General features: G+C 26.9%; 6 protein-coding genes across 6 annotated transcripts in view; 1 reads left to right on the top strand and 5 right to left on the bottom strand.

The window, feature by feature from the left end:
• The window catches only part of LOC149058537 (E3 SUMO-protein ligase KIAA1586-like), an 867-nt gene extending 25 nt beyond the window's left edge, over window positions 1–842 (bottom strand). The window contains exon 1 of the mRNA XM_089218394.1: window positions 1–842. This exon is cut by the window's left edge and continues 25 nt beyond it. Coding sequence (XP_089074520.1) covers window positions 1–842 — 842 coding nt within the window.
• Window positions 843–16,736: 15,894 nt separating this feature from the next.
• LOC107169565 (protein ROP-like) lies at window positions 16,737–23,084 on the bottom strand. Its single transcript, XM_015519336.2, has 10 exons — window positions 22,838–23,084; window positions 22,565–22,723; window positions 22,323–22,478; window positions 21,159–21,262; window positions 20,658–21,022; window positions 20,499–20,603; window positions 18,748–19,210; window positions 18,498–18,685; window positions 17,113–17,273; window positions 16,737–17,032 (listed from the first exon to the last, which is right to left on the bottom strand). The coding sequence occupies exons 1-10, from the start codon at window positions 22,863–22,865 to the stop codon at window positions 16,971–16,973; spliced, it is 1,791 nt and encodes a 596-aa protein (XP_015374822.1). The 5' UTR covers window positions 22,866–23,084; the 3' UTR covers window positions 16,737–16,970.
• Window positions 23,085–23,319: 235 nt separating this feature from the next.
• On the bottom strand, window positions 23,320–30,013 carry LOC149058536 (uncharacterized). Its single transcript, XM_089218393.1, has 5 exons — window positions 29,900–30,013; window positions 28,192–28,311; window positions 27,227–27,353; window positions 24,302–24,404; window positions 23,320–23,326 (listed from the first exon to the last, which is right to left on the bottom strand). The coding sequence occupies exons 1-5, from the start codon at window positions 29,918–29,920 to the stop codon at window positions 23,320–23,322; spliced, it is 378 nt and encodes a 125-aa protein (XP_089074519.1). The 5' UTR covers window positions 29,921–30,013.
• A 1,383-nt stretch (window positions 30,014–31,396) lies between these two features.
• LOC149058535 (uncharacterized) lies at window positions 31,397–34,145 on the bottom strand. Its single transcript, XM_089221092.1, has 3 exons — window positions 32,692–34,145; window positions 32,373–32,626; window positions 31,397–32,298 (listed from the first exon to the last, which is right to left on the bottom strand). The coding sequence occupies exons 1-3, from the start codon at window positions 33,574–33,576 to the stop codon at window positions 32,010–32,012; spliced, it is 1,428 nt and encodes a 475-aa protein (XP_089077218.1). The 5' UTR covers window positions 33,577–34,145; the 3' UTR covers window positions 31,397–32,009.
• Window positions 34,146–34,231: 86 nt separating this feature from the next.
• Window positions 34,232–36,568, top strand: LOC149058534 (uncharacterized). Its single transcript, XM_089220656.1, has 6 exons — window positions 34,232–34,348; window positions 34,510–34,743; window positions 35,596–35,816; window positions 35,886–36,026; window positions 36,089–36,200; window positions 36,267–36,568. The coding sequence occupies exons 2-6, from the start codon at window positions 34,682–34,684 to the stop codon at window positions 36,343–36,345; spliced, it is 615 nt and encodes a 204-aa protein (XP_089076782.1). The 5' UTR covers window positions 34,232–34,348; window positions 34,510–34,681; the 3' UTR covers window positions 36,346–36,568.
• A 7,016-nt stretch (window positions 36,569–43,584) lies between these two features.
• Window positions 43,585–46,863, bottom strand: LOC149058533 (uncharacterized). Its single transcript, XM_089218390.1, has 4 exons — window positions 46,766–46,863; window positions 43,817–44,087; window positions 43,725–43,763; window positions 43,585–43,646 (listed from the first exon to the last, which is right to left on the bottom strand). Exons 2-4 carry the CDS (start codon window positions 44,064–44,066, stop codon window positions 43,585–43,587), a joined length of 351 nt encoding a protein of 116 aa, XP_089074516.1. The 5' UTR covers window positions 44,067–44,087; window positions 46,766–46,863.
• Window positions 46,864–72,089: the final 25,226 nt, after the last annotated feature.

Genomic DNA, 72,089 nt, shown 5'->3' with positions numbered 1-72,089 from the left:
TATTTGTCGTCAATTTTTTTGTCACGTTTGCGACTTGCATTGTCATCAGCAGCATGTCCACCTTTGGCTAACCATGACCGTACATATTTTTCAGGACGAAATTCAGTGAGTGGAGGGCCAACACAATTAATAAATAAAAGTGCAGAGACTGTACTAATACTTAATGAAGATCTGAGAGGTGTTATAATTTCATTCATTGAGCTAAAATTTCGCTCGCACTCACTTGTAGATATCGGAATAGTCGCTACGGTTTTAAAAAGTATTTGTAAGTCGTCTGGAACACCTTCTTTTCCTCCTTCCAATTTGAATATTTGAAAACCCCGAACAATATCATTTTCTTTATTTAATTGAAAGTGGCGACATAAGTGACGTATTTTATCATCTCCAAATGTAATATTTTCGATTTCATCATTATCGGAAGTAGGCCATTTTTTTGGATCTAGTACGCTAAGACTATCGATTAAATTTGTATAATTATATATGTTATCCTGTTGATCTTTTTCATGTTGACTTACATGTGATGAATTAGTTGTTATCATCCGATTTCTTAAATTATTTGCTAAACCTCTGTATAGTTGACTCGTATTAATTTGTTTTACCTTTCCATTATGAATAGGAACATTTTTATAAATATTTAATTCAATCGCTTTTAAAGCGCCGGCTAATTTATGTCCGGGCTCACTTACCATCGAATCAAATACTCTAATTGTTGTTCTAATAGATTTATCGGCATCTACAAGAGTGATATTACGCCTTTGCAAATACTCCGATAAGTCTCCTAGTTCATCTAAAGCGTCTGCCATTGCATTAAGATTACTAACAAATTCGACGCTGGAGATCATTAATTATAACCCGTTATACTTGCTTCTTTCTTTCGAATCTCTTGTTACATCTGTTGAAGCAGATTTAAAATGTTCATAAAGAGCCGAATAATTATTTAAGACAGCATTTATAGTTCGTTTACTAGACGCAACCCAGCGAACAGACAAAATTCTTCCTATTTGTAAAATTTGTTTTTCTAAAGAACTTGCTACTAGTCTTAACTCATTTTGATTTTTTGGCGATTGATGATATAAAGAATACAATTTGTCCATAAATATTTTAAAATGATTTATTCCATCAACTTCATTTACAACATCATTAACGGCAAGCTCTAAACGGTGGTTCGAGCAATGCCAAATAATTAAATTTGGAAACATTTTTTTAAGTCGAGTTGCTACTCCCGAATTTTTCCCAATCATTACGGAAGCTCCATCGCACGCAAAACAAACAAGACATTCTTTTAAAAATTGTTGATCAAATCCATATGTATTCAAACATTCAAGTAACGCAATAGTAATTTGTTCGGCAGAAGTGCTACATAGTTCAATTAAATCGAGATTAAATGTATATGGTTCACCGGGAAATGTTTCAAAAAATGTTCGCAAAACGACCACTAATGTAGTTTTTCTACTAAGAGTCGTTGACTCGTCTACCAAAATTGATATTTTTTTTTTGTCTAAAATTATATCTTTACAAATAATCGTTTTCATTTCAGTAGCCAGATGGATCGCAATTTTCGCACAGGTCTTATCTGAGTGTAATATGTTCCCCATACTAATCCCGTTTAATACTTGTAAATCAACAAATGGTCTTTGACTTTTAATTATTTTGTAAACCGTTCTAAAGATTTTTTCAGTCGTTAAATATTTTGCCCGTTGTAACTCACTAATACCTTTTTCTATCTGTTTTTTTCAGATTGCTGTAAAATGTTTGTTACTTTAATATGGGCCTCCGAATTTTTATGTTCATGTATTTTCTTTCGTAAACTAGACATTTGGGAATCTTTTGTTTGTCCATTCGATTCTATTGAACACTCTTGCCAAGGTTTTGAAATACGTAAATTTTTTTCACCAAATAATCCTAATTGAGTTATTTTTTTGCACACACTACAACCTAACTTTTTATTTTGTACAATTAACCAATTATATGATAATTTAAACCCGTCGTACTGACTTTTATTCCAGCAAGTTGGGATATGTACATCACAGTCGGAACTTTCAACATTTTCGACGACCGTTTCAGGATGTTCTAATGCTACTTTTTTATTTGGATTTTCTGTTTCCAATGAATCGTTCGGACGTTTGTTGACCCAATTTAATAAAAACGAACTCATAATTTATAATAATTATAATACTTAAAAGTAAAATGCACCTCACACATATACTGATGCAGTAACTGACCGCACTCGAAGCAAAACACCGACTAAATATATTGTGACATTGTCACTTGTCAAGTATTATCAAACTACAATCAAAATATAATTAGGTAGCTATACACAATGTACATATGTATAACGATTACAGATAGTCGGTAGATAGAGTTTGTTACAATTTGTGACAGAATACGTTATCGATAGTAAATTGGGTATTTTTACGTTTTATTGCCTTTTATTGCGATCTCGACTTTAATTGTATAGCGTAGCCTGTGGGAACTTTTCGGTCATTAAATCGTTTACGTTTTTATTTCGAATAATTGCGATAATACGATAAAACGATTATACACGCGTGATGTCAGGTGAAGCCTCATGGAGTTACAAATTAAATTTCTCTCTATATTAATTATTAAGTATATTACCTATATTAATTTTATATTTTGTCGAAAGGAAATTTTATAATTTTAATCCTCGAAATTGTGATACTGTGAATTATTACGAAACGGAACTCTTAAATTTTAATTTTAACCAACGGGAACGGACGCAAAGTTCATTTTACGAACCGGAACGCCGTTCCGGTGCGTTCCGGTCCATTTCGAGCACTGCCCGGGTGATGTAGATGGGTATATTATTACTGAGCGCGCAACGCATAAAATACGTATATGCACAAACGACGACGACACATCCAGATCGTAGAATAATAATATATTTTAACAATTAAAGAGGTACCTATAAATAGTGTCGTACACAGTGGCGTAGCCAGAAATCTCTCAAGGGAGGAGCCCACCAGATATAACACCAAAATCATACGTTTTAGTATATTATAGGTATTTTATATTTAATTAAGATTAAGACAATTAAAGTACTTATATTAAAGCATGTACAATTTAAGTAATGTCTATTATTTTGACCAGTCTTGAAGTTGCATTCTCCTGGCGGAGATTTTTATGAAATCTTGTGCTATTTCCTCCACAGTTACATTTTCTTCCTTATTAATGTTTTCATATCAAATCATTATTTAATCATACATTATAAAGTATTAAAGTATAATACAAGTGCCGATTACTGAGTAGTATTGTGTTATACTATTATAATATGTACTACACGGGCCAAGGGGGGGGCCTGGGCCCCTATGGGCCCCTCCCTAAATACGCCACTGGTAGTACATCTAGGCATACTACAGTATTAGTAGTATTACAATTTACAACCCGACGTTTTATGTTTTGCAAGATTAAAAATTGTTTTCAATGTTACTTGATAAACGTTTAGTTACATCATAACATTTAAACTCTACCCATCCACGGTGAAAAGCTGAAAGTCCGTCGTTAAGTTCTGGGGTTTGGATTGACTTGGACGAATTGAATAACGAGTAAATTATAAAATAAATTAATATTACGATGACGTCTGCTGTGAACCAACCACGATTAAAGCAATGCCATAATTTATCTAACATTAAATAGTTTTATAAAGCAGGGAAAACCGAGAAGGAAGCCAAGTTTTTTAATGTATCTTGCCAACGAATAGAATGTATTGGATAACCTGAATTCAATAATTTATTATTTTATCTCTACCTAAAACGATTTTTAAAGAAGATAGTGTCAACCTTTATTTCTAAGTATGTGTAGTTATCCCAAGCGCGGATTCAGGGGGGGCTATGAGTGCTCGGGCACCCCCTGTCATCTAGCCACCAACAAAATAAATTTATATTATAAATTATATAATTTGTTATTTTTCAAAATAAAAATAATAATAATAATAATATCAGTGCTTTCGTTATCGCAGTCACATACGACAATAATAACTATTGTTAATTGTTTTCGAAGTATACTCGCATGACGGCGGAAAGCACCGATAACAATTATTATGAAAAAAAAGTTAGCACTAATAAATCAAATAGAAAATGGTAATATTTAAATAAATAATAAGGTGTAACAATTTTTTTTTTTTTTTTTGAGCACCCCCTGTTAAATTTTTCTGGATTCGCGCCTGAGTTTCCAATAGTTGATAGGTAATACATTAATAAGCATTAAGTCAATTAATTTTCAACCAATATATAGGTATAATAGGTACCTAATATAGTAGCTATGGTATAAAGACTATAAAGTATACTGAGTTTACTTCTACCAAAAAAATGGTATCTAAATATTATACTATATTATAATTTATTTTTATCATAAAATATTATTGTAATTCACTTATACCTAACTCAGTAGTGACGAGTAACCAGGGCCGGATTAAGCCATCCGTAGGCCCTAGGCACTGAAAAAATTGAATTCTATAATATAGGCACTTTTGAATACTATTTTTTCTCTTGTAAACAATTTGATTATACCTACATTAAGATATCTAATGTTTGGGAGAGGTAGTGTTGAATCTCAGTATTTTAAGCCTTTAAAAAAAAAAATTATTTACAACATGACAATCAAATATTAACTTTTATAATTTTATTATAAAATAATAATAAAAAAAAATATTGCAGAAAAATAGTAGTCACTCATTTCATTTTCGTAGGCCCCTAAAATGTTCGTAGGCCCTAGGCACAGTGCCTATAGTGCCTATGCCCTAATACGGCCCTACGAGTAACGTACCTATTGTATAATATATTTAACGCCTTTCAATGAAATAGTGAAGGTACCTACATGTTTGTTAAGTGCATTTTACAATAGTGACTTTTCGCAATGAATAAATAATTTTATAATTTTTCATTCTATCATACTACACATTCATATTTTAATTTAACCTTTTTAAAACTATTCATTTTATAATATAACCCTTTTTAAAAAATATCCAAAATAAATTGTAAACTGGAACGAAAACACAATTGAATAAAAACTATAATTAAGTTTAAATATGTATATATTTTGAAAATTGCTTTAGTGTACTCTTAAACGTCTTAAACTATCAATAAACAAATATATTACGAGGAAGCTTGTATTACATTTAAAATATTTTTTTTACATGCAGAACACATATTTTTACTTATCGGAATTAAAGATGAGAAATTTTAAATATTATTAAATAGTTTAAAATCAAAAATATAAAACATACTTAGGTACACTATACAATTAAAAACCAAAAATTAGGTATTATCCAATTATATTTTAAAATTCGTAAAAAAAGTCTTATGGAAATATTTATGTGTTTCTAATATTTCAATACAATTTTAGTCAATAATCAAATAAAAAATAATTAAAACACTACTATACCTAGGTATATTGCTGTGTTTTAAATTGAAAGTAATAAATTATTTTGGTGATTGATATAATATCAAAAACCATTATTTCATAGAGCAAATCGTAAACATTGATCTCCTTGATATAAAAATTGAATTCTGATATAATATAACTTTGGATTTATCTGATTGATATAATATAATACATGGCAATTGTCAATAGAAGATGCAGTCAATTAAAGATTCTAAAATTTCAATAGCAAAGCAGATATGAACTAAAAATATACTGCATTCTGTATGATTTTATTTTCACAAATCATAATATTTCTTGACTTCAAGTCAGTATTTATGCGTTCTCACTTCAACGTCGGATTTCACAGACGTCGGGGATTCAATCAAAAGCTCGAAAGAGTCGATGTTTGAGGTAAATTTGTTTTCATGTTCTTTTGGGGCTTAAATTTATTTTTTACAATTTACATAATTATATTTAATGTCACAAAAAAAAAAAAAAAATGCTATCCATGTATCGTTGACGCATATTATTTTATTTCTGAGCTCGAAATAAATAAAATACGAGAGATCGAATAATTTAAAATATGTGGTAGTCGTTTAGAAGAATTATAATTTATTAATTATAACCTAGGTATATGTGTTGAAATAAACATTTTAGTTTAATTAATAGGACTACTAGTAAGGTATAACTGATAACCCATAATTTATAACTGGATTGTTCAAATCCAACGTTATAACTTATAAGTAAGTACCTATATTAAGATATATTTATTTATTCGCAAACAAACAATTTTAATAGGTTATTGAATACAAATAGATGACCGTCTAATCACCTTCTATAACTTAAGCTTGTACCTATTGAAGGTGATGTGTTCCTTGTTCCTTGAGTAGTATAATATCTTTAGTTACAATAAACATTAAATAAAATATACTTAGGTGCTATAAATAGTCTAAAATCAAACAGAACAGAACAGATAAAAGAAAATTTTAATTACAATATATTAAATGAGGGAAATATATATATACATAAATAAGATTATATTAGTATTCATAATAAAATAAATATAACAGCTTTTGATAAGTTTATAAGATATGATATAATTATATAATTTGGATATTTGAAATTAGAATAGTTTAGATATGGTATACTTAAAATTATAATAATATATTTCTAGCTATCTAATAGAGTCTATTAAATAGACTACTATAACGTTTATTAAAACTATAACTAACTATCTATAACTTAAATTAATAACTATCTTTTAAACTTTAGTAAAGAATGATAATTTTTTTTGATTTAATTTATAATTATATTTTTATTTATGGAATTAGATACCTTCAAACTCATTAGTTAGTTGCTATATTTTTGGGGGGTTATATTTATAATTTTTTAAATGGTTTTAGTACCTATGTATGTTTTTTATTGCTTTATTTATTAAAATAGTAAGTACATTTTTATATTTTCTGCATTTATTTTTAAATTAATATTGAATCGATTTAATAATAATTTTTTGGATATTTTATGTTTATTGTTAATTGATATCACTAATCCTTTGGTTATCCAAGTTATTATTTGAAGAATTTTGTATTATTTCATCTATTTTGTACAGGAAGCAATTCACACTATCATCACAGTACCTACTTTATATTTATATTTTATATAATTTAGAATATTCAGATTATTTATATATTTTATAATACATTTATCTAATATCATGATTTAAGAATATATGTTATTGCAATACTACGATACTTACTTATCCTGTTATAACTTGGTAATTATTTAGATATAGGTAATATAATTTTCGCTACCCCTGATCCATTTATTATTAATATCTAAATTAAAGATAGGCATCATCCACTGATTTAAGTTTCAGTAATTCAGTATAGTTGTTAACCTTCTGTTTTCCTAATAAATACGCCATCTGAATTTTCCCAGACATATTTTCAATTATATGCCTTGTTAAACTGTTTAGCTAGCCAAAATAAATTTCTTTAGGTACCTATATGTCTTATTATGATTTATGCTATGAAGACAGTTTTTTTCCGAGAAAGATGAAGTGTATATGATTAGATTTCAATGGTTTTTTGTTTTTAAAATGTGTTTATATTTCTGATATAAATGCTTCTTCGCTTGAATTACACTATTGAAAATAACAATGATTTTAGACTCAAAATTACTTTTGGATTTTAAACGAGAGGCAGATATGATATCGGATTTTCGATTTCAGAATGTCTGAAGTAAATTTGATTATCTCAATTATATATTCGTTTTTAGTAATGGGGATACCAGTTATTGAAATATCGTTCATTAGTTGTTGCTGCTCAGAAACATGTTGTTCACCTAATACCATAAGGACCTATACCTTGAACACCTAAAAAAATGTATTATTTATTTTCTAAAATACGATATTACAAAAATTAACATACAATTAATTGGTATAAAATTTAGATATTATTGAAATAAAATAAATACAACAACTAATAAGCAAAAGTAATTAATACTCATATCATAACCTATTATTAAAATAAAAATGAGCACCCGAGCTCTGGTATGTAATAACACTAATAACTGACTCTTCATGACCAGTAAACAAATTTTATATTCGTATATCTAAAAAAACTAATAGATTCTTGAATAAAATGTTCAAAACACAAATTAACACATAATAATAATTAGGTAGGTAGGGTCAAAATTAAATATTAAATGGTTATTTTAGATATTTATTATCTGTAATGACTAAAAACTCATAGGTCATAAAATATTGTTGAACTTTACTGAGTGCGTATAATTTCAGAAATGGTATTCGCCAGTGAAAATTTGTCAATTAAGAATAAAATATCATATTCAGCAGTGTGAAATGTGTGTGTCATCAATACAGTATTTTGAAGATTATGATTCGGACATGGGGTAAGTAGATATTTTTCTATTTTTTAGTAGGTAACCTTTTATATTGTTAATTGATCTGAGGATACATATTTTAAAATTAATCGTATTGAAACCACTGGTATAACACTATTCCAAAAATAAATAAAGTCATGATAAAAATTAGAAAATTGGTGAGGTATAATATATTTTTAAGTTTTTTTTTTAAAATTATTTCTTCAATGATATTTAAATATTTTCTCCGATTATCAGGTACGATGACTTGTAGGTACTTTAGTGACTGGGAGTGTGAGATTGAGAGAGTTGTGAGAGTGGGAGGATAGAAATGAATAAGGATGGAGGGGGTATGGAAGATAGAAATGGATAGGGATGGAGAGGGATAGGGAGAATGAGTGATAGAGAAGGAGTGGGATAGTGGGAATGAGTGATAGGAAGATAAAGGATTAGGGAGATAGATAGATAGTTAGAGTAAGGATGATGGAGAGGCTGGAGAGATAAATGGGGTAAAGAGTTGTAGTGTGTGAGAGAGGAGATTAGAGAGGATTTGGGAGACTGAAAGGGGGTGAGAGATAGTTAGGGTGTAAGAATGAAGGTAGAGATAGTTTGTGAGTGAAGGGCGTAGAGGGATGAGGAGCGAGATAGATGGATAGGTGTTGGGTGGCGGAGACGTTTAGGTTTGGTTAGGTGGGTGAAGGGGGAATAGTCAGGTAAGTTAGTTATGTCAACAATGCCGAATACGTAGGAAAGGATCTTTAATTGCAAAGGTAACAGACTCTTTGGCAGAAACCACCAAGTCAATAGGTTTACAACTTTCGACTTATTGGATAGAATAAAAAGAGAAGGTTGGTTAGGCCGATTAAGAGGATGTCGGTGTATCTTTTCTTTCTCTAACCCACATATATTATACCAAAATTTTCGTTTACAATAATGATAAACGTAAAATTTAGTATATTGTGCGTCGGTCAGAGGGAGAAAAGAGAAATGCACTGACATCTTCTTAAGTGTTATCAAGTTGAATTGGCTATTGATTGTTTACTGTTTGTATTATAAGAGTTTGTAGGAATGCACTGTTACAACACAAAATGTAGCCAATGCGAGCGCTATCTCCACACTCTATATAATAATGTCGCCAGTATGCCCAAAATTACAAATCGTATTTTATTAGTTTTGGTAGAAGCTATTTTATGTTTAAAAATGACTTATAAGACGTCTAGAACATAACGAATATTACAAACCTGATATCAAAAAAACTACAAAAATAATATATACAATATACTCAACATTATTGTACAAAAGTATATCTTCATAATAAAATTTTTTAAATTATGAATCTAAATTTACCATTTTTCATTAATAAAAAAGTTGACAGGGTAAAAATGCTTACTTTAACTCTAGTAAAAGACCAACTAAAAAGTATTATTGGTAATTACTCATTATATATTTTGTTAACATATTCGATTAATCAAATTAATATTTTATTCAAATCTTTAAAATAACATAAATTTTATTTATATTTACAATGTTATCAAATATATTACAGCTTTTTATATTAAAAAAAAAAAGAAAACTAAATTATTATACTTTTATATTTCGAAAAAAAAAATTCAAATCCTTTAAATAATTTAAAATAAATACATTTTTTTAAAAAAAATATTAAAAATAAACTACTTATTTTGATTAATACAAAATGTATTCTTTTATGAAATATATAAATTTGGTAAAAGCTTTATTACAACTTTATTATACTTAACACTATTGGAAAATTAGGTAATTATATTAGGGAATGATGGCGAATTATATTCACTAAACATAAAATAATTTATCACTTAAATAGTATTTGTATACTTTTATTAAAGTACTTTACAAGACTGGACAAAAATTATAATTAAAATAATAAACTTGAATATGTATGTATGAATATACAAGGGTAATTTTTTTGCAATAAACTCATGTATAAATTGTTTATGGAATGTGCAATATTAATAATTACTTAAAAATTAATAATAATTTTGGGTACTAACGTTAAGTCCCGCCCTCCACGCCACACCAGATTACGCCTATGTAGGTGTTAAGAAATTAGAAGAAATTTAAAAGACCAATTATATTACACTTATTCAAATTTATAATAATGGAAAGAAATGAGATCTAGTCATAGGTAATTATTTTTTCATATAATATATAGAGTCTAAATTTCAGAAATTTAGCTTTTTGACAATTATTGGCAATTATAATACGCTTCTAGTAGGATTGGGAAGGAGTATTATACTAAGCAAATTAACTTGCTAAAATATATGAAATACAAAAATTGGTTTTAAAGATAAATGGTTTTAGACATTTTTTAAAAAAATTATATGAAGTTGTCGCGTAATTTTATTTGTTATTTAATATTTTAAGTGACAGGCATGTTGTAATTATTATCTATTTATCTTATATCATAAACTATATTACGTTTTCTATATGAATTAAAATGTATTTTGAGGACTTATGGGGGACCGAAATCACATGTTCGAGATTATGCATGGACCGGAGTCGCTAGCTCCCGGATGGGTGACCACCTGGGTTCTTAGTGATGATTCCTCGTCCTATTTACATGCGTTTCAAGCAGTGAACCCAGGCTAATAACCATGCAGTTAACCGCCTTGAGAAAAATGTATATTCCTTTGGCCTGGTATATAGACACTGCAATAGTGGATATTCTTGTACCAATATACCTAGAATAAAATAAATGGGTACACAAATTGTGCATTTTGCGGCGCGGTGTGATGGTGCCGTGTTGGCTGTTATCTTTAAACTGAGTCAAGCATCGTCCGGCGTCGCTAGCTCCCGGATGGGTGACCACCTGGGTTTTTAGTGACAAATCCTTGACAAATATGCTGAAGTGTTTCTAAACCAACCTGTAACCTACAAAATGATTAGTGATTGTACACTATTCTATACATGACAAATTGTACATTTCTTAAATCTATAAGATACTATAGTTAATAATTCACAAAACGTAAGTCATTTGAGATATAATTTTCTTAAGGACACTTTATCATTATTGTATAATACTTCAATATCACATAAAAGAATAGAGGGACTGTGATGTAAAGACTAATAATTATCACATGAAACATTTAATTGAAAAAAAAATGTTAAGATTATTTACCTTAAATATCCAAAATTTTAATATTTAATTATTTCTGGTGTGGAGTGTCGTTTTACTATAGATACCACAAAAACAAAATAAAAAGACTAATCTTCTTAGTAATTTTATGAAATATTACGTAATGCTAAAAGATAAAATATTTATAAACCACATAAAAATTTATATTTGAAAGTTGTTTTGCATAATAGAGAACATTTTACACATTTCCAAGTATTCATTTTTATATAGCGATAGGGTTCGGAGCCATTTATGTATGGTCTAAGTTGTAAGAGGTGAACAATCAATACATCAACTTGATAAGCAAACACTTATGTCGGAAACCAACTAAGGATTTTTTTATTCAAAGTGTCCTAGGGTAACTTCTGTTAGTCACGCGATAACCGAATACTATTTATTGTTCAAATTGATTCATATTAGACTCAGTGACGTAGTATAATTCTGGCTACGGCACTGCCTTACCCGCATGACTAGCAGATGGTTACGTAAGTCATGAGAAGGTTGATAAACCTATAGTGACTACGGTGAGTCGAAGCTATGGTGATGATAGATGACTATCATCACTTGTCGTTCCCTTAGCAATGATCTTTTCCTACTAACTATCAAGGTATTCGACATTGTGAACATAACGATGAGAGAAAATATATAAATATAACTGAGGAAATATAGCATGTTTTAAATTCATTATAGTGTTATACCAGTATTTCATAAAAACTAAATAAAATATATAACAATGAATCCTCTGATCATATTTAATATTTTTTCAATGAAATGAAAATAAAAATATTTAGTATATAATAATTCAAAATTGTTATTAAATTATTCACCCGTGGGGTCCCATGCTTACCTTCTCATATTTTTTCTATTCAGTTAATCATACTTAAATTTATTAATTTTATATTTCAACATTAGTAACCTGGAGTGCTCAGAATAATCATTTTTCAATAATCTAATTTTTATGAATAATTTTTCGGATTAATAATTTGAAGATTACAGACAGCAGTGTGTATAGTGTTTATTCCTAATCAATTTTGTTCAAATTTTTTTTTTGCTTCTTGAAAAACGTTGACTACGGTCTCCAGGTCCCCCCCTTCTCATTTTTTTTCATTAATTTAAGTATGTTAACTTTTGGAGTAGGTTCGAATTTTTTTTTTTGGTTCTTAAAAAACATTTGCCTGCGGGCTCCAGGTACCCCTTCTCAATTTTTTTCATAATTTTAAGTATGTTAACTTTTGGAGTAGGTTCAAAATTTGTTTTTGCTTTTTAAAAAAACATTTGCCTGCGGGCTCCAGGTACCCATTTCTCATTTTTTTTCATTAATTTAAGTATGTTAACTTTTGGAGTAGGTTCGAATTTTTTTTTGCTTTTTAAAAAAACATTTGCCTGCGGGCTTCAGGTCCTCCCTTCTCAATTTTTTTTATTAATTTATGTATTTTAACTTATGGTGTAGGTTCAATGTTTTTTTTTGGTTCTTGAAAAACATCAGCCTACGGCTCGAGGCTCCCCTTCTCATTTTTTTTTCATGATTTTAAGTATGTTTACTTTTGGAGTAGGTTCAAAATTTGTTTTAGCTTTTTAAAAAAACATTTGCCTGCGGGCTTCAGGTCCCCCTTCTCAATTTTTTTCATTAAGTATGTTATCTTTTGGAGCAGGTTCAACATTTTTTTTGGTTCTTAAAAAACATTTGCCTGTCACCTATTTAAGTATGTTAAGTTTTGGAGTAGGTTCAAAATTTTTTTTGCTTCTTGAAAAACATTTTCCAACGGGCTCCAGGTACCCCTTTCTCATTTTTTTTCATTAATTTAAGTATATTAACTTTTGGAGTAGGTTCAAAATTGTTTTTGGTTCTTGAAAAACATTAGCATACGGGCTCCAATTACCCATTTCTCATTTTTTCATTAATTTAAGTATTTTAACTTTTGGAGCAGGTTCAAAATTTTTTTTTGCTCCTTGAAAAACATTTGCCTGCGGGCTTCAGGTCCCCCTTCTCAATTTTTTTCATTGATTTAACTATGTTAACTTTTGGAGTTGGTTCAAAACTACTAGCAAATATAGTATATTCTGTTTTCAAATTATAGGCTAAGTTCTAGCCTCTAGATTTCTGGTTGTAGCAGTAATAACAATAATATAATAACTGAGCGGGCTGCCAGCACAAGTCGTTCTGGGAAATGAGAATGTGTGTTTGATAACGATTTGTTATATTAATAAACTATGTTTATGTTTTTATTACGCTATAGTAATAATTAATATTCCAATTGTATCCATATTGTTATAAATATACTTGGTGATACCTCAACTCGTGTGTAGCGTGTTCATAAATTATAAGCAATACATTTTACAAATCTGCCTCCACCAACCCCATCACCACAATTGATAAACAACAATATTCTAGAGTCCACATTGAACTCAGATTTCTTATTTGATTTTAAATCATGGTATAAAATATATTGCCAAAAAGCTAGAATTTTTTCTCTTTTTACAGACATTATTAAGTTTGAGATAAAAATATTGAAAAATAAACTTCGATGTGGGCTGTAGAGTACTTATCTCAATCAATTATAAAAAAATGAAATACAGTTTTAAACGTTTTAACAAAAAGGAATTCAAAATATGAATTGTATATATAAAATTGTTGACTAATGATAATACATGTGCACTACACCCGCTTTGGAGTAGGCACAAGCGCATGTTAACTACTGAGGAGTAAAAGATCTGTTCAAAATTTTAAACACTCCACTGACTGCATTTCAATTCAACTAGGTCTATTACATATGCGGGGCTTTAATCCATAATATTAATTTCAATCAATTTTGAAACACTTCATGAGCTACATTTATAGCAATTATATGTTGTTACATTTATTCAATACCTAATGTAAATTATTTGTATCCAGCTTATCTGCATTATGGCTATGACTATACCATATTTCTTCCCAAACAAACTGTAAAATGTTAATTCATATATGCTTTAATACAATTGATTACGTTGAATTTTTTAAAAACCATTTGAAAAAAAAAGTTAAAATCCTGACTTTACCATAGTATTATTTCACAAGTATCAGACTTAATAAACTCATGAAGCACTTTTATATTTTTTAGTTCATTAAAGTAAAATCTACAAGCATAAAACTTCTCAGTGAATAGTAATAGCATTAATTCATAATAGTTATTACTAATAATTAGATAGATAGATATAGATAATAATTATTAAAAATCTATATTTTATAAATTAAAATGTTTTGATGACTAAAGAACTGATCTTATAAATAAAAACAAATTGGTCCTTCCTGTAAAAATACAAATATTAAGTGTAAACATTAGGTATTACAGTAATAGATGTTATAATTTAAGAAACAGTACCTTTTAGATGTGCTAAATTCAAAGAATTAAGGACAGAGTCAATTAATAATTGAAGAAAATTAATTTATAATTTAAAATATTTTCTTCTCCAGCCAGAAAAATGTAAATTTAATATTGAAGCTACATTTTACATAAATTGAATCAAAAGTTTTAGTAAGAAAGTTATTTCCTTGAGTACCTATCAATGGTATTGGTACTCTCTAATAAAATATATTTTGCTATAAAGTCCGTGTCTGTGTTGAAAAAAGTTTTATAGATTAATTATGATCCGAGACTACAAATAAATACTATTAAAACTACTAAAACTAATGTATACACTAAATTAATTGTAAAAAACTACTGTTAATAATACATATGTGTTAAGTAAATTACAATATTTATCTATTATTCTATTAAAACTAGGTGCTGGTTTTTTTTTAATTTTCATTACTTTATAAACCTAATACATTTTACTACATTTTTAAAAACAAATTAATAAGTAATAATTACAGCTGCTAAATGTCTTCACAATAACATAATAAATTATCTTAGATAGTTAAAAATATTGACATCAATTAAATAACTGTCAGCAAAAGAGTAATATAAATGTACTTTGATATGTCTGTGAGTATAATATTATCCAAGTGAAATATATATTTAAATAGAGTTGTATAAAAAAATTATTAAATTAATGGTCCACTAAAATTTCTAAAATTTTCTAAATGTTCAGTGTTTTTTCATGCAACCTACATGAATAGTAGAACAAAATAATATGACTATTGATGAATATTATTACTCCTTTACAAATAGCTATAGTGTATTATACAGACATTAATTATTACCAAGTGTAGATGTCAATACTTTATCAGATATCTGATTACTTATATTTTAAGTTTTTAAATTAGATTATTTAAACTTATATAATTCATAGTGCTTAAGGATGCATTTAATAATTATTGAAAAACTAATTCTACAACAATATAACTTTCAACAAACGATTGAAGTGTATTATATAATGATAAATATGGATAATTATGTTTTTATAACTTAATATTTTAATTTTAATTTCTTAGTATTAAACCTTAAAATGTATGTACTAATTAAATACAAATACACATACACACATATACACTCAAAAAAGAACTTTAATATACATTATACATATTATATTCTGTAATTAATTTTAACTCTTTATAACAGCCAGTGGCGTGACGAAGGACTATATTTGAGGCACGTGCCTCAGTTTGAGGGGTGGTGGGTGTCCTCAAAGATAATCTGATGTGTTAAAAAAGCATTATTATTTAAATGAATATTTTATCTTAAAATAATTTTTTAATATTTTTTGTGATAGGTTGAGTGGGTGGTTGGTCTGACAATATAACTGTGCCTCATAACTTAATGAAGTTCGCCACACCATTGATAACAGCTATATATTTTTAAGATTGGAAGAATATTTTTATGTTTTTATATTTATATTTAACTTATTTCAATTAGGTTTAGAGAAAATTAAAGATCTAATTAATATATAATTATACAATGCACTTAAAATATATAAAATACATATGATCTTGTATTTGGTTTGGTATACAAATTAAAATTTAATTCTTATACTTAGATGTTATGTTTGGATGAATTATTAAAATAAATAATTTTTTTCAAATTACTCTCAACATCAGATGCACTGTTTTGAATAGTTTAAGTAAAATAAAATTAATAATTATTAAGTTACATATATTCATAATACTTATATATTCACTTAATATTATTTTTAGTAATTATAGTCAATATTAGTATTGTGTTAATTTAATTTCATAAAAAAATTTAAATAATAAAACCTAACATAACATTTCTATTACAGATAAATTATATTTTTAATTTTGATCTAATATTAGTAAAAACTAACAATATTTTAGTGAATACCATTCGTTAAATACATGCTTACAAAATACAAATTGTCAAATTTCTTTCAACCATTTTTAAATGTATGTTGCAGAGAATATTTAGGAAAAATAGTTTCCTTTTAATTATTACAATAAATTAGGGTAAGATTCGTTCATTATCAAAAAATCACTTTATTTATTGTAATAAAATTTTTTTTAAATGCCAACGATCAATGAATAATTAGTTGAATCAATCCTATTATACTGAGTATTGCACTGTATAGGATTTAAGTTAAACTATGAAATCATGAAATCATAATATTAAATTATTTAAGTGTGAATTTACTGACTTAAAACTGATAAATTGTGGATGAAGTCTTCTGGTGTAAGTATGTGAGATGAACCTGTGCAAAACACATAAATATAATTAATAAGTATTAAAATAAAAAGCAAAATAATTAGTAAAAATCTATTACTTTATTACCTATAATTACTTCCCAGTTTTTGAAATTACTAGTTACTTCATACGCACATCTTATCTCTGAAAAACTGATTCCTCCAATCACGAAAATTATTACTCTTGGGACATTTTTTATAAGCTGTTGTCCTTTGCCTTTATCCTTATGCCAGTGTCCATACCGTGCACTAGAAATGAAATGGAATTCATAGCAATATAGTCAGAACAAAATATAAAATTTTTTATAGTATGCTATAATAATTATATAGTAAATTATTGTGAGATTTATTACGACCTAGGATGTAGGGGACTCATGACAAAATTAATCAGTGGGGCAAAGCTAATATCTGAGATTACGCGCGATCTAATGATGATTTAAGCCCATGTATTTAATCAGTCACAGTTCTGCCTTTGAAAAAACATCACCTGCGTCAAAAAGTTTTGTTTATTACAAGAATTACCACAGAAAGTTAATTTTTCAGATAAATATAAAAATATTTTATGTTTCAGCTTTTTTTTTTCATTAAGTTTTGAATTTATGCAAATTATCGCAATATTGATAATTTACAGAGGCAATAATAATTATCTAGAGCAGTGGTTCTCAAGCTTTTTTGGTTCACGGCACACTATTGTACATCACAAGTTTTTGCGGCACACTCAATACAAATGTATTGGAATAAAGTATTGTTTTCAATATTTTTTACCAGCATAATAATTACAAATATCAAAATATTACACATTTATCACAGCACACTGGTCAAGAACCACTGATCTAGAGTCAAACGAAAGTTGGATCTGCTGTAAAAAATGTACTTAGAGGGTACTGTCTTGCTCTAGAAAATAAAATAAATAATAATACTGAAAATCGTTATTTAATTTAAACTAAAATTACTAAAAGACTAACAAAAGGTATTGTTTACTTTTAAAGTTTAATTTTTAAGAGTGTTTTAATCTACATTATTATAAATCAATAATTTAGGTGCATCTATTTGTGAAAAAGCAAAATGATTAGTACTAAATTGAACAAAGTAATTATTTAAGTGCAAATTGTTTTGTTTTTAATAATTTATAATAATTAAAACTTGTTTGAGATATGCAATTTTTTGTAAATAATTTATTTTTGTGCCGACCTAATATAATATTTAATTGTTTGTGCCCCAGACTGATTACGGTTTCATCCCACTTATGGGACAAAATAAATCATTTTAAATGTCAATAAAAAAATGTTACTATGGAATATTATAGCTAGATACACCTATTAAGTAAAATAAAGTATTAGTTTAATATAAAGATAGGTCTTACACCTTGTTTCCCTAATTGCTTTCACAATTATTTAGGTTGTATACAGTATAGATTGCAAAAATAAATTTAAAATAAAGAAAATAATAATAATAATAGTATTAATTATACACCTTGATGGTGCATGGTATCCAGATGAAGCAGCTCTGCCAGCGAGAAAAGGAAAATGTTTAGCATCTAATTTGTCTTCAATACAGTCTTCCATTAAATCTTTGATCACTGGTGTCCATCGAGACATCTGATATGTTTGTTCAGAGGTGCGCTCTTTACGTGGAATTTGATACTGTTTTTTTTTACTACCCTGAGGATATATAAAATATGTTTATTAAATAAATAATATTTATTAATTTTTTTAATACTTACGTCTACAATTGAATTGATACCGAGCAAATTCAAATTAACAATTGTTTGTTTATCAATTGGTGACAGTTGGGCATTTTGTATTAATTTATTAAGATTATCTTCTGATATTCCGTTCTTTGATAAAATATACAATATGATTATCCTTATTTTATCGTTGCTAGATACATTTTGGTCCAACAGTATAGGAACGATGCACCTCATATGATCTTTGATTTTCTCACCTTCTGTGTCTGTACCCGTAGCAAGATCTTGCTCTACTTTACAAAGTCTGTTCACACTACCTTGATAATGTTTCATGCAATCTTCAGCCAAATGCAAATGAGTTGAATATTTACTTAATTCTTTTTGATATTGAGGCATTTTTTTGATCATTGTAGATAAATTACTCATAGATGATTTACCTTCATCAACAGCAGACATGCGTTTAGAATCTGAGAATTTCTTTAACTTCTGTGTCACATTCCTGAAAAGAATAACAGAACACGATAGTATAGAAAATATACTGGCGTATAACTATAAATTATCGGCACCTGAGCAAATTTAACTTAAGATCTCAATGTATAACTATCTATTTTGTGCAAATAAAATTAACCAATTTTAAACAATTGATATATATTATAATACAATGCACTTTTTTCAACTGTACAAACAAGCCACTAGAACAATGGACCAGACACCATATATAAATAAGCCTGGATTACAACATAACCAGATGTACCACAGCCATTAAGACTTGAGCACCTTCACACCACCCAGCCTCATAAACACTTACAATATTGAACATCATTATAATTTTTGCTAAATTAAAATAAACCACCGTTTGTTCATACTTTGGAAATATTCTTCAAACTATCATTAAAAGTCATTGTCATCTTGAATGCTGAAAGGCTGCATGCAACAATAAATAGTTTTTTTTTTATTACTTAAGAAATTAATTTTTCTTTTAAACTTCAAATAAAATGAATATTACTATAAATTATTCAATAGTGGAATTAATTTATATTGTTTGATGCACTCGGTATATTTAGCAAATTTTAATATTCCAACCAGAGTTCACAATAGTCTAATTATATACAAATATTTCTACCTATAAAATATATTAAGACGATTAGATTTTTAGCCATGCAAAAAAAGTTGTTTTTATTAAATTTGAAACAATAAGATTAAGTTATTTAATTTTAATAAGATTACTATTACTTATGTGTAGGACCATGGAATTTCTTTAAACTTAAATTTTTTTTATACGAAATTACATGCTATATTTGATGAATTTTATATAATGAAAAACTAATTTACAAACATTTATTTCTGATTGATTTAAAAAAAAACCTAATTTAAAAATAATATGTTTTTTTTGGTATACAATTATTTTAACCCTAATAAAATTATGTTCCACAGTCCACACAATACCTTATGTGCTGCAGAGAGGTCATGCTTGCCCACTTTTTGTTATAATACATTTGTACTGTGCTCAATATTATCAGTGTAAGTAATTTACATTCTATTCACCTCAAATTAATTTTATAAGCATATTTTGTAAACAGTGTATATAGTTTAAAGGAATTTATCATTTTCTTAAAAGAAATGTCAATCATTTTAAAATTTTAATTTTATATATTATGTAAATGAAATAAATTCTAAACATTTAAGGACTTTTTAAAACCCTTTGCAGTACACACTAATACCATTCTATAGCCATGTCACTGAGAAAAGTTATAAACAAAGTAACCTAGTTAATTTATAAAACTTACTTAGATACCACGGCAATATGCTGATGTCTAAGCTCCATCCAGAGTTCGTCATTCTCATCCAATAACACTTCTTTAATGAGAGAAGACCCTGCATTGGCTTCATACCTTTTGAAAAAATATTAATTAAAATTAGAATGAAATGTTATAATTATAACTCACTTATAAACGTCATTTTCTATTGGCAAAAGGTCATAAGCCATAGCTTGAAATGTAAGTTCATGCAAGACCGGAGATGCACAATCGAATCCTCTGTCTAGTATAATTAACTGTGAACGCACTTTTTCTGGACCTTCGCCCATTGTTGGCTCATCAGCTTTATAAGCATCTAACTTTTGTTGTACAATTTGAGCCAATTCAGCATTACGTTCAAAATCGCTTCTATATCGTACTGATGGATATTCTCCTAATGTAGCACAAACTGTAGCAATCTGTTCTGCAATACGTTCCATGTTTGGGATGCGACTGCTAACTAGTAGTGGATTATAGTAACATTGAAATGTTTCAAGAGAGTCCAAAGAAAATACCTAAAAACATAAATTGATGAAAAACAATACTGACAAGTAGCTGTTTAATATAAAATATTGAAAAATCTAAGTATTAAAACAAGCATATTATATATATATGTTCTTTATTTAATTTATTTATGTTAAATAAACACACCTGACTTTCATATGGTAGAAAAGCGATGTTTATCTCTTTGAGAGTTTTAATTTTTTTGGCAGCAATCGAATTGCACAGTTCATTGAAGAGTTCTTCTTGACACACTTTTGTTAGCAATTATAATCAATTAAATGAATATAAAGCATGAGTTGCATATTATTGGCATACAAATATTATATTATTGGCATACAACTATTATATTATTGTGTTACTGGTGTTGGTGTGCTAAATTAATAGGATCTGTTGTAGTTTGATGCATAATAGCATGTAAAATTTATTTTAATATCTATTTTTAATTAAAAAATGTCAAAAATAACCAAATTTATTAACTTAAAATTTAACATATATAAGGGTCATCATATGATGAAGAAATTGAGAGACAAATTCAATTCACCAAATAATCCAACCTTAACTAAGTCAAATCTAATTATAGAACAAAGATAATCTATATATATGTATATATCTAAATATAATTTATTGTAAACCAACAAACATAAACCTAATGTATGAGATAGATAAAATTATATAAGTACCTTATATAAAGCATATAAATACAAATTATATATGCAGTATTATATATTATTATTAATAATAATAAAAGAAGTAATTTAAGAGAATATCAGCGCACTATTTGATTCTCTTCTCTGACTCATGAGCAACAAAATAAATTAACATTTAACAGAACCAAATATGTGTCGTTAGTTTTTATATTATAATGAATTCACTCATTATCAAACTTTAAGTTAAGATTGCCTATGTCTCATGCTTGCTATTTTATAATATGTTGATTTTTATGTAAGTTATGAGCATATAAATTATTACAATTTAAAAAAAGCTTATAAATTATACAAAAATTAAAATATTGTAATAAAGCCAATGTACCTTGGTAGGTATGTATAGTATTTACAAAACTAAAGAGTGGAACAAATAAAGAGAACACTTTAAGAATAATTAATGGTAACAACTATCAAACCTATGAAAATAATAGAAAATTTAATTAATAAAGGAAGATACCAAGCATATATTAGTTATACTACAATATTTAAAATGATTGCCAAAAATGTAACTATTTAATTTGAAGACAGTTTGTAATAGCTATAATTTTAAGTAGGTATTGGAAGAATTGTACACCAACATAAATGGAGATAAAAAAAAATATTTTACCTTCTGTGAAGAATACATGAGCATTTTTGTACATGAATTTCCCCGGAATGGAAAAGTCTCTGATAAGTGTAGAGATAGATTTTTCACAGGGAGTGATCAAATAAACGGCGTCCATTGTAGGCAACGGCTCACGGTTCAAGTGCAGGTCTTCCACAACTAAAACATACAAGAAAAATTAACATCAACACTTACACCTCTTGTCTTGAAAGTATAGTCATATCGATATTGAGAATGATGCTCACGGGTGATCCGCTCATCCGATAAGTCATGCATCTTGCAACATGAAGATATCATTCTCATCGCCAACTGATCGACTACTAACACCCGCCATTCGATTGGTTTTTCAACAGTACCAGTACCCTTTTTAAATTCTTTCCGTTTGATCACTTCGTCCATAATCTCTGTAAAACGACGACGGTTAATGTAGGTATGGGTTGTATACTACACAATTATATACGACGGTCGATAATGAGTGGCTGCCTATGGGACACACAGACCGAATCGCAACAACTTACTTTGTCCAACGATCGCTTTTAGTGCCATTTTTTCCAACGAATTTGATTGAATATTTGAAGACTGCAATGGCAGTAGAGAACTAGAGACAAACACTGAACAGAAAACAAGCTCGGGGGGTCGCTTTGTAAACAATAGGCACTCACTCAACTACTCAGTACTCACACCTTAACGCCTGGCACAGTGACGCAATGACGTAGTGGGTAGTCTACACTCTACAGTCACCACTCAGTCCACTCGACGACTCGACCAGTCAATAGTTACGATTTATATATTATCATTGTCCCGATCAGGGTATCCGGAGATAAGACCAAGCAACAAACAGCGAATATTATTGATTGTACGTTTTTGGAATCTCGGTGGAACCGTCAACGCTGCAGTGTGACCAATGAAGACGGAGTGAAAGTTACATCATCTCATCTTAATTGAATTTAATAATAATAAATAATCTATTTACTGCCTAGATTCTACATTTTACCACAGATTATAATCTGTGAGTTTATAATAATTCATAATAATCTGTTATAAATAATTAATATTTTGTTATTATAATTAATAATAATTTATTATAATCTGTGATTTTACATTCTAAACTCTAGAATGTCTAGATACTTATACTCTTGTAGTCTCGTCCACGATTTAAGAATTGAATAAATAATTATAACAATATATATTTATTATATGACGCTGATATATCGTACACGGTTAAAGATATACTGAAAGGTGGAAGTATAATAATAATAATATGTATAATGTATAGGTATCTTTAATTGCAATTCGTGGCTAATACCGTCTCTCACAACAATCATTTTATATTATAATACATACATGTATAAATGTGTTACAATATAACAGTCAACTAATAACAATTTAAAACTTTTAACTATTGATCTTAATCAGTGTCGGCCAAGACTTTGAGCTTTTCTTTAATTTTGTTAGTTTGTAAGGAGAGCATCCACGAAGCATGTGATCAAAGAAAGCGTCGCATACACGATCACAAGATTTTTATTCTTATTGTCTTTTAATTAATTTTCATTTACAATAAACGCATTTATAATTACTTTAACATAAAAGTACCATTAGTTGGCTTACAAAATATAACTCTTTAACTTTTCAACTGTTGGTGGGTGGGAGGTGTAGGAGGATACATTATACACTTACTATCCTAGGCAATAGGCATAGTACCTACCTATATATGAAAAAAATAATAGAGGTCTCGAAGGAAAATTGTGTTCGGCGTATTTTAAATGCAAGTCCAATATTAATATTAACCATAGGTAGCAATTAAACAGTTAAGTACCTAAAACTGACCACTATGTTGATCCTTAGTGGGAAAGATGGTTCTATCACCACGCAAATAGTACCAATATGTGTCATTGATTAAATATGTACCTACTTAAGTTTAGGTATACTTGATAAATGGCAGTACACTCAAGTACGTGTACGAGTACCTATGTACTACTAACTTTATCGTTGGCTGCCCAAAATTGGCGTTATATGACAACGCTGATTTCGCTGTTTTTTTTTTCAATGTTAAAATTATTGTTCCAGTAGGTTTGTTCCATTTACCTTTATTTAATCACATACATACATATAATACAAAATAATAAATTTGTAATACCATTTTGTATTTGCAATTATTATTTATATTAGAGTTCAAAATGTTCATTGCAAATATAGGTATCCAATATTAACTTCAGTAGGTAGGTACTAAGTGTTGCAAATTTGAATAATGTGTAATAAATTGTACATTATAAACGCCGTGTAGAATTTTTACCTTTAATACGATTCCTTAGCCTATGGTGTAGTATGACCTATACTTTCTTGATAAACAATTAATATTTGAGTTTTTTCAAAAAAAGTCAATTAATATAATAAAAAAGATAATATTTAAAAATTTTGTCTTCACCTACTATTCCGTTATGATAGGTATTAGTATTATTCCATTTAAAACATTTATACTAATATTTATAAAAATGTATAAATATCGAAAAAAAAAATTAAAAATAATTTTTCCATACTTATTTCATTATTTTATATTAGCAACTCCAAACTTGAGCAGTATAAATTGCTCCCTATCCCCCTGTGGACTTTTTAATTCAGAGGGGTGCGTTTTACTTTTGTGGATGCTAAAGGGGGTGATTCTACTGTGACTTAGATTAGACTAGGTTAGATCTGGATTTACCGCAGCACAACAATTTCTGACATAATCGGTTGACTTGTCTGAAAAAGAAGATTTAAGACTGATGATGACATCCATTGAGCTATATATAATTATTTTAGCAGGAAATCATCAATCTCAAGGTAATCTCTGGCTAAAAGTAATTTTCCTGTTATTGTTTAATAGTCAATGTTATATTATATTTATATAAAATTAATATTTTTAGTAAATTTAAGAATTTAGTATATAAAAATATATATAAAAATAAAAACTGTTTTTAGGGTTTTGTCAATTAGTTTAAGTATATGGTTGATTTAAAAATAAACTGTGTAATTGGTGTAACTCTAAAAATATGACCAAAGATACTTAAATGTTCACTGAACGAATATTTATATTATCTAGCATTTTCTATGCAGTATAACAGTGGTGACCAACTAGCGACTCTGGTCATAGTCGTATGCGGATTGCGTCTTATTAAAAAAAAAAACAATATTTACTTTTAACGATAAATACGATAAAATTATAAAATATATTTATAAACATTTTAGCTCTTAATATCATTGCATTTCTCCATGTGGCTCGTGGACGTATTCATGTTGGCCACCCCTGCAGTATAAAAATGTCAAGAATATTTTTATTTAAGTTGAGCTGTTTAAAGCAGTGGCGTACTTAGAGGGTTGCAGAAGGTGCATTGCACCAGGGTCCTTTAGCTGTATAATATATAATTTTAAATGGGGCCCATGAGCCCCTAATCGGCGTAATCAACAAGTAGCAACTTAAACTTTATAAGGGGCTCGAAAAATTAAGTTCACCCCTGTGCTTAAATACATAGATACGCCACTGGTTTAAAGGCATATGTAATTTTAGATTTTTATTAGTTTTTTAAAATTAACCCTTTGTCAATAAAAAATCTTTTCTCCGTCAATAAAACAAAATTTTAATATTAGGTTCATCATAATTTGTTTTTACCTAGGTGGAAATCAAAAAATAATTTAGCGTAAATTCACAATATTTTTTATAAGTGTCTAAAGTTAGAAGTTTGATAAATTTCGTTGAAATCTATGAAAAATTGTAGATTATTTTAGTTAGAAATTCATTAAAATGTGTTTATTTATATCAACAATTTGAAAATTCAATAAACGGCTCCTCACACTACATTGTTTCATTAGCAGTTTAGCATGATTCAAATAACTTTAACTTAAAGGTTTTAATTTATTAAATATTCTAGTTTTTCTTAATAGCAATTTTTTTATATTTCTTTTAGTATAAATATTTAGACGACTTGCAGCTAGTAGGTACCTATTTTTTTATTAATATCTCGTGAATTCTAATCGCATCTCATTATTGTGACAAAGAATTTTAATTTTAAACCTGCCAATAGAAATAGTTCAACACTAATTGTATTTAAATTACCTACACATTTACCACATTAATCAGTAATCCATTTGAAATATGGCTATTGTGCACTTTTATAGACACGTGTATAGATATAAAATATTGAAAGGATAATTCGATTTAGATTAAGTATTTCATTGTTTAAATTTCAAAGAATTCGAAGAAGAATCCGAAGAATTTGGTAAAGAATGAAGATATAATTATAAAAGCTATTATAATAATTTATATTAGTTTTCATACTACTTACATATTTAGTTATCTTGGTAACAAATTGTTAAATATTTAAAAAAAAAATTATTCAAAACTCAAATTCTGTGGTATAACTTCATCATAGTGCATTTAACAATAGGTTACATTTTATAAAATACAAATATCGATTTTAATTATTTTTATGTAGGTACTGTAAAATTTATATATATATGTCACTATTGGTTAACATAAATTATAATTTTGTATACCTACATGATACAATGTTTATAAATATTTGGACAAATTTTAAGATAATTATATAATTTTGAATTTATGTAAATATTGTAAATTTATGTATTAGAATACAATACAATACAGGGTATGCATTAGATTTTTCAACAATTGTATCCTGTATATCAAATAGTACATTGTATATGTTCAGTACATTGCATATATTTTTATGTAATTAATTTATATAAGTACAAACTTTATAATATTTTAACTTTCTAAATGGTGTTTTAACACGTTTTGTGGGCAGAAGCTACAAAACAAATTAAAAAGAATCCATTTTAATAATAAAAATATTTTTTTATTTTTTGAAAAAAGTCAAATTTTATAACTTGTTATCAGTGATTTGTACAAATACCAATATTTACCAGCCACAAAGCATAAAGGTTTGCGCAACATGTTACGTTGAGAAAGTCACTTGTAAAATTACCAAGTACTTGATGATCATTCATGTAGAAAACTAAATGTGCTCCAGGGATTGAACACTAAAAAGAAAAAAATGATTTTATTAAAAAAAATACCTGATAACTTAGAAAACTAAAACTATTTACATTTAGTATATACTATAGTTAAATTATAACAAAATAATATTAATTAAATATGACTCAGAAGTCGATCACCTAAAAAATATTAAATAATTCCTAAAAATGTAAAATAATGCTTATACATTTTTTCTCTAATAAATTTAATACCTAGCCATAAATATTAAAATATAACATGAATAATGTTTAATCTAATTTATTTTAATAACTTATAAATCAAATGCTTAATTTATATAACAATAAATTAAAACAGTTTATAGTATGTTAAAATGTAGTTAATAATATTGTTTAGAAATGTTTGAAAAATTTAATTACTTAATTAATTGTATAGTTTTTAAATGTAATTAAAGTTACTTTGTATCAAAATTATTTTTATTCATAGCTACCGCCTGTGCACACATTACTTGGTTGACTTGGTTAACCATGGTAGACATGGGGCTTGAACATATTTTTTCAATTAATCATAAGAGCGTAGACGATAATCATCTCATCAACCTGGCCAGACAGCCGCATGAATTTAGGTACCAATATCAATATATTTATTATTTATAATTAATTAATTATTTTTTTATTTATTTATGTACAAGGAAATAATTTAAAATATTTATATTCAAGAGTAAAATGGAAATGTAGGTACTCATAATATTAAATATTATGGTAAAGTTTCCAAACATTTTTTGAAAAATTACTTTTAAAAGAACTTATAAATTGTAGTTCATAAGTATCTATTAATATATTTTTATAAGTATCTATTGATATACTTTTTATACAATTTACTTACGCAATACAACTCTGCGTAGACCATCATCAAATGCATTAAAGGCATATGTCTGTGCACGTAAAAGGTTTGAACTGTATGATTGAAACCATGGATATATATTATAACCATATCGTTCATAATCTATGAAATGCAAAAAATTAAATTAAAATATAAAATGTACCTATTTCAAACATAAAATAAAATTTTTGCATTTGGGTATCGCTATGCTGTATGCACATTGTGTATTGTGTGGATTATTGTTTTTTTATAATTTTTTTTTATATATATATATATATGTTTAATTAATTGAATTCAATGGTGTAAAATAACTAGATACCTATTATACACCTACATTACTATATATATGTATATCATATTATTACTATTAAAATAATTTAGGTAGGTACCTACAATTTAGTAAATTTACTATTGGATATTAATACATTAATAATACAATATCTATAATTAAGTTTAGCTAAAAATTTGAAAATGTTATTATATGTTTAAAAAATAATAATAAGCTTTAAAAGTTTTGAGTACTTATAAAAATTATATTTTTAAATTACAACAAAATAACTTCAATATTGTCATTCATTATTAAAATATTTATCTAATTTTATCCAAAATTTAACTTGAAATATGCATGAAGAAACTTTTGTTATAAATTTTTATAATTTTTGGTTATGGCATGAGCTACTATAAGAAAAATTGTTTTAAATTGCTATTCCTTAGCCTTAATTGAATATTAAATAACATATTATTAAACTTTAAAATAATTGTCAAATTTTTGATTTTTTTTTTTTAAATTTGAACTTTAAATGCTTATAAAATTAATTTTTTAACTGCTGTTATAACAACTTATGAGGTGCAAGGTTATACATTTTTAAGCTTTTCAAATAAACAAAAAATTATATTAACATTTATAAAAAAAAATTTAAAATTAAAAACATTTTTTGGTGGTAGAAACACTAGTGACAAATCTTTTATTATACTTTTTAGTTTTTGAAAAACGAAAAATGTTTTAATCAACAATAAAAAAAAAAAAAAACAACTAATAAAAACCGAAAATTCGGTAACATTTGGTAAAAAAAATAAATGTATCTAGGATCTGTGGTTGTGAAAATAGTACCTATTATTAATATTCGATAACGGTTCGTATTTTTATTATTTATTAATTACTAGTTTTTAACAAAAACAAACCAATTTTGTTAAAAACTGGTTTTTGTCAAAATTTTCATTTTTTACTTATTTTTTTGTTGTTTTTTACGACGCATTTGAAAACTTTTGTGTTTATTTAATTTTTTATCGCTTAGCGTGCCTTAAATAGCAACTATATTCACTTTTCTACCCAAAAAATAATATGCTGAAGTGCTATACAAATATGCTCACATCATTTTTACTGATCTAAAAGTTAGGACACTTACAAAAATAAATAATTTAAAAACAAAATCATATTGATCATCGTTCCGTTCAAAATTTTAAATGTATCAGGTTGTTTACAGGTTTAATATAAAACAATTCAATAATTTTAAATTCAATTCATTTATTAACCATTTAGTATTTAACATGTGGAATATTTATTTAGATGTATACCTAATTGGCCATAAAAGTTAGATTTTTAAAATTAATTTAAGAATTTGAACCAGAAAAAATATTCAGGAATTCTTTGAACTAGATACTATATATATATATATCAATATATTATTTAAGTTTCAAATAGGTTACTCACGTTCAATAACAGATGATCCATTTTGTTCAAAATTAATAGACACTTTACAGCTAAACAAAATTATGACTGATGGAGGAAACAACACGTTTATTCGATGTGTATTAAATAAATGACGATAATTATGACTATAAGGTAATTATACGACAGTTGACATTCGAGCCTCGACTCATTAGTCATCAATACAAAAATGGTGTACTAGTAGCGCTTCAAGTAGCATGGAAGAAAAGTAATACTTAAGGCGAATGATAATTAAGAGGACGTCACACTCGCATTTGTTGTCTAAGTCTTACAAACGCGTAACATAGAAAATGTACGCTCAGAAGTTCACGTTTAATTCCGTTGGGTTAAAAATTAGAGTGATTAGACTTACTATGAAGCTTGGTGAACATTATCTGTGTTTTGTTTTTTTTTAATGATATTTCAGTTTTTAAATGAGTTATGTGCATTTTTATTTTACAATTTAGTATTTACTCGTGCATAACTCTCTCCAAAACTGAATAAAATTATCGTAAAAAAATTTACAACAAAACACAGATAATGTTCTTACCATAAAGTTTAATGATAGGTCTGTTCACTATAATTTTTAAGTTAACGGAAAAAAACGTGAACTGCTGAGCGTAAATTCGCTATGTTACGCGTTTGTAAGACTGAGATAAAAAATGTAGGTGTGGGTGTGGCGTCCTCTTAAAAAATAATAATTTTTCTTATTCGAGATTATCTTATTTGTAATTATGTAGGTATTATACATTGGTCATTGAACTGAATATAAGTAATAAAATTAAAATTATTAATCCAATATTTGGAAAAATGTATGATGAAAAATTAATAAAAACGAACAAAATCAAAGAATCAATTGGCTTGGTGCATTTGGAAACATTAGAAATTACTATTATGAAGAAATCCCAAATCTCGATCAAACACGAAATACGAGATTCTGGGATTATAAGTCTACTGTTGACATTTATAACATATTATGCAACAATAATGTAAACGTTTTCGTTGTCATGATTGATTATTAACAAAAACATATTTTTGATTCATAGATATTCCTTGTAGATGAAAAATATTGAGTAGCTTTGTTTTTTATATACCTAAGTCATAGGTACTGCAATAACGATTAAATAATATGAATAATTATCTAAAGTCTTTATTTAATTGATATTATATGCAGAACAATATGAATAACAATCAACTTTTTATATTATGTTTAAAATAAAATAAATATACAGTATAGGTACACATCGCAGTAGTACCTACATTAGGAATACTTGGGACTTGGGTGGCAATTCATGCTGCAACATATTGACAGCATCGAAGATAAATAATTCACAGGCCACAGACGCGCGTAGACAATGGCCGCCATACCTTAAGCATTATATGATTTTCATTATTAGCATATTATCAGGTCTTTAAACTGGACTGAGTGGACTGGCCCACCCTCGATAATATTATTGTCATTATTGAGGCATATCTTTTTCCGCTGAGCCGAGGGCTGGAACCCGATTGAGCACAGTTTACCTTTTTCATTACCCTATTGAGCATAGATACAATTAAACAATAGAAATCCAAAATATAACACGATTGAGCATAGAAATACGTACAACGTTGCCATTTCACACAGAAAAATAAAAATTTAAAAAAAAAATTGAAATTTTTACAGGAATTATTTTATAATAATGATCAAGCTATTAATTAGTGTATAAAAATATAAAATTAAATTATTTTACAAATATATACAATATACATAATTTATGTCCAATACAGATTAGTCTTAAAGTTAATAATAAAATAATAATTACATAATATAATAAACAATAGTTCATTTTTTTATAAATATATATAATATAATTCAAGTCCTATACGGATTAGTCTAAAAGTTAATTTACCTATTGATGTAATAAATTGAGTATAATTTTTTTTTAAATAAAAGTGTGTGTAAAAAAACGTTAATAATAAAATAATAAATAAAAGTTCATTTGTTCTATAAATATATATATATAATTCATCTCCTATACAAAAAAAAGTTAAAGTTAAAAGTCTTAAAGTTAATTTATATATTTAATTTGAATATTTTTATTATGCTATACAATATGTATTATGTGTCAACGTTTTAAAGTGGTATCCCTAAATACTTATTTCCCACTTTTAATAAATATTTTAGTAAATCTTTAGAACATTTATTTCTTAAATATTCATCGTAAGCCATTATAGTTGCATTAATTTTTTGCATTTCAATAAAACTCATACTTTTATAACTGTCGGTTTCAATTGACCGAATTTTTGTCATCGTTTCAGCTTGCGTTTCTTGTAAAACTATAATTACCAAGTGTATGTGTGGGTGAGACTTATAAAATTGTGAATTGTAAGTTCTATGAAAACTTTCAACAGCGTTTGTTGTTCTAAAAAAAAACATTTCATAGAAATTAAATTGACATTTTTTTTATATTTAATAATTAGACTTTGGATGATCTACCTTGGATCAAACATAGGTTCTTTAGCCCATATATTTGGGGGAAATGAAGATTCATCATCTATATAATTATTGAAAACATAATCGCTAAATTCTGAGCAGACTTCATCATTTGGGCAGACACTCATGAGTTCGACGAATGCATCGGCTACTTCATGACTAGGAAGAAAAGCTAATCCAAAAAAACTCTTAAGCCAATTTCCTAGTTCGTCGTTTTCTTTTTTATAGGCTATTCTGAGAATAGAATCGCTGTTTATCTATAATGATAATTAAGAATACAATTAATATATAATTTTTTGATTTGAAATTATTTTGTTCTTACTTTTCGCCACCATGATTGTCCTAAATGAAACCGACAAGCTATTAATTGTACATTTTCAAAAACTTCATACGCGGCTTGGTGGGCTGCCTTTTCAAAGTCAACGTGTAATTTTTTTAATATGAACTGACTTCCTGTATATTCTACACATACGTTTTGTAGGAATATCCACATTTTTTTATATGTATCTTTTGATTTTTTAAATAAAAAAAAATAAACCAATGGCAAATAATAGCCATTTTTATATCCATGAATAGAATATAGTTGTTCAAAATATTTGGGTGCATTATTAAATGTACCATCGGCGAAAAAATCAATACAATCATGCTTAATCATAAATTTTAGGTTGAAATCACAAGTAATACATACAAAACTATTGTCTTCGGGAATATGTATGAATGGTTGTCCACGAAACTTAAAATCATCTTGAGTTTTCATTAAATTCAACTGTAAAAAAACGTCTTCCGGTGACTTAGGCAATTTGGAAAGTACTTTTATTCGTCTATCGTACATAGCTTTACGAACCGTTTTTAAATCTTTATGAACAATTGAAGATTGTTCTAAATTATTTAAAAGTTCACTTCTGATCAACTTTAAAGGTTGAGTTGATAGTGACTCTTCAGCACGTCTTTTACAATTTTCACGTAATACTTGCCTTTCTAATTTATTAGGTGAATTTCCTACATGATTATGTTGTCCACTTGATTTAATAACGATATTTTTATCTGGCCCAGAATAAATCATAGCTGTACAATTATTTTTTGTGCACCGCCATTTTAATAACTCGCCTTTTTTAATTAATCCAATAAATCTGTACTTAAAAGCACCAACATTGGCTAATTCTTTTCCTCTCTCGGATAAAATAACTTTTATTTCACTAATGTCCATCGCGTTCTATGTATATAAAAAAAGTTATCTAAAACAAAACGGTGTAACGTACTAACGCGTAACGACGAACGACACTAACCACTAACGCCTGATAATATTGAGTCTAAGTTACTTATATTTTGCCATTTTGGCAATACAAAAGCCCACTTCTATATGACTATATTATATTATGTAGATAACAAATAATATCCAATCTTACAGTCGTACAGATAATCTTAATTGGCGTAATCGACAATGCATGAGTGTACCTATTTTGATTTTACGATTACGTCGATCCTAATTTCCTACACGACTCGTATATTATTTATCGATTAAACTCGTGCCGCTTTTCAAAATATGGGAAACCACGATTGAAAATAATCACCACGACTAGTAAAGCACACAGATTGACAAATATTTCCATTTCATAGTACTAGTATTTCAAAATACGCGTGTAGTCTAGCTGGTTGTAGTCGGACAAAAAAATTGGCAACGTTGCATTTATTTGACTGTGCTCAATCGGGTTGTTAAAAAATATGGACCGTGCTCAATCGGGTTTTTTCAAAATAGGGACTGTGCTCAATCGTGTTTCACCGGAGCCGAGCGCCAAGTGCCAAGCGGCAAGAACAAGTACTAGCGGTGATCGGGCGTCCGGTTTAGTTATATCTTATATCACTAACAACCAGTCATGAAACACAATTCGTAGTGTGCCACGTCATTTGGTCGTCACTGTATCATATTCATGTATGCGATCGTTTCCAATTTTTTTGGAGGTTCAGATTTCAGATCATAGGTAAACAAGAATCAGACCAGCTGATCGATTTTCGCATTTTCATTTTTCTAACCTATATATATATATATATTGTATTACTATATTAATTGTTAGCGTTGTATTATATTATACAATACAACGCTAACAATATATAATTTATATATCGTACAGTGTTTATGCAGATATGCCAGTCAGTCCAATTCATAAGTTGGAAAGTATTAATATAAACCTACGCCAAGAAATCTCTTCAGTGTTGGTCAGTTGCTGGGATTGATCAGAAAATAATAATCGTCGGTGCCGTGTTCGTGCAATTCGCAATAAACAAAAGGACCGCCACATCTTGCAAATTACAAAATGGTTGTGACTTGTTCGATCCCAGATTGTCAAAGCAATTCAAAAACCGTAAAGTTATTTCCGTTAGTATATATTATTCTATATTATAGGAAGTATATTGTACTATACATATGTAGTGACATATTATATTTAGTGTTTAAAGTAAGTATAAAATATTTCACCAAAACTTGAAACCTTGACATTTTGGAACATTGTTACTTTATCGGACACCTCATTTTGCAATTTTTTTCTAAACTTATGTACCTAGTTAGTTATACTGAAAACCATGGTAAAGTCAGAATTTGATGGTCAAACTTAGTTTTGAAGTTATAGCCTAACGAAATTTCAAATTCGGCGATTTTTATGCATTTGCACATCGCTCTATTTCACTTACTTTGCTTTTAATTGTCTTAATGGTATACTAAGCTATAATATCTATTTTTTCAATGATTTTATAGACAATAAAGCCTAACATCAAATTCTGACTTCACCATCGTTTTTAGTATATCTAACCACATAAGATTTTTTAAAAAAAATTGCAAAAAAAAGCGTCCGGTAAAGTAATAACAAAATACCGACATTTTTTAAAAATACAATTACTAATTACTAAATATTTAATACATTATTAAACTTGGGCTACAATCTTAGAAACAATCAGATCCTATTTAGTATCGGAAAGCAGAAATACTCTCATAAGTTTAACATCAAAGCATTTTTACTGTGCCTAAAGGTTACAGATAACACATACAAACAATTTTTTTTTTAACACTTTTTTGTAAAATTAATAAATTTAAAACACGTTAAATCTCACGGGTATTCAAATCCATCTTTTCTCAAGATTATTATTAGCAACGTCGATGAAAATACCACAATTTTACATAATATATTTGTGAAGTTTATGTATATAATTAATTTTGTTTTATATGTTTCTTTAGCATTCCTCCTCCATCAGAAAAAAATTATTATATACGAATTAAGTGGGTTCAATCTATACTTAATTCGTATCCAAATTTCTCTCCGGACAATATCGACCATATGTACGTATGCAGTAAACACTTCAAATACCAACACTTCATACCTCCAGATACGCGAATGTTAAAAAGTTTTGCGATTCCAACCGTGTTTAACAATAGAAATTACATCCAAATTGACATTTGTGAGTTTAAAAAGTTTTTATCCTGCCGTTTTCTAATATCGTTGAAGACTTTTATTATTTTCCATTTAGATCGTCAGTCGGTAAATAATACTGATGCACCCATAAATCTAGAACGTGATATTCCAGTGAATGTAAACAATAATTTCTACATACAAGGAGAAGATAGCGTTAAAGTGATATCGGTGCCAAACCAGTCTTTTAATACCATAGGTGAGTTGAATTATAAGATCCAATATATTTTGAAATTAAAAACTTTATTTTTTCTCTTAAAGATACCAGATTCACGCCACAAAATGTTTTTAACCATACGCCACCAACTGAGCTCGTAAAAATTCAAGAACCGTCCGAACAGAGAGCCACATCATCTATAACATTGCGAACAAGGTAATTATTTCATGTCTAATATAAATATATTGTAAAAATATAATTTGGTTTGGATTTCCATTTTAGGAAAAGAAGAAGATTTGAATGTGATTACTGTAATTCATTGGATTCAGAAGCAAGTAAAATACGAATACAGCGTATCTGAGTGGGGAACAAAAAATATAAGTTATAACTAAAAATTAAAAAATTAAATTCAACACTATGAAAATAAAAAGGTATTAACTTTTTAATCATGTGAATCATTTTAATTTGTAATCTTTTTTTTTAATGTTTCAATAATTAATTATTTTTAATTTATTTTCGTGTAGGTTAACCTTTACCTACTTATAGCTACAGAATATAAATGTTTTTTTAAAAAATATCTTGATTTTATTTCGAGTAAATAGGAATGTCTTGATTTTTAGTTTCCATAACTAGGTATTGTATTGTATTGTATTGTATTTTTTTTTTTAAGTAGAATATAATAATATAATAATAGTAAAATAGAGTATAATATTATAGAAATCGACACTCAAGAGGAAATAAAAAAATTAAGCTAACCAATTAATGTTTTTTTTTTGTGTAAAAACTACACATAATCAGTAATCACTATTATTGTTCATGTAGGTACATAAATTAATATTTTCTTTGATTGGATGGTTATTTCATTACACATTCTTTGAAACAACCAGTTTTCTGATTTTTACTTTAAAACAACAGTATTTTGTTGCTTCTTTGACAGTTAAGAATTAACGAAAAATTAATTAAGTTATTTAAAAATACTAGACTTTTCTTGTATCATGTATATGTACGGTACATGATAAATGATACTTGATACTTTGAAATTATGTATCATGATACAAGATACAAGATACAATTGTATCATTGATACGTATCTTTGATACTGCCCAACCCTGTATGTACCAAAATGACTTTAATTTTTGTACTTTTTATGCTAGAAATAGGTAAAATATAACCATTGACTATTGTTAATTTATTATTGAAATTATAGAATTTAATTCTATTTATATAATAATATATAATATATAAAAGATTTTTAACTGATTCAATGGAATTTATTGCACCAGCTCCACAAACTTGCTTAAATAAGGTAGATAGGTATGCATTATTTAATATCATTTATTTGTTTTATTTAATAATGATAAAAAAAAAAATGTATAGGTGAGCACAACCGGAAAACAAATATTTTATAGTTAGGTATAACATAATTTTGAATAAAATCCATAAATTTGATAGAAGTTTTTGTAAGCTACAGCAGAAATAGATTTCAATGAATCTATTTTGAAGTTGAATACAATTTTTTCTGCAACAAATAATCAGTTACATAAATATTCTATCTAAATTTTTACAATACTCATTCATATTATTATACTGTAAATAATGTACAAATATTATACTAAGCATGTTGAAATATATACTTTTTACATACTCTCTAATTAACAAATATAACTACTAACTAGTATAACATAATTTATATCAAGAATGTGCCAAAAACATAGTCCAGTCAATGAAGAAATGGACTTTGTGATACCTTCTAATTTCTATACCTATCAACAATGATAATGAAAATTGTATTAGCAATTATTATTATTTAAAATTTTAGTATCTACCAAATAATTTGCACTAGTAAGTAGTAGTGTGTCTTATATTACTAAATGTATTGGTAGGTATGTTGTTTATCATTTGTATCACAGATCGTTACTATTTACTTAGTAGGTATCTATATATTTATTACAAAATTATTTAACAAATTATTCTTTTGGTAAAATTTTTAAATACAAATTCTCTTGATTTTCTATAAACGTTTTAAAGAGTTATACCTTTATAAAATATAATATAGATGAGTAGGTTGTAAGCAGTGGCGGCTTGAACTTTTTTTCCCTCGAATCACGTTTAATATTTTTACACCACCCACCCTAAAATATAGTTATTAGTTATTACTTATTATTGTACATTATCTGCTGAGTACACAAATTATATTTATTATTTATAATTTAATATTTAAATACCAACCTGCAAAAATGGTCCAATCTACCTTTTCCAACTATAAGACCTACCCACCCAACCACCCATTAATATTTTTGTGAATCACGTGATTCAAATATACTCCCTTCGAGCCGCCACTGGTTGTAAGTACTTAGTTTTTAAATGTCTATATAAAGTTATATTTGAGTTTAGGAAATTATAATATAGGTACAATATACCTACCTAATTAACATCTTGTAAAAATACCAAAGATTGAATTATCCTATGATTGAATGGAGTAACTAGAATTTAAAATTACCTAGTCAAAGATAAATTGTAAGAAAGAGGTAACTGTTCAATAACTACATCTGATGACAATCTGACTGTTGTACGATGGAAAGATACTAAACTAGTACACAATATCGACATATGCTGGGGCTGCCTGAAGATATAACTTCACGTTATGATAGGAAGGAAAAGAAAAAAATTGAAGTCACTCGTCCATTTGGTATACAGGAGTACAATAAATTCATGGGCGGTGTGAACCTCATGGATAGAATGATTGATAATTACCCTCATGGATTCAAGAACAAAAAATGGTACTTGAGGACTTTTTCATTTTTTGAATACTTAATTAACTCATGGATATTATACAAAGAAAATTGTCAAAATATACCACTTCTTCAGTTTAAAGCATCAGTTGTTTGGACCATGCTCCAAATAGGAAAATGTGATACATCAAAAAGAGGCAGGTCTTCCTTGCAACCTAACCCACAAAAAAAAAAAAAAAATGTTTCCATTGTAGTTTCAGAAATAAGATACGATGGTAAAAAACATTATCCAGGTAAAACGACAAAACCTCAAGCTTCCTAGTGTCATAATTTATATTGCAAATCAAGAACTAGATATATTTTTTAAAAATGCGATACTCTAGTTTGTCCATAGTACATGGAAGACTTCCATAGAAAATAAAGAATGAACTACGATATTTTTTTTTCTTTGTTTTAATATTTGTTGGGTAACATTTAGTATTGTTTTTTTGTTTATTTTGTGCAATTTAGTTATTGGTTTACTATTTTTATTATTATATTATCTTCATAAGATATATTACAAGGTATTATTTTAATTTTATACAGAGTATGTTAAAGAAGTTTTTTATTTATTTATACTTTGTTAGTAACATAATTTTTATTTTATGCATAATATATTAATTGTTTTATTATTATCCTTATTATTCTATTTATCCTCACAAGCCCCCCCCTGGCTTTTTCAAAATATTTTTTTTAATTGAATGTTTTAAGATAAATTACTATATACTAAACCACAAATTTAAAGTATAAAATAAGTTGTAATATAATAAAATATAATATATTGTATACAAGTTTAATAAAAAAGGTTATTATTTTAAAACACCTAGTAAAATTATTACTCCTCAAATCCTAACATTGCCCCCCCCCCCTAGAAAAATTTTTGCGGGCGCTTATGATTATATGTTGTATAGATTTTTTTTACTATTTTTCTCATTATTTATATCCCAAATTCATTATAAGAGTTTTTTTTTGAAAATGTAAAAAATCGTACATAGAGAGTTTAAAATTTATTTGAACTTCATAACATTTTTAGACATAAATTTTCTACTTATTAAATAAGTGGAAGAATGTCGACTAAGCTAGCTTTGAAATTTTTTCCTTCAGTTCATTATATTTAGCTATCCTATATAGGTAATATTCTGCTTCAGCCTACAACAGCTATTGAAAAATTCAAAGAATTGAATACATTTTGTACAAAAAGTTATAGTCTAAATGTTTATTGTTATATTGTATGTAGTGTGATGAAACTATTTTAAAAAACACCAGTAGTAAATTCTTATAAGAAATGGATAAATTATTTTTAAATGCTCAATAGGTAGGTATATCTTTATAATTACATTTTAATTTTGTAATTATTATTTAATATTACAATTTAATATCTTTATTACAAGATCAAATATTCGTAGTTATTAAACCATAGTTAAACATAATATAAAGAGTGAGTTTATTATACCATAATATATCTTGAACAAAGGCATCCATAGACGGCTACTGGGAGGGGGGAATGCTCACCGCTATTTTAATAAATGTTAAATGTTTTATCACTAGTAAAAAAAAAAAAAAAATAATACGTGCTGTATTTAGTCTTGTAATGATCAGAAATTTTAATTTTATTACTTAGTTGAATATGTATTTTGTACACACAATTTAAATTGGGTAACTTACTAATAACTATACTTAGTTCATAATACTTATAGTGATAGTTATTGTGATAATAAGGAATAATTATTAAGGAACATACTATGGAAAAATTATAAGTATGAATCATAATATCCTTGGAAAAAATATTTACTTATTAATAATAAAATATATACATCTATTTTTGAAAGTATAGGAAGTATGCAGCAATATTACCTATTCGTATATACCATAAATTTACCTGTATTAATACTCCATTATCCCTATATTAAACTATGGAAACGCTTGCTTTTTTTTTTCGAAGCATTCCCCAAAGTATACTTTGACGGCAAGGATTCTTGCGATTTGGCTATTTTGAACAAAACAAACAAAAATTATTTTACTGTTATAGTATATTAATTAAATTACAATCGTGGTGATAATCATGTGGGAGTGTCAAATATCAACCCAATTGCATTTGTTATTAGAAATCGTAATATTCACAATTTTTTTTTATGTTTTCAAATTTAGTAGATTGATATCATTGGCGTTCTCACAGAGGGAGGGGGGTTACGTGGGATGGATCCCCTATGTCATTATTTTAGGCAACTGTTTTTTCATGATTAACTGATAAGTGATATTTAATATTCGTTAAACCTATTACTTACAGATAACAGATTACAGACTGTAATAGTATCTGTAGTCTAATATTATATATGAATTAAAAATATAATGTTGTTATGATTGAATGTACGTTGCTTTGAAATTTAAAAAAAGGGGTGTGGGCCGTGGGAGCTTTGTCTCCACCCTTGACTCCTAAAACCGCATATTTTTTGGTTGGTTCAAACCACACACATTTAATAGGTTAAAATCACACAACTTTTAAAATTGTTGTATCCAAAAACCACACATTTTTAATTTCAACCCCAAAAAGGTTATACATAACTAGATTAGATATAATTTATAATTTATTTAAAAAAAAATGCATAAACAAGTATTCAAATTTAAAAAAATTTTAAATGTATTAAAACAAAAATATGTATATATACAATAGTATTCTCAGAAAGTGATAATTATAAAAATGTATTCAAACAAAAATTTAAAAATGTAGTGTGTAAAATTTTTAAAGTTTGATTACCTGAAATCTATTACCGACATTTTAAAAAAAATTCAAACGATCTCAATCGACATCATTATAATGTCTTATTAAAAATATTTTAATATTTTAATAATTTTTTTAAATTTTTTTTATTTTTTTATTTTTTTTAATGTCAATATCAAATCATCCAACAATAAACTAAAAATCTAAAAGATACAGAGTCACAATGTCACATACGTCATACACAATTATTTATTGTTTTCAACGAACTCTCGTTATGTATGACTATGTATAGTTTGCTCAGTTTGCTGTGTAACTAACGAACAAGCAGCTAACTTTTAAAATCACAATAATTATAATTATAATTTTTGTATTTTTGTTTACGCAAAGCAGCAATTTTATAAGTTAATAGCCTTACTAAGTACAATATATTGTATGATGAGGTAATAAAGTTTAAAGGTATAATACAAAATACATTTTATTTTTATTTAATCTTACTAAAAAACTTAATTTTACTACTTCTCAAACTAGGCGAGAGGAGGGTAAAGGGCTCTAAACCATTGTTTCGTCTAGAGTGTCAATGCTTCTAGCACCTGCCATGTCACCATGACACTAGTCACTAATCACTATGCATTTATAGATATCTACATTCTACATGCGCTTACATGTGGCAGATAAATTGAGAAAATGGGAATTTTATATTTTAATAGGTAAGCTTAATTTTGTATAGTTAATGATACGTTAGTAATTTTAATGATGGCATACTTTTAAAAACATGAAGAGTTATATAATTTAATTTATTCGTTATTTAGTACAAAGAAATATAATTGTTTTTTAATTTTAATAAGATATTGAATGATGTGATAAACTTTCAAATTTGAACATTAAAAATAATGATATGGTTTAATAATAATAATTATTTTTTGTGGATGGTTTATTGTTAATAAACTCTCGTGTATGGAACTTAGATAAATTTATTCGATGGTGACATTTAGTTGCAGTTTTCGGGTGTTGCACTTATTGTAGTGGTACTACAGTAGCATTCTATATTATTTGTATCGATTGACGTAGTGTCGCTACAATTCACCAAGTGTGAAATCTACTAGACACACTTGGGTAATGATCAAATACACTAATATTAGATAGGTACCTACCTACTATAATTAGGCAGTAGGTAAAAAGGTAGGTAGGTAGTAGGTACTAAACTATATTGACCAACTGTTTACTCTTCAGAACAGAAAACATTACATAAAATAAATAATGAAACTAGTATTAAACAATAAACAATACAACCTCAATATCGAATTTATTTATATTACTATAAACTAAATTATAATATTTACACTTAGCAGAAAGGCTACCCTGCCAGGAGTTACCCGTTTTCGCCAAAATAATATTGGCCGTTTCCACCATAGACCTTTTCCGCCAAAAACGAAAAAGGTACGATTCCCGTTTCCGCCAAAAGACATTTCCGTAAAAAAAGTTTGAAAACCAATGGTCTTAATTTTTAAGCAATATATATGTTGTGATATATATAAAATAAAATAGTAATGTAAAATATAGGTAATAGCAATGGAATTTGTAAATAATTGCGAAATTGCAAATATGTACAACAATATATACAGCGATAATCTTCGATAATTGTTGATAATCGTCGATAACGGAAGGAAGTATAAACTGTATTACTGTGTCATAGTTTATTTATAATTTGCACACAATAATTATCTGACTAATGTTAAATTCTTAAATTTTAATTCAGTATCTGTTCTTTTCGTCATCAGTTTAACAACAGTTAATACGATTTTCAAAATGGAATTTGTTAATATTTTTTGTGACATTTTTAATTATTTAAAAATAACGATACGTTTTTTCAAAACTCTATTGAGACTATATTTGACCTATACTTGTATTATAATTATTTGAAATAGTTAAATATAATGTATTAATTATCCACTTGTATTATAATTTATAATAATAAAAATATTTTTATATGATAAGAATATATAATATTTGTACATGGTTCCCAAATTGACGGAAACGTCTTTTCACAAAAATAAATTTTGGCGGAAACGGGAATCATACCTTTTTCGTTTTTGGCGGAAAAGGGCTATGTCTAAATCACTAAATCGGGAAACCGATTTTTTGGCGGAAACGGGCGATGTCCACCCTGCCTACCTAAATAAAAGTTATAACACTATTAAAAACATAAAAATGAAAGGTCACTCAATTTTATAAACAGTAAATACAATTTACCGGTTAAAAATATATCAGTAAAATTTACCGAGCTCATCTCTTTAAATACACTTATACCGATATAATGAAATAATATTACTTATCTAACTCACGTTGTGGGCAATTATTGTTGTTGTTGTTGTTGTTGTTGTGCGTAGTTGTGGTTTTTTCATTACTTGTTTCTGGCACATTCTTCACCTCCTTCAAATGCCTTCCACGGTCGTTCAAAGAATCTGACAAATTCGGCCAATCCTTACGGCCAAGTATATAACAGTTATTCCTGGTTTCACCACCTGTACTGTTTTTTTTTTCTTTTTTTTGAAGTTTTCTTTCCTTTGCAGATATGTGTGGTTTCGACGACATTGTTATTAATGAATGATAGCTCTGTATACATATAGCAAAATACATGTCATAATTATTTATCGCAACTAATAAATACCTACAAATCTATGAAAAATAACACTAGCGACAGTGCTGCAATATTTCAAGTATATAAGTATATTATCGTCACTGAATAAGTTTTGTTGAACTCATAATTATCAAAACAATCACATTTAGTGTTATATATAGATTAATTATTAATATTATATAATTTTACTGTCATAAAATATCTTTTAGATGGTCACTGTAAACCCTAGAACGTATAGAGTAGTTTCGTAATATAAATAGCTCAACATTAGAGTCATTCATAGAGTAGTAGAATTTTGTTGTGTAGGTATTTAAAATAATAAAATACGTATTAGTGATACGTTTGAGTCCCAACAATTAATATTATTTTAATCATAGCATAATAATAAATAACTCTAATTATTATTTCCCAGTTTCCGTCAATATTAGAATTTAAAAATTCTATAAATGAAATTTGTGGCTATGTAATTTTGATATTTTTAGAATGCTGTTAGGACGTTAGGTATGTTTTCCCTGAAATGTCTGGACGTGGCGTCTGAGGTCCGAACATAAATCGGCGTTAGACGCGACCGCGCTGTTCAACTTAATGACGCTGATAGTAAACCAAACCTTAATACCGAAGCGTAGAGAACCAACTTGGTTCAACCAAGTAACACATTCCGAAGCTTAAGCTATTAAAAATGAAAATCTTATAAGTTTTAACTACAAAATAGTTCGCAAATTATAATTATTTTATAAAAAAATTGAACATTGTACAGCTTATAAAAAGTCATGTCTATGTATATTAGTCATTAGATAATTTGAAATTTGCTAAAATAATCTTGATTTATAATATTTAAATCATCTAGCTTTCTCAGTAGGTACTTTTTTAAATCATGATGAGAGAAATATGAAATATTTTAATTTTAATCTCTTAATTTTGGTGACCAATATACTTAATAAAATTGAATCATATTACTACTCCAAAATCTGTTGAGTGATGATGGCAGACACAAATGAAAAAAAAATTAAAACCAACACATAATTGTAAAACGTGCATATTATATCTACATATGCATTATTCCGCTGAGAATCTAAAAGTTAAAATGTTGCGATGAATTTAACGCACAACTACAAAGTAGCTATGACCTATCTAAATAAACTATTGTTTCTATTGTGTTAGAAACAAAGTAAAATTACATTATAATAATTATAATACCTATACTACATATGGATAGTGATATCAGATTATTGATAAATATATAAATTCAATATTATTTTATATGTGAGTGGCTATAGCCTATGGCTATACAGTATAATATACGACGGATATAATTCGCTGCGTTTATATTCGCGATGGTAAGCACAGCCGTATTATATTTTTCCATCGGAACATCCGAGTGATAAAAACAATAGCCAATAGTTCTTAATTTTACATATTATTTTAAAATTAGGATGGGCAAAATCGATAACGGAAAATGTTGCTTTATATCCCAGGTAGAATAGGTACCTTTTTGGTTTACGATTGCGTGTATTAAACACGATTGGGCAATGTTGCTAAATTTAATAACACGTTGATATAAATTATAAGATAATTAATGTCGTATTTATTTGATCATCTCGTTTATAATTTTGAATTCCTGTCAATACATATAAGCATTCACATGTATTTAGTTAAATTACCTACTAATATCAGCAGTGATTGGTAATCTTAGCCAGTTTCATAAACCTAAACAATTTTAAAAATGTTAACCAATATTATGATATCGTTTTATTTTTGACTGTTAATGGTGTACTTTATTATTTTATAGTATTTTCATCTATTTTATTTCTAATTGCTAATAATAGATAACTCTTAGCTTGAGTCAAATTAAATTACTTTTTTTTAATACAACCACTAAATTAAATGTTGCCTAATTTGGCAACGGCGCAGTAGCTTAAATGCATACCTATATAATATTACCCAAAATATATGTTCCAATGTCTCATTAAAACGTGCGCAATATTATTATGAAAAAAAAACAAATGTGTGCAATCGTATTTTGCCGTAGTACATATATATATTTATTGTTGGTGTATAATTTAGGTGGTGGTTTGTTGAAATACGTTGACAAACAGCCAAATTTATTAAAATATTTCTTATTAATTTTGAATTAAGTAGCTAGTGATATGTAAAGGTAAGTGATTTTGATTTTATTCACCAACAATAAATGTAGATTAAGACTGAAATTAATTTACTATCAAATTGTGATGATAGTAGATACATCGTACAATTTATAAAAATTAATTCTCTTATGCTTAAGTTTGGTCCATGACATGGATCACATGGACTTCATGTGGAATCAGTATTATAATATTATAATTGGATATAGATAACTTAATGTATATAAAATATAATTAACTGAGTATTTAAATGTATAATATATCTAATAATAAAATATAAATACAAAAAATTATAATATATTATATAGGTACTAATGTGTTTTAAAATTAAAATTGATTATGTACGACGTGTATTCATTGTTTATTAAACAAAAAGTTGGGTTTAAAGAGAGTTCTTTCCTAAACAGATGCTTTTTATAATTAATTTTCAATATAAGTACATAAGTACCTACTTATATTATATTGCGTTATAAATTTAATTGAACTCGAATAAATAAATATAATATACTGACCTTTTTAACGTTATTGAATAACGGGAGGTATTTCGTTTGCTTGTCGAGTGATGTCAACGAAACTGTTGGTGATGAACTAATGGAATTATACTCCAGCACACGAGAGTCGACCGTAAACCAACCACAAAAACCTGTCCGTTGCTACGCATTGGTCCCTCTCCTATATACCAAACCATACCATGATGGGAGAAAATTCGGCCAGTAGACTTCGCATGCATCAATATCGATGTTTGGTTTATTGTCTGGAGTATATAATACATATAATTCTATACCTAACCTAACCAAACTTATTCGATAGATAATCGTAAACAATTAGGTACAGAGTATAGATAGCAGACAGATAAGTACTGTACAGCATATTCCGTATGCCTGTATACACTAAAAAGCAAAAACATTTTCGTTTGTTAAGAACACATAACGTGTAGCTACTCCCACTACATTATGGGTATCTACCACTAGAATATGTCAGTATGTGTATGTATTACATATATTGTATATATTCACACCTTCAATGCTAGTAAGCTACATGTTAGCTATTGCGTATTGGACCGAATAATAATATTATTATTGGATGAAATACTCAACGCCATCTGCTGAGTTAAAATTGTAATATGCTCGTTTAAATAATAATATATAGATTCAAGAGGAAGTTATACTCGCATGTGTTGTCTTCGTCTTACAAATACGTAACATATCAAATTTTACACTCAGTAGTTGTCATTTAGCTCTGTTAGTTTAAAACTTTAAAAGCTAGAGTAAATTAACCCATTATAAAATTCAAAAATAAGAGTATTATTTAGACTACCTCATGGGATTTTCACTATTTTGAAGCGAGTTATAAGTATTTTAAAATTGTAAATTTTGTATCTTAAAACACTTATAAACTCGATTCAATTCGTATAATATAATATATTATTATAATTGTATCGGAAAACCGTATTCCCAAATCACGCACACTCAAAATAAAGTGCGTGCTGTTTACTTCTTTTGGAATGACGTGACCTTTATCATGTGATTTTATTTAAATAGGTAATTCTATAATAATAATAATAACTAATCATAATTTGTTTATTGTAACCTCCTCGGCGGTGGGGCATCAACGTTTACAGCCTACAAGTTAAAGCGACCGTGGTCGGCTACATATTTTTGCATTCATTATGAATAAAGCAGCGATGACGATAAATAGTGAAGAAGTTGCACTTCGTTAGGGGGAGGGGTCGTGAGAGGTATTAGGATGTGAAACCTGTGCTACACTGTAGCACGGCGCCGGCGTGGGACCAGGCCGAAGTGCAGTTTTCTCAATAATTATCACCGTCACTACCTTATTCACGGACCGGTCTAATAATGGTCGGCAGGGGGTCGGAATAATACTATTTCGCGACACATGTGCGATTGGCGTACATAAATACGTGTCACATATTTAATGTAGATCCTACTTTGATACTGTCGTGTACCTTTTGGTCAGAATTAATACGATTATAGAAGGACTAAGGAAAAACTTATTTGAATTGTTTTATATAAAATATTACTGATTCCTACTTCTTAATGTAAATTAAAATAATTCAAAGTTTTGTACAGTGTACTATAGATTGGAATGGATATCATTTTTACTTTAATAAATTAATGTACCTTTATTATTTTACTAGTATTTTTCCTGAATACAATTATAAATAATTTTCGTCTTCGTCACTGTCACGGTCAGTCACTGTATGCCTCAACTTTTATTACCTTTAAAAGCAAGTCACGGTATAATAGTAAAAAAACTAATTTTTATTTTATAATGTTTTATCTCTTTTTATATAATTTCATAATATCTTTCAAAAAGTAAAACTATTAATAATGGTTTTAGATAAAAGCAATGTACCCGTATACTGCAGAATATTTACTTACATATATGTCATATGCATTTTTAAAACATGTATGAATTGAAATTAAAACATACCATTTGAATTTTAATGTACATTTTAAAACGATAATTAGATGTATTTAACCTTTAAAAATTGTAAAGATAATTTGAACATAACATAATTTTTAAAGAAATTAACTGATAACTTTAATCAACTATTTATATTTAATATTATATTATACATTTTAGATTCTGAGCGGAGCGATGAATGTATTGATGTTACCATGATGTGTGTTTTTTTTTTTTTTTGTGTCTGTCATCACGGTTTGGGGCAGTAAAAGTGCTTCGATTTTTTACTTCAGTACCTCGTTCGATCAGAAGTGAATCTAGTTGGAACTTTGGGGGGGTCAAAAGTGAAAAATTCTTAATATTTTTCTAAATAATCGAGAAAAACAAACTAAAAATTAAGGGAAAAACGGGAAATTTTACGCACACTCATTTTTCGACAAAATCGATTTTGGTTTTTGATGTAATTTTAAAACAAATGAACATAGAAACATGAAATTTTCACCGAATGTTTATATAAATACGTTATATTCACCGTGCAACATTCAAAAATTTTCGACTTAAGTTGAACTATTCATAGGCGTTTGAAATTTTCGATCATTATTAGTTTTTTTAAAAATTAATATTGATAAAAATTTATTTGTTTGGCAGAAAAGCTTGAAAATTTAATACAAGGCTCTTAACATATTGTTACAATAGCAGTTGAAAAATATAATAAATTCATAGCCACAATTCTTTTTTATAAGCATTCAAGGTTTAAATTTTGACAAAATACGTAAAAATCACGAAAATTCACAAATTATTTTAATTATTTTAATACAAATTCTCTTGATTTTCTATAAACGTTTTAAAGAGTTATACCTTTATAAAATATAATATAGATGAGTAGGTTGTAAGCAGTGGCGGCTTGAACTTTTTTTCCCTCGAATCACGTTTAATATTTTTACACCACCCACCCTAAAATATAGTTATTAGTTATTACTTATTATTGTACATTATCTGCTGAGTAATTCATAAAAAATTTTCCTTTTATATCTAAGATTTGAAAATTTAATACAAGATTCCTTACAAGTTTTTCAATCATTATCACAAATAAAAAGTCCACTGAAAATGCAAATTAAATTTTTATGAGCATTTGAAATTTAAATTTTTACAACATTGGATTTTCACATTTAGCGATTTACTTATTTTGGTGTAACTCTAAAACAAATGACCGCAGATACTTGAAACTTTGACTGAATGTTTATAAAAACATTTTATATATTTGATAAAATTTTCAAAATATTTAGATTTGTTTTGAGCTGTTAACTGACATTTTAATTTTTCAACTTTTTTAGTTTTTTTTTTTTATAAATATCGATAAAAAATTATTTGTTTGGTAGAAAAGCTTGAAAAATTTAATACAAGGCTTCTAACACATTTTAACAATAGCAGTCAAAAAATATTAAAATACGTAGGCACGATTTTTTTTTTTTATAAGCATTTAAAGTTCAAGTTTTGACTAAATACGTAAAAATTACGGCAATGTTCAAATTATCTTAGATAGAAATTCATAAAAGTTTTTCTTTTTAATTCTAAGATTTAAAAATTTAATACAAGGCTCCTAAAATATTTTTACAATAGCAGTTGCAAAATAAAAGGAATACATGTTCACATTTTTTTTTTAAGCATTCAAAGTTTGAGTTTTGACAACATACGTAAAAATCACGAAAATTCTTAAATTATTTTATGCTAGAAATTCATAAAACATTTTCCTTTTATATCTAAGATTTGAAAATTTAATACATGGCTCCTATCATATTTTTATAATAGCAATTGAAAAATAAAAGAAATGCGTAGTTACAAATTTTTTTACAAGCATTCAAAGTTTGAATTTTGACTAAATACGTAAAAATTATGGCAATGTTCAAATTATTTTATGCTAGAAATTCATAAAAAAATTTTATTTTAAATCTAAGATTTGATTTTTCATAATCTATAATATATTCTAGACAGATAAACCGTCTTCGCTAAGAATCGTTTTTCGTATACAATCATATAATATCATTGGATTCAAATTTAATTTTATCCATTACAGTAACCCACTTGTAACCTACTGCACAGCAGAGCGACATCCACGACTTACCCGACTTTTTAGAATTGTAAAGTACTTGAGTGAATGTATTCAAATATTTCTGAAAAAAGTACTAGTAAAAATTATTTAAAATATTAAAAATCTCTTTCGGATAATGGAATGATAATCAATGTTTTCATTATTAAAATTTAAAATATTATTACGATAAAAAATAATAAAAATATTAGAATAGATACCATCATTAGCTATGGATTTTCATATACTTTTTCATACATATTTTTGTAAAATCAATACCTAAAACAATAATATCATATCAAACTTACAAAATTATCAGTACTTATCTAATATTTTACGTTAAGCAAATAATCCATATATACCTAATAATAATAATAATAACAGAGTTATTCACTGAAATTCTTGAACAACAAACTCCAAACAAATGTTAAGTGTTCGTTATAAAAGACAAACACGCCATATCCATGCATACCATAATAAATTAAAATGTTAGCCTTCAGAGCTTTGAATAATATGCGTGATGATTACAGAATTCTAATAATATTTGTACATTGTTATATTGTACTTATATATTATTATTATAACACAAAGATTTAATTTGGTCTTTGACATAGTAAAATTATATTATATAGGCACTTACTATTTTTATATTATTATAATATTATCAAAAGGTAGTTATAAGCTATCAAAGTTTGGTAGTTACAAAATTCACTCTTTGTTTAAACTAGCTTTTTATATTAATCTAAATAAAGTGATGAATAAAGATTCTTGTTAATTGTATAATAGTTTGTGTTTATCTAATTATTTATTTTTTCATTAAGTCTAGTATCACTTTTCGGGGCAGTAAAAATGATTAAAAATCAATTATCTACCCTATTTTATTATTATTCAAAAATAAATAACCATAGATACTTGAACATTTTATCAAATTTGTAAATTTTTATATAAGTTCCTAGCATTTTTATAAATTGTATAATTATCAAAATATAATTTATTGTGTAATTTTGACTCTTTTTGAGTCACATGTATGTATCAGATTTACGTCACTTAATTATTTCGTATTATTCATGATATAAATGATTACTGTCGTACGCCACAGTCAATTTATGTTTAGCGATGATTGTGACACAAACTATAATACTACCACCCCCCTGGTGAGGTAACAAAGTTTGGGATTTAGATCAATCAGGACAAATGATTTAAAACAACTATATAATTTAATAAATCATACTTTTAGTCCCATTAGGATGCCGTGGCTGTCGTCGCACAAATATTTTATAAGATATTTACCGTAACTCATTTTATCATGTCCTTATGAATTTTCGTATATGTCAAATATTATCTTCTTTAAATTGTTTATTCCAGTTTGTGGAAATTAGATTTTCTTTGCACTATAAAGTTTAAAATACTGCATAATGTGTCAAAACATCGAAATTTAAATACTACAAAATGTATCAGACTTTAATGAAGAAATAAATAATTAAAAAAATTTATATTGTTTTACAAAAAGAAAGTAATTTTTTATGTTCTTTTATAAGTGCTTAATAATAATGATTTATTATAATTATTAAAACTTAGGTACTCATCATTACAAAATTAAAAAGTATTTAAAAAAAAATCCAAAACATGGATAATTTAACAACACTCGCGTGTGGCGTGTAACATAATGTTATGAGACATTATGAGACAAAAATTAAAAAATAATTCATTAAATGTCTGTAACAATTTGAATTTATGGTCGTTGATAAGTTATCACTATCGTCTATAATTATAGTTTGTTGTTAATAATGTACCTAATACCTACCTATACAAAATAATTCAATAAAATGAAAAAATAAATTCAACGATTTTTCAACATAATACAACGATATAAAAATACCAAATATTAGTATCATTTAATAACTCAAAATAATATTAAGATGCCATATATTATATGCAAGTAAGAAGTAACAAAAATCCGAGGAGGCTCCCTAAAATTCGCAATTGCCCACATCAATCATCAGAGATTAAAATATTTATTTTTTATTTAGAAAAATAACTGTTGCTGTGGCAAATGTTTAGCGTATCCAAGCTTTTAAATAAACGCGAAACTTTAAATATATTGGCCATCATTGGCCCGTACAATAAATTCGATTGTGATGTATTGATTGAAGTAAACACCAAGTTAGAAGAAATGTTATGGTCTGCATTTATGATAGAAGGTGAGAAAGGCAGCGAGTATATGTGATCGTAGTGCTGTAGTTAGTTAATATTATCACAGAATATATTATATATTTATATTTATATACTCAGTGATATTGTTATCAGCCGAGAGGGGAATTGACGGAGGCGTGTAACTGTGTAATGGGGCGTGATACGTAGTAGAATGTAGCAGCGATAGCAATAGCGGGGGGCTATGACAAATAAACAAGGTATATTTAAAAGATGATTGACTGAAGAATATGACTATCAATAAATATTTTTCCAGGCGATTCTAGTGATTTTTATACATCGTTTATAGTTTTTAGGTAGGTATTATTTTAATTATTAAGTTAATATATTTAAATTGTTTTTTATTATTAAATTATAATTAAAGAATAGTTTTAGATTTCTAAACATAAGCTTACGATTATGACACATCTTAGATCGGGGCTATATATATGGCGTTTTCCGCCGCATTTCGTACGATGCGTATTCAACGACATTTTCTGACAAACCGGTTATACAAGACGTCTCCGTCGGAATACCACCAAAACACAAACTGGCCGGTATTTTCCGACGCGGATTGAAACGCGACATATTACATCCGTCATGTATAGCTACTTAAATTTAAAACAATGAGCTTTGACTTTAACGTATAGCCGAGGCCTTTTATTTCCACTGTGTTCGACTGTCTGTCCGCTAGTTACTATTGTGCGTATATGTATATTTATTTACTCTGCGTAATTGATGTATATAGTTACGAAGAAATAAGTATGTATTTTTTTAAATGAATATGTTTTTAGATTTTAGTGGAGTGATGAATATATTGATTTTTTAATAATGATTATTATTTTTGGACAGTAAAAATTCTTCGATTTTATGTAACAGCATTTGTTCTGATACAAAAGGAAATCTAGATTATACTTGAGGGTTCAAAAGTGAAAATAGTTTTCAAAAGCGTCAGGAAAAAATCAGGAACAAACAAAAAATTAAGGAAAAACTTAGATTTTTACGGAAAAGGTTTTAAATTTAAAATACATTTTGGTGTTTGGTGTTCTTCTAAAAAAATTACCGTAGTTTCATAGAATTTTCACTGAATATTTATCTTCGCATCTTTTACACACTATATAATTTTCAAAATAAATTTTACCGGAAAAAGAAATTAATTTTTAACGAGTGTTTGAAGTTAGATATTGCAAAATATTCATCCGTAATCAAACAAGTTTTCATATAACACTTGTTTTATTTTGTTGTTTCACGTGTTGACACGTACAGACGCACAACAAAAGAACGTCTAAGTAAAAATATTTTATCGTCCCAGTGCCCGCGACAGGTGTCTTGGAGTTCCGCACAAAATAATTATAGATAGGTGGTATACGTTCAACGTTCAAATAATCAAATGCTACCTATTTAGCAATTGAGTGAACAGTAAGAAAATATAAAAAAAAAATAATGTTGTCACTGACAGCTTTCTCACAGTGCAACAGTAATGCTAATAACATAAATCAATCATAAAAATAACAAATATTGTCATACGGCATACAGGTAAACTTAGTGCAGAGGTTGAAAAATAAACGATATGTGCTGGTATAAAAAATTATATTAATGTTTTAATACATCGTTTGCAGTGGCGGCTCGTCAGGGGAGTCTTGAGATGGCGACTCCCCATAATAAAAAGTAGTAACAAAATAAAAAAGTTTGAAGAAAATTGTATTATAATTTAGTATTTTTATCCATTTAAAAAATAATAATTATGGTTTTCGATATTAAAATTGACAATATAATATTTGTTTTCTATTTTCACATTAATGATGAGAATATTACGGATGTTGTTCAATAATAATACGGGTGAATAATATCGATAACGATGACGGTTGCTAGTTCGGGAATTTGCCGTTTAAGAGACTCAATTGTATATCCAAATTTCATATGTACGACAAAGCTGAAGACGGAGGTAGATTGTATAGATGTTATTCAGTACATTGAGACTCGTTCAAAGTTTCTGTCGTCCTCATCGCAATCGCCACGTACCTACTTTTCAATTAACACTTAAGATCTGTAGCGTGTCGTATTGTCGTGCGTCCGTATTAGATGATTGAATTTAGTTATTCTACATTGTATCATCCCGTGAAGTAATGATAATATTATTATTTATTATTGGTATAATACACAAATCACAATCTTAATTATAATATAATAAATTACATTATAAATTGTCAGTCTCCCCAATGAATTTACTTGCGAGCCGCCACTGATCGTTTGATAATTATTATTTTTCATCACTGATCATCAATAATTTATTTTAACTAATACAATTTAGTTATACTAACTTTTACCATTACCCCTTTTTTTGTTAATTTTTTTCAAAGTGCAGATATTGTTTTAATAAAAAAAAATGTAATCAATGCATTTTTTTTCTAGAGACACTACATTTATATAATATATTTCATCTTTTATGGACAAACGAGACGTCGCATAATTGACATTTAAATATCTGAATATTAAGGTTCAATAATAAAGTAAATCGTTTTATTGGACTATTGGAGTTCATTGAGTCATTCGTTCATAGGATGCACGAATAGGGCTAAGATCCCATTTTATACATATTTTACAAAAACACAGTTTAACAAAAAACAATAATTTATTATTCTCACTACACTAGTTTACACTGGTGATTGTAAATTCCTCCGATTTACAAGTATTAGATTTTAGGGTTTAATTTATAACATGTTAACTTCACCAGTATGTTTTATAAATTATAATACAATAAAATAAAAATCATGACTTAGAAAATAATTATTTAAGATATTTATTAAATTTATTGATATGAACAAATAAAATATAAATAAACGTATATAATACGATAATACATAAAAATAGGTATATTTATTTATAGATTTAATATTATATATATATATATATTATATTAGTAACTTCTCTTAAGAGGATGTCGCACCCACATATTGTGTTGTCTCCGTCTTACACACGTAAGACATAGGAAATGTTCGTTCGCTAGTTTCAATAGGGTATTGTCAGTTTTGAATGTTTTGATATTAGAGTGAATCCACCTATTATCAATCTTTTAGGTAGCAACATTATCTGTGTTCTCTCGATGGTTTTTTACGATATTTTAATTTTTAAGTGAATTATGAACATTTTAAAATATTCATAATTTACATACCCATAACTCACTTAAAAATTAAATTATCGTAAAAAACCAACGAGAGAACACAGATAATGTTGCTACCTAAAAGTTTGATAGTAGGTGGATTCACTCTAATATCAAAACTGACAATACCCTATTGAAACTAGCGAACGAAAATTTCCTATGTCATACGTGTGTAAGACGGAGACAACACGTGCGGGTACGACGTCCTATTAACTCCTTGAATCTTTCATTTAATCTTTACTCTATTCTAAATACTAACTCTGAACAGGTCATTATTATCATAGAATTTATTTAATTTAGGAGGCTGGTATTAATGGTATCATCATCTGATTGTTTTTGTTTATAAACTTTAATCTTATATTTTTAGCTATATAATACTTCATATTACGGTCTTATAATTATTTTGTTTTTTGTATTGGTTTGTAAATGTTTTAATGTATTGTAATTGTTGAGGTAGATTTTTTAATGAAAGCTAAAATAAAAAAAAATATATATGTATTATATTTGGATACTTTTATATTTTTTACATTTATTTAAAAATATTTATAGAAGTTAAAAATAATTACTTGAGTTAGCAAAAAAAATATATACATGTAATTATTAGTGGTGATTATAGCTTGTCAAAAGAATAAATTAATAATTAGAAAATAAATTACTTGAATACAATTTAAAATTGAGCTTTATATTGATTAAATGCAGCTTTGAAAAATATTTTTTCTTTGTATTACAAATTTATGGTATTTAATTATTCATTGCGTGTTTTTGATTGAGTTTATTAGGTTCGCTTTTTTTAGGTAAAAAACGTATCGGTGGAATTTATATTTTTTCAGGTAAAAACAACATGCCAGTGAAATTCACATATTATAATAATGTTGAGAAGGTTGCAATCGGGTCAACAAATATTTTTAATGGCTCATTTCCATAGTTTTTAATTCATTTTCCTGGTTTGATTACATATATATTGACGATAATATTATTTCATGAATTCATTATTTTGAAGAGTATTGATATTTTTGAAAATACACTAATAAAATAATTTTTTTAATTGAATTAAGTCAATACAAAACCAGGGTTTTAAATAAAATATATAATTAATACAAAATAAAAATATAAAAATATATTTTAATCTAAATCATGTCTGAAAAATACTAATATTGAATTAATTAAATAAATTATTAACATTCATTTAAAATTTATTATGTATTTCATTTTTGACAACTTTCTAGCGAAGTAAATTAAATACTTAACATAAAACAATGACACTGTTAGAAAATAGAACAAATTTCTTCTTTAATCTGTATTATATGTTTTATTTAATCTTTTACGGTTTATCCAAAGACCATACAAAATTTAAATAACAAACATGTCTAATCATTAGGTATGTAAGGAAGCAACATTAAATTTTTGTCAATATTATGTAGTAATAAACGTAAAATAATGTGTGCAAATATAATTTATTATTTTATGGGAACGGAATACTATGGCATCAAACTTGTATGTCTTTTATTACATTCCGAATATATTATAATCTGATAGAATTCGTGAATGTGTAAATAATATTGTTATTCTGTCAAAAACTGTTCGCTTTGTCAACGTACCATGTGTACAGTAGTAGACGTGATTCGAATTTGGAATTCTAAGTGTTTATAGCAACGAGTGTGTGTACATAAGAAGTTCATTTTAAAAGGACACGCTTCACCCTCATGCGTTGTCACCGTTTTACAAACGCATATTTGACAAATTCTGAGTTCAAACAATCCATTTAACTCTGTTATGCTTAATGCTGGAGCGAATTGGTCTATTATCAAATTTAAAATTAAGGATATTTAAAAAAGATAATTATTATTTTATTCATATTACAAATAGTAACTATTCTATAACAATTGAAAAGTTGAGCAAAATGGTTGATGACTGGTGTTATGCTGTTTTGGAAGTACTCAAGTACCTATATAATGATATCATTAGTATTTTTGAACTGTAACGTTGAATACGTTGATTCTTTTATCGTAAATTGCTCAATATTTCAAAAAGTTTAAATTAAAATTAATAAATTTAAGTCATCACAGAACAATTTTTTAATTGCTACAATTTATTAATAACAGTTTAAAAAAATATTTTTATACTTATATTTTCTTGAGTTTTTTACTTTGTTGAATGAGCATGCAGTTTTAATTTATTCTTCGAAAGTAGAATATTTTTTCTGAGTATTTTAATTCATAAAATTCAAATTTACGACGATTGGTTTAAGATTTTTAAGTATTTAAAGTAAAGATTAGCCATGGAGTGGATCAATATTTTGTGAGGTAACTTCTTGCCACTCCACTCAGTTCATCTAAACTTTAAATGCTTAAAGCTGACAAAATACTCGACCTAAATACTATTTGATTGCACTAAAGGATTCAGAAAAATATTTTGCTTTAAAGATTTAATTAAAATTAATGTATTCATTCAAAAACTTAAAATTTTATGTTAAAAATTTATTTAAACAAAACACAAAATAAATACGTAGTTTTGTAACGACTTATAATCATATCAAAAATATTTTCAAATACATTATTACTTTGAAATAATGAGCAGTTTTTCATAATAAATGAATCATTTTGTGTAGGTATACTCGTACTATATATATTTTAATGAATTATATTGTTTATTGTACATTTTTTTTTTTTTTTTTAGTAGGAACAGTTGATATTAATAATGAAGATAAAGAGAACAATAATGTCTATACCATTGATTGGACGAAATGTATTAGATATGTGAATTTATTTTCCTATACGTATTTAAGCTTTGAAATACTGAAATTCTAAAAATTCCTGCTTGCTGTGTTATTCGGTTAACATTTTTGGGTGAACCGCAATCCCGTTAGGTAATATTATTTGTATACAACACTTTAGGGCAAAGGTCTGCATATTTCCCTCTGGATTAAAGTTCATCGTGTTTGGCTACAACGCCGGATGGGCAAAGTAAACATGACGAAATCATAAATAAACACAAACTTGTATAATGTAATTGACCACTCGAACTCGCAGGACGAATACGTATTGTAAATCCACTTCTCAAAAGAATATAATATAAAGTATAATATGCGAGGGGTTTGCAGCTTCGCGCGCATCAATCACTTCCGAGACCCGATCACTTTGAAATATTTTGCCATCACGTATAGGGTAAATATCCAATAATATTATTAGTTACATATTTATCATAATACGGATGTGCGTATATACGTATTTATAGAAAGAGAGTGATATTTGGCGCTATAAATATAAAGGACAAAAAACGGACATCAAGGATCTATTATATTTATATATTATATAAAATTGAAAATTCGGTTCAATTTCGGATCACTGAAAGTAGGTACTTTTATATGTGTATAAATAATAAGATATTAAAAAAAAAGTTAGTATAACATATGAGTGTATATATATTGTAGGTAATGTAGGTATACTATGATATAATACTGGGTGGTCCAGATCTTGATGATGTTAAGAGACAGAAAGGTCGGATTCGATGCATTGTATAATATACGTACCTATACATAAATACATTTTACCTCGGTATCATAGTCTCTATGCACATTATTATAATAGCGGTAAATTAATAACATATAATGCAGTGAAAACTGTCTAAAGCGGACCCTGAATAAAACGGAAAACTATTATCCAATACGAAATTTTTCTATGGTCCCGGCACGTTCCTATAGTTTTATATAGACGCTCAACTTCAATAAAACGGAACCTTCATAACGCGGAAACGGAACGATTTTGTAAATCCCATGCAAGTAAAAACTTTGCATAAACCAGAAAATTGACACGCGCGTGAGTACTATAAACCAAAAATAAGGTACAAAATATAGATATACGAATGGACAGTGTACATCATCAAATAGTGATATTAATGTTAATGAGTTTTTGATGATTGATACAAATTTGGTAACGGAGAGCCAAGAAATGCATTCACAAAATTATTGTGAAAGTATAATTCATCTGGCGACGAAGAAGAAGTAATGCATGAAAAAGTCACAATGATTAATACATATTATTAAGAAACATTAATTGAACTAACAAATCTACATAGGTTTACTATTGATCAACAAGATGATAATCTTCTTCAATTGGTTTCATCGATTAAACAATACTCAGAAGAAAAAATAGCAGCCACCGTAACAAAACAAAAAACTCTACATCATTTTTGGAAATGCTAAATGTTTATACGTCATATTTAATTGTCTTAAATGAATTATAAAACCTATATTTAATTTTAATGAATTATATTATTTAAAACAATAAATTGAAAATATTCTTTGATATTTTTTGTTTATTTGAATTGAATAATCCGGAATTTGTCCGTTTTATTGAATAAAGAAGAAAACTGCTTTATTAAATTTGGAGTGCGGAAGACATTTAAATTAAGATATGTGATTTTTCTTATATAGTGAAAACTGCTTAAAGCGGAATTTTTTGTTGGTCCAATGCGATTCCGCTTTTGACAGTTTTCACTGTATAAGAAAAGTCACATATCTTTTAAATGTCTTCCGCACTCCAAATTAACAGTAAGCGCATTTCGATTACTGTTAATAGAACGTTACACTGCATTTGTTGTCTCTGTCTTACAATTGCGTAACATAGCAAATTTACTCTCCATCACAGAACATATGTAGCTTTTTTTGTTAAAAAATTAGAGTGGATTGACTTATTATGAAACATGATGGTAAGATTATTACCTGTCTGTGGGTTTTCAACGATAGTTAATTTTTTTAGTAAATTTAGCGTATATAATATATCGTACCTAAATTAAAAATGCCCATAACACATATACAACTGAATTATTGTAAAACAAAGCACACATAAAAATATAAATATTGTTCTTACCGTTAAGTTTCATAAGAAGTTGATTCACTTAAATTCCTAAATTAATGAAACTACACGTGGTATACTGAGCGTAAATTTACTATGTTGTAAAAGAGAGATAACAAATGCCAGCGTTAATTCCTATAAATACCTATGCAGAAAACCACCCCTTATTTAATTATACGAATTTATATAAGCAAACAGGTGTATGAGGGTGATGAAATCCAATTACCATCACAATTATCGCACCTAAACATAGGTACACGTGGAATGCTCTCTAAAAATGAACCGGGTAGAAATATGACTTTATAATTTAGGCGATGTGTATCATAACGTAAATCGTTGAAAATAATTGGGAGAATTCATTTTTATTCCAGCTGCATACAAAAGTAAAGTGACAAATGCCCCTGTCGTAGAAGATAATGATTGTAGTTTAAAACATTTTACAAAACTTTTACTGCTTAACTAACTACATACTATTAGTGTGAATAAGTGCTTCAAATTTATTCTATACCTACCTAATTATTTTTAGTTAAAATGAAAAATACTAATATCAGATATGAAAAAGGTGGAAACACTAAAGTAATTACACAGAAAAAGAATATCAAAGAATATTATTAATGAAAGAATAATAACTTGCTTTGATTTTTAAAATCACAATCAACGGATTTTATTTTCATATTTGATATTTCACATCAACTTTCATCGTAGGTACGATATAATTAAGGATGAAATTGAATAACTCGACTGCTCATTACGTTTGAAATATTAATTAAACCTTGAAATGACGTCTTTGGTATTTTATAATTAAAAATAAAAATATATTAACATAATATATTTCCGACTCGTTACTGTAGCATTATAATATTATGATACAGTCAAATATAATACCATTTTTAGCAATAACGCCACAGCCTCGCCCAATACACATATAATATGATATACCAGAGAAATTCAAACTGTGTGTCATCCCATAGACATTATGGTAGTTGGCAAAGGGAAAATCATCAAAGTACTGGAATCTAAAATTAATATAAAATATTTCTATATAGAAGTATAGAAAAAGAAATATTACTTTTAATCATTAAAGCAATTTTGGAAATTTGAAGTTTTATTTCTATAGTATACTAATCATTATTATAATTGTCCGTAAGTATGTGTTATTTTTTTAAACATTAAATACTTATAATAATATATAGGTACCTAAAATATAATACCAATCCTCCCTTATCGATTTACAAATTATAGTTTTACATCAACAGTTATTCGTAGATAATAGAATAGATATGTTATATTTTCAGCGCATCCTAGTTGGGCCCCGAGTACCAGGGGCTAATCCCAGGTACTATACTAGTTGGGTCCCAGATTTTTAAAGTTACTATACTAGTTGGGTCCCGGATTTTTATAAGTATTATACTATAATGGGTACCGAATTATTTTAAGTATTCCACTAGTTCCTGAATATTTTTTGGTAAGTACTACACTATACTAACATTTCCATTCCCATTTTAACAGACTGTCTATGATTTACTTAGACCACAGGTATGGTTAAAAATATTTTTTAACAGTTTTTTTTTAAATATTAAAATATATAATAAAAAAATTGCAGGAATAATCAAACGATTTGATTTTGTAAAATTCATGTCGTATACATTTTTACCAACACACATGTGATTTTTCAAAAAATATTACTTTATTTGTATTTATATTATATAATTATTTTAACAATTTTAATATTTTTTCACTTACACCAATATGACTATATTATATTATATAATATGTATTTTTATACTTGGTTTTTAACATTTTTAATATTTTTACCAACATATGAATAATAACGTGGAAACGCATTTTTTAAGCTAATCTGAAAAAAGTCGTAAACTATTAATTAATCATACATTAAAGTATAGGTACATTAATTTCTTTCGTCAGGTATCATTAAAGGTTGTTTAGTTGTATTACAAATATTAAGATATAAGCTATAAAATACTAAAATACTAAAATGCAGTCTCTTACCTATAATACAAAAATGATTGAACTAATCGTATTTAAACGTTATGAACGAACTGTTCATATTATGTCATTCATATTAAACGTTGGAATGTTATCCAAAACGAAAAAAACCTATTATTATTATTTTATTGTAGTACGTTTTAGTGAAAATTGTTATTGATTAGAAAGTATATTTATTTACTCATAATTTATCGTCCTGAATATTTTTTAAATGTCATTGCGTATAAAAAATTATGATTTAAGTAATAGCTGGATAGTGAAATGTTTTTCATAATCACTAATATAATATAAATCGTTATTATACGATTACCATGAAATATTGTCAGAATCGCATGTGAATAATAATATGTGACTTGAAAATATCTAATGTGGATAGTTCTATATTAAATTTTCAAACTATAGGTGCTTAAAATAACAATTATATGAAATTTTAACCATTATTAATAATTTGCATATTTTCGTAAATTCGACGAATTCTTTAAAAATTAAACAATTTTAAAGTAATGTTTATTGAAAATAATTGTGACTGTAATTTTTACATTTTATAACATACTAAGGCGTAAACTAATTATGTAGAAATTTAAATTCGTTAATTTTAATGATTTTTTACTCATACCTAAAAGTTGTATCATACATAAATCAAGGATAAACTCAAAAAATCAAATAGCAGTAAAAGAGTCAAAATATTTTAAAAATTGTATCATGCCTATTAAATACTAATAACTAATAAGTAATAATAATCGTATTTTTATTTTATTGTAATATTAGCGTAATATAAATATTTGGTGAAAATATCATCAATTCTATACAGTTATTGATATTTGAAGTAGAATAAGTAGATATAATAAACAAATAAAATCAATTTGTTTATCTCTAATTAGTTTTTTATTTTTTCTAAATTTTAAATAAGAGTAATGGAATTTATTACTTTTATTTATTTAATGGAAATACATAAAAGAATATAACTATTATAGCATGATCCAAGAATAACATTGGTTGCCATTATTATTATGATTCTATGGATTAAAGTATTAAACTTAGACTAGACCCTAGATATATGTATACAGAAAAAAAATGTTTATCTACATAAAATGCAATTATTAAGAATTATACCTAATTTAAAATCTGTATTAGTGATTTTAAAAAAAAAAAAAACAGAAATCTTGATGGTAGTTCAGAAGATCCACTCCATACTAAACTTTTACATAAAATTATATAGTATAAAATATGTATACAATATTTAAGGGAAAACTACTATAAATTTTAGATTTTGACCTAAGATTTCAATAACTTTTCTCTCATTTGGGACTCAATTGTAGTTTATTATATAAATTATGCATATAAATGTACACATCATATCAATAAGTATGTACCTACTGTATTGGGTTTTTTCATATTTTATGAATATAAATGTTTAAAAATTACAGTGATTTAGGTTTATGAACTTCTTTGCATATAATATATTTGAGATTTCTATACCGTACAACATGCAGTACAGTATATATGATATGAATATTTTTAATATGTTTTAATTTAGATTCTGTATGCAACGTATTTCATTTGTCAAGATATTTTTCGTAGGTTTTCATGAAATTCGTAAATAGCGTTGAAAAATATAAAAGAAAGGTCCCATTTTTATAGCTTAAATAAATATTATAGTACCATTTGGTTTTGCGTAATACGAACTTTGTTTTTCGAAATCTGCTGTGTTATATTGTTTTTAAAGCTCTTTGAATATACAAAGCAATTTTATTTTGAACAATATAGTGATTGTTAAGATACTACGTAATATTCTATTATTATTTCTATACAATTTATTTTGAATCACTGTATATTGTGAAACAAAACAATATGCTATTTATTATATTATTGTACAATATCATACCCTCAAGAGACACATTACACTACGGGTTTCACAACCCTGAATATATGGTAAATTATATACTGTCGAAAAGCTTCCAAGTTAATGTTTTTATAGCTGAATTACTCCTACAGTCAAGTCCAGATTAAGACGCAATTCATATTTGATGTAAACAAATATTGAGTCCTAATAGTTTCCAATAAATTCATATCATAAAATATTGGATTTACGTATGGTATTACTAATATTAGATAGCTACTATAGCAATATTTTATTAAATGACAAATTGGTATTCACTCTGATATACATATTGTATTACAACAGGTGTCCAAGTGTACCTCGCCATTGAGTAAGTCGCTTTAATAATTGATATTATAAATTTGCAAAAATACATTTATTCTATGGTCAATCATTGCATTCATAAAATAATTCTAAGCAGAAATATATAAGTAGGCACCAAGCTATATTTTATAAAATATTTTGTACTGCCGTCATAGCTTATAGAATATTATTATTTATTTATAATTTATCTATTTATGATAATTTTACGGGCATGAGCCTTTTTGATATCTAAGTGATTAAATACAATTGATAATTTTACAAATATGCACAAACGTAACTTAAATATAATGACAAACATTAAAACAAATAAAATAATAAAACATATTAAGAACATTATAAATGTTTTAAATATCAGTTATGTATCTTAATATCGAAATAACATTATACTTAAACATAACAAAATTAGAATCAAAAATATCTATAGATTGGATGTTTTTTAATAACAAAGCACGCAGAAAAAAGAATCTGCCCAACGACTCTTTCAATAGATATATTACTATAGTTATTTATTTTACCTACTATTAATAATAGCCAGTAAAAGGTACCTATATGATTATAGTACCTACGTTGAATTCGTTTTTGCCGAAAACATATTTCATTAATTCATTTATTATAATATACTATTATGAACATCCAATGTCATCAAAACTTCAACCAATCATAAAAAAATATTAGAATGGGCTTTTTTTATCCCTATACATACCTATCTACTGAAAAACATTGTTTGATGTTAATAAAATTAAGCAACATTGAAATACTAATTATTTACGTCCAATAAATTAAAAATCAACACATTTGACAACATGCCAACATTGCAGTAAAAATTAAATAGTATTAATTTCATAACTGTATATTATATGTGTTAAGATTTAAAACTCAAAATCAAATAAACATAGTTTCAACTAGACAATAGGTACTATTATTAACAGTCTTATTTCATTAAAACTGATTTTTATTTTTTTAAACTAGAATCATTAACCTCTTAATAATTATTGTAAATGTTTAAATGAAAAAAATTAGTTTTAACTGAAAAGAACGTAGGAGTCGTTGGGGTTAAAATAAAATAAAATATGATGTTAGTTATTTCATAAATACATAATATTAGGTAGAAATTAGTAAAAACAGTTTTAAGTTTTAGTTTATTTCTCGCACAGAGGTATTTAATAATCACAGTAAAACAAGTTCCAACAATTATACGAACGAGGCTTTACGAAAAATCAATCGTTTATCAATTCAATCAATTATTTCTGAAGATTTCAATAGATAGATTTAGTTTTTACCATTATATTTCAGACATAAGTATTACTTAACCCTGAAAAGTAAGTTAAAACTAGTTCCAATTAGAGGGTCCTGATTAATTCTAGTTTCAACTTGGTAGTCAATATAATTTTTGGCAAATGGGTGTTGTAAAAACTATTATTGTATAATTAAAAATAAGTTTGACAGATTTCGGGTGTTGAATGTAATATATTATTTACATAGCTATAAAAATATGTTTATTTCAAAAAAAAAAACTTCCATTTTAGTTATTTTATTGTATCTACTTTAAAATTAATTTTCACAAAGACTGAATATTGTATAATATAGTATGATGTATGTATTAACTACTAACTTAATAATTATTGTTTTAATATTTATATTATAAATATCTTTTTATGAAATTGTTATTTATTTTTTTGATCCCAACCATTTACTTATTAAATATATATTACATGTACGACTTGTAAAAAAAGAAATTTCGAATTTTATTGATTTATATCAGCGGATCCCAACCTTTTTAGTTTCACGGACCACTAATTTTATAAAAAAATATTTGAGGCCCACCCATAGTATACCTATATACGTTTTCATTAAATTCTAATATATATTATATATATGTATGTATATATACATTATACATGTATATATAGTTATTAGGAATAAAAAATTTTAAGACTTGAAAAAATTGTTTATTAAAAAAAAAATTAATTATATTATATATATATAATAATATATAAAATTTAATATTATACCTATGGCTCGCGGCCTAGTACCATGCTGCTCACGGCCCACAAGTGTGTCGTGGCCCATGGGTTGGTAACCGCTGATTTATATCATTATAAATATAAATATTATATTACCATATTATTATAAATATGGTATGTTATAAACCAGTGCTTCTCAACCTTTTTTATTATAAGGCCTCCTAAATTTAATGTCAAACTGACAAGGCCCCTCCCATAACAATTTTATTATTATTTAATAACAGTAATCTAACATTAGACTTAATCGATAATAATTAATCATAATATGGTCGGTTTAGTATGACTAAATAACCGAAAATATTTCAAGGTCCCACAGTCATATAGCCACGGCCCCCAGATTGAGAAGCACTGTTATAAACAAATAGATAATAATTTAATATACGCTTATAGGTACGTAAACTTATGTGGTTATGTAAATAATCTAAAATATCCCTTTGAATTGTTTTTATTTTTATTTTTTATGTAATTTTTATAACATATAAAGTTATAATATTATAATTTAATGATTTATGTTAATTGCATTTTATTATTACAAGCATTATACTATAACATAATAATTTAAATATAAGCAACACTGGCAGGCGGCAGCGGCTGCAAGCACAGATGCCGCCAAGTTTTGTATGCTAACAATACGAATATTTGGCTCAAAAATAATTGAAATTTCTCGGGACTTGGATTATATTGTTTTTGTGTTAAAATGTGTTAACATTTACATTGTACCTCTGGAAAATCAATTTTACCAAATGCCATATATTTTGTTGATACTTTACAGTTGTTTGCTAGTCATATACTCACTAAAGAGAAATTTCAAGAATGGCGTATTCAAAGAATCATTTATTCAATTTCTAATGTCAATAAATAAATACCATATAGGACTGTATATACTTATGTATACAACTTTTGAAATAACATGATCAAAGTCTGACAAGTTAATACAAACACATAACAGTAAAACTGTTTTACTAAAACACTAAAAGTCTAAAACCAATTATTAATTTTTCACCACAATACTTTGAACCATAAACTGCTTGACATTTTGTTTATTTGGTTCTGTTCAAGAATAACTTAAAGTGTAGGTAGGTTGATATATTATTTAAAACAATTAAAATATACTCGTGGACGAGATCATTTTTTCATATGTACGATACATATGTATCATATGTATCGTCTAAGAGGACACTACACCCGCATGTGTTGTTTCCGTCTTACAATGTGAAACGTTGCGAAAACTGTGTTGTGCAGAAAAGAATCATTTAAGCTGTAATTCAATCTAAGCAACCAAAGTTTCACTCTATAAAGAGGAGAATATTTAATGTTCAACGTTGTTTTTAATTTTTTCATATCACTAATACAAAAAAAAGTTCTTATCGTTTAAGAATTTATTATTGTAGAGTTTTTCAAACTTGAATAACTTTTTTTAGTTCTGATATCGAAAAAATAAAACAACGTTGCACTGTAAATAATCTTCTCTTTATAGTGTGACAATTTTTGAACTTAGCTTGGATTTCATTTTGAGTGGTTGTTTCCCTCGCAAAAGAGTTTTCGCAATGTTATATATTTGTAAGATGGAGACAACACATTCGGGTGTAGGGTCGTCTTAAGCAATACACTAATAACTACGGTGATATCATATCAATGAACTAAACAAAAATAATACTACAGGCTACAGCTTAACATACCTAATAGTTATAATACGATTGATTGTCATGAATATTTAAATTTTAACATGCAATTTTACCAAACGATTGGTCGCTATATTATTGTACTTAGAAATATTATGTGTCACTAGATTTTTGTAAATTAGGTTATTCCGATTAATCACTAACATGTCTTATAATAATTATAATGCGAAAAATTGATTCGATAGTCCAAATTATAAATAAAAATTTGTTACAGTTGCATACTATAATAAAAAACATATATCAAACAGTGGCGTACCTGTGAAACATTTTTTTTTTTTTTTTTGAGGGGTAGGGGGGGTTTATAAATTAGTTGTAAAAATTGTTATGGTTATAAATTATAATATAATCCGAAACTGTATTATAAATTATTGTTAAATACTTAAAACATGAATCATTTACTACATTGATAAGTGTGATATCAAACACGATTATAATCAGTGAAAATTAAAAATATTTATTATTTACATTATTTAAGCTGGACAATGAATTTGCATTGTGACATCAAAAAACTTCTCGGAGGGGGGCCAAATACCTCTGTTCCCCCTCCCCAACAGGTACGCCACTGCTATCATATTACCTATACCTTAATGTGAAAATACGTATTATAATATTATATTAAAAAAAATACATGCTTGAATATAATATGGTACAAAGGTTTATCTCTTACAACATAAGATACATTGGTTTTATATGAAACAGGCATGCAATATGTATATCGTTATTTGAAACTTGTGTATTTAAAAAAAGGCTGTTTCGTTAACTATTAAGCTGAAAAAGTTATAATTATACGGATAATATATAAGGTATACTCATACTCAGTTGATTCCTTATAATTACACCAGTTGGAAATTATTATAAAATATAATTATTGTATTACTTAAAACTTCATCCAGCTTGTTAATATTCAAATAATTACAAATCGGACAGGATTTGTATCCACCTGTTACTTTTGTCTATTAAAATGTAATAATTTAAAAACCATCACTATTGAATATGATATTTTATCTGGTCTTGACTCTTGATCGTGATTTTTATCACGGAAATCCTGAATAACATTAAAACGACGAACAGTGCTGCAACTCTAAATCTCGCTCTAAATAGTTTAATTTGGGCAGGCGTTTACTATAATTTTGGATCCCTAGTCTCAAATAGTGATATCATTGTGTACATTTAATATTTTTTAATTGTAATTATAACATTTTAAGTGGAACTTTGTGTAATATTTTAAAATTTTTAACGGAGTGAAAATTAAAAATATTTTAAAATTTTTATCTTTTATGCCAATTAATAATTATTAAAGATATTTGGTGAAAATGTCAAGTATCTAGGCTTATTTGTTTTTGAATTATAATAAAATATTAAAACTGAATTAATGAGCATCCGAATCAATATCGTAAACATTTTAAAGTCAAACATTTATGAAACTTTTTGTTTAAGGATAGAAAAACTTAGGATGACCCTAAAAATCTTCTATTACACTTTTAAGCTTTTAATTGGTTCTAAAAAGAAAATTTGCTATAAATTCTGACTTTGATGTATTTCGCATGAAATTCAACTTCAGACAATCAAAAAAAAAAAAAAATGTATTTAATCGTCTCAGAATAAGCCATACACATCACGCCGATTGATTACACACATCGAATGAAAAAAATGCCACCTAGAACATGACTTACATGCGATTATCCAACCTTGATCAAACACATCATAACAGAATGTAGAGACATGCAAGAGACCCGATAAAATAAATATATCTGAGCACATTCACGTCGTACTGGGTCACGACGAAAAATCCATCCGAAATATATTATTTTTTGTGAAAAATATTAAATTGTACAATTTAGTTTAAATTACTTGTTTAAGTATGTACCTATATGGCTATATATGTTAAAAAGCCAATAGTCAAGCTATCAAGGCTTTCTTCTTACAAAAAATGTATTATGCGTTAACACCTAACTTTTTTTTTAATAACACTTCAAATAACTTATAAATAACCTTGTATGTATTATATTTTCAATTTTTTTTTTTATAAAGTTAAAAATTACTAATTGCCAATTACTATCGAATAAAGTTTGAAAATGATATCATATGTAAAGAATGATAAAATACTTTTTTTTTCATTTCGTGGAAATTTAAAGTATTTATGATTATTACGTTTTGAGTTAAATAAAAAAAAACGAAATCAATTTTGTTAGAACTAGGTTTTGCGTAAAAATTTCCATTTAGCTCAATTATTATAGCATGTTTTTTTTTTTTTTTGTATTTACAGACGTAGTTAGAAACTTCTGTAAATTTTGAAGATCCAAAGTATCACTAAATCCAATTATCTACCAGAAATATGTTTTTGAAGTAGAAAATATACTACACACTATATCTATACTGCCCCGAAAGGTGACGACAGAAAAATAAGGAAAAAATCACATATCATTAAAAAATCAATTCATTATTTCTCTCTGATTAGAATCTAAAATTAAAAATGTGGGAAAGTAAATTTCAACTTTCAAGTAAACTTTATGGGACGTAGGTATTTCAGATCTATTTGTAGAACAATTATAGGTACAGCTTTATTAATTAGGTCAGTTTATGATGGGTAATGGGAATTTATTGGACTTAAGAACAAAGTTATATCTGTTTGCAGACACCTCAAGGCATGCAATTGGGTGTCCCGTCAATAAATAGCGGGTAATTGATAGCGTGTCAATAGATAGCGGTCAATGTATAGTGCGTAAATTGATCGCGAGCGACTTTTGATAGTATGACAATTTGTAGCGTCGTATAGAATTCAATCATACAATAATTATTAACCGAAAAAACCAAATAAAACTGATAAAATATATCATAATCTTAATATTATTATCTAAAGAATGAAAATAGAGCAATATGTTGCAGGAATGGAACCACCATCAAAAAAAATTTATTAAGATCGGAGTGCTAAAATCAAAAAAATTGTTTAGATTATGAAAATAGAACAATTGAAGACTATTTAAGAGGCATAGCACATAACTTCCAGCTACAGGTATAATATTTTTTAGGCAGCTAAATTTTGATTATGACAGACATGTAAAATGACTTATACCATATTATACTTAATAATTTTAATTGTTATGTATAATTTTAATTATGGCTTGCAATACTTATTACTATAATATATATTTTTTAATAATTGTTTGGTTATTTAATTCATTAGGGCACTATAAATTGTCATAC

Source organism: Diuraphis noxia, unplaced genomic scaffold (genome assembly GCF_037042655.1).
Source record: "Diuraphis noxia isolate RWA-SAM2 unplaced genomic scaffold, SU_Dnox_SAM2 contig0002, whole genome shotgun sequence".
Taxonomy (NCBI): Eukaryota; Metazoa; Arthropoda; class Insecta; order Hemiptera; family Aphididae; genus Diuraphis; species Diuraphis noxia.
This window is presented reverse-complemented; position numbering and strand designations above follow the sequence as displayed.

Bases quoted from the DNA above. Each gene is read 5' to 3' on its own strand.
- LOC149058534 (XM_089220656.1), top strand. From the start codon at position 34,682: ATGGTTGTGACTTGTTCGATCCCAGATTGTCAAAGCAATTCAAAAACC. The intron at 34,744-35,595 runs GTTAGTATATAT...ATGTTTCTTTAG, and splicing joins AAAACCGTAAAGTTATTTCC to CATTCCTCCTCCATCAGAAA. The intron at 35,817-35,885 runs GTGAGTTTAAAA...TTTTCCATTTAG, and splicing joins TTACATCCAAATTGACATTT to ATCGTCAGTCGGTAAATAAT.
- LOC149058535 (XM_089221092.1), bottom strand. From the start codon at position 33,576: ATGGACATTAGTGAAATAAAAGTTATTTTATCCGAGAGAGGAAAAGAA. The intron at 32,627-32,691 runs GTAAGAACAAAA...TTATCATTATAG, and splicing joins GACAATCATGGTGGCGAAAA to ATAAACAGCGATTCTATTCT. The intron at 32,299-32,372 runs GTAGATCATCCA...GTTTTTTTTTAG, and splicing joins GAACCTATGTTTGATCCAAG to AACAACAAACGCTGTTGAAA.
- LOC107169565 (XM_015519336.2), bottom strand. From the start codon at position 22,865: ATGGCACTAAAAGCGATCGTTGGACAAA. The intron at 19,211-20,498 runs GTAAGTTTTATA...TATTCTTTTCAG, and splicing joins CATATTGCCGTGGTATCTAA to GAATGTGACACAGAAGTTAA. The intron at 17,033-17,112 runs GTAATAAAGTAA...TGTTTTGCACAG, and splicing joins AAACTGGGAAGTAATTATAG to GTTCATCTCACATACTTACA.
- LOC149058533 (XM_089218390.1), bottom strand. From the start codon at position 44,066: ATGTCGTCGAAACCACACATATCTGCAAAGGAAAGAAAACTTCAAAAA. The intron at 43,764-43,816 runs GTGAGTTAGATA...GTGTATTTAAAG, and splicing joins CAACAATAATTGCCCACAAC to AGATGAGCTCGGTAAATTTT. The intron at 43,647-43,724 runs GTAAATTGTATT...ACTTTTATTTAG, and splicing joins TACTGATATATTTTTAACCG to GTAGGCAGGGTGGACATCGC.
- LOC149058536 (XM_089218393.1), bottom strand. From the start codon at position 29,920: ATGGATCATCTGTTATTGAAC. The intron at 27,354-28,191 runs GTAAGTAAATTG...TTTTCTTTTTAG, and splicing joins TCTACGCAGAGTTGTATTGC to TGTTCAATCCCTGGAGCACA. The intron at 24,405-27,226 runs GTATTTGTACAA...GATTAAATAAAG, and splicing joins TTTGTGGCTGGTAAATATTG to GTAAATGGAACAAACCTACT.